This window comes from Amblyraja radiata, chromosome 30 (genome assembly GCF_010909765.2).
Source record: "Amblyraja radiata isolate CabotCenter1 chromosome 30, sAmbRad1.1.pri, whole genome shotgun sequence".
NCBI lineage: Eukaryota > Metazoa > Chordata > Chondrichthyes > Rajiformes > Rajidae > Amblyraja > Amblyraja radiata.
Genome location: NC_045985.1, coordinates 23,066,536 through 23,138,624, shown reverse-complemented (window position 1 = coordinate 23,138,624; position 72,089 = coordinate 23,066,536). Strand labels below are relative to the sequence as shown.

The window sequence follows — 72,089 nt, the reverse complement described above, 5'->3', positions numbered from 1 at the left end:
CGGGAATAATCTTCCTGCATCTAGCCTGTCCAACCCCTTAAGAATTTTGTAACTTTCTATAAGAATATGTGGCCATTTTCATACTCGGAAATTAGCATCTTGTTCCCTATTACTTTTCCATTGTCTTAACACAAAAGCTGTGATCGAGGACAGTCAAATGGCCATAACTTTCTTAAAAATTAAGAGAACTAAAATAAATGTTCAGTTATTATAGATTGAAGCATTCTGAAACAAATATGAAACAATCTTACTTAGATGACTTGAAATTAAAGCATATAATTAGTTAGTTACCTAATTGTAGCTAATTACAAAATTCAATTACCAGATCTAAACATCTATCAATTTCTTAAGAATAGATTAACATTTTTAGTTACGGAGGGTGCGGTCTTTGCGGAAGGCAGACATGTGGGAAGATGGGAAGATGGGGCCAGTGGTGGGGTCCACGTTTGGAGGTGGTGAAACTGACGGAGTGTAGACTGTCACGCTGGTGAGTGCCCTGCCAGCCCTTTGCTGTTTTTCACAGTCCTCCGAGCGCTGCGGTCCTCGCTCTGGTCCACGACGCCGGCAGCCTAGCTTGGGCCCGGTGCCCGATGGGGAGGCTTGTGCTCCATGACCGGTAGCTGCTGTCTCTACCCCCTCCCCCTCCCTCTCTACCCCCTCCCCGAGGCAGAGGAAAGCGAGAGAGAGGCGGGGGGGGAAGATGGGGTGGCGGGGGGGGGGGGGGGGGGGGGTGGAAGTGGGGAAAGTGGGGTGGAGAGGGGGGTGGGGTGTGGATGCCTTGTGCCTATCAAACCCTCAAACTCCCCGCAGTTAGGCAATTAAGGGACTATTTGGGGAAGCTGTAGGACCAAGGCAATGGGTGATTTTGTATTTCCAAGGCTGTAATTGGCCATCTAAACCTGGTTTTAACTGGTATCTTTCATATCTAGGCTAGCCTAGATGGGTCCAAGGGTCCATTTAGGGTGTCTGGTAGACCCAAGGCAGCAGATAATTGTTCATTTATATGTCATAGGTCAGCAGATAGGGTCATTTTATATCCCCCCCACCCATGGTGTGATAGATCATTTAAACTTGGTTTTAGCCTAAGGGTTTTGGCCCGAAACGTTGCCTATTGAATTGAATTGAATTGAATACCTTTATTGTCATTCAGACCTTACGGTCTGAACGAAATTTCGTGCCTGCAGTCATACATACAATCATACAATAATAAACAACAATAAACACAAATTAACATCCACCACAGTGTATCCTCCAAACACCTCCTCACTGTGGTGTAGGCAAAAATCCTAGGGTTACTGTCTCTTCCCTCCTCTTCTCCCTCTGCGCTGAGGCGATTCCCCACCGGGCGATGGCACAACAGTCCCGCGGCTCACCGAACCCCACAAACGGGCCGGTTCAAACACCGCGGCCCGGGGTGGTCGAAGCTGCCGCCCTCCAGTCCAGCGTACGCAGCCGCTGGCCCGCGGCTGAACCCAGGACTCAGGTCACCTCCGCCAGAACGCCGTCCCAGCCCCCGGAGCACCAATCACGCGGCCACGGGGGTACACAAAATTGCTGGAGAAACTCAGCGGGTGCAACAGCATCTATGGAGCGAAGGAAATAGGCGACGTTTCGGGCCGAAACCCTTCTTCAGAAAATATCTCCTCAATCACGCGGGCAGCGGGGGATGGGGGGCGGCATCGTGATCTGGACTGACCAATCATGCATCAGTGGGCGGGTCATAGTGATCTGGACCCACCAATCATGCTTAAGGGGGCGGGACATCGTTATCTGGACTGACCAATCACGCGTCATTAGGCGGGTCATAGTGATCTGGACCGACCAATCACGCGTCAGTGGGTGGGCCGGTGATGTCAGAGAGAACAAAGTATTTTGTGAATGGAGCTTTAACTGGAGCGCGCTCATGAGTGACGGCAGAGTGTGTACGAGGCAGTGTTTACGAGGCCTGTCCCACCAGTATGCGACTGACTCCATGCGGCAGCAAAGATCCCATAGTGGAGCTATAGGATATTTGGTGAATGTTATTTGTTTTAGAAGGAACTGCAGATGCTGGAAAATCGAAGGTGCACAAAAATGCTGGAGAAACTCAGCGGGTGCAGCAGCATCTATGCAGCGAAGGAAATAGGCAACGTTTCAGGCCGAAACCCTTCTTCAGACTTCAGGTTTCGGCCCGAAAGGTTGCCTATTCCCTTCTTCAGACTGGTGGGGGGCGGGGAGAATAGAGGAAAAAGGAGGAGGAGACCAAAGATTTATAGCGCTATAAGAACTTTGGAGGAGACAGCCAGAGGGCTGAAGGAGAGGTAGGAAGGGGAGGAGACAGCAAGGGCTAACAAAATTGGGAGAATTCAATGTGCATGCCCCCATCAAGCAATGTTACAAATGTTTTAGATTTAAAAAATCAAGTCTGCAATTTATCCCATCAGATAAGGCATAAAAAGAAGTTTTATTTGTCACCTTATTCACTTACATATCTTCAGTATTTAAAAAAGTCATAGAAACATAGACATAGAAACATAGAAAATAGGTGCAGGAGTAGGCCATTCGGCCCTTCGAGCCTGCACCGCCATTTGATATGATCATGGCTGATCATCCAACTCATTATACCATCCCTGCCTTCTCTCCATACCCCCTAATCCCTTTAGCCACAAGGGCCATATCTTAAATATAGCCATTGAACTGGCCTCAACTACCTTCTGTGGCAGAGAATTCTACAGATTCACCAGTCTCTGCGTTAAAAATGATTTTCTCATCTCGGTCCTAAAATACTTCCCTCTTATCCTTAACTGTGACCCCTAGTTCTGGACTTCCCCAACATCGGGAATAATCTTCCTGCATCTAGCCTGTCCAACCCCTTAAGAATTTTGTAACTTTCTATAAGAATATGTGGCCATTTTCATACTCGGAAATTAGCATCTTGTTCCCTGTTACTTTTCCATTGTCTTAACACAAAAGCTGTGATCGAGGACAGTCAAATGGCCATAACTTTCTTAAAAATTAAGAGAACTAAAATAAATGTTCAGTTATTATAGATTGAAGCATTCTGAAACAAATATGAAACAATATTACTTAGATGACTTGAAATTAAAGCATATAATTAGTTAGTTACCTAATTGTAGCTAATTACAAAATTCAATTACCAGATCTAAACATCTACCAATTTCTTAAGAATAGATTAACATTTTTAGTTACGGAGGGTGCGGTCTTTGCGGAAGGCAGACATGTGGGAAGATGGGAAGATGGGGCCAGTGGTGGGGTCACGTTGGAGGTGGTGAAACTGACGGAGTTGTAGACTGTCACGCTGGTGAGTGCCCTGCCAGCCCTCTGCTGTTTTTCACAGTCCTCCGAGCGCTGCGGTCCTCGCTCTGGTCCACGACGCCGGCAGCCTAGCTTGGGCCCGGTGCCCGATGGGGAGGCTTGTGCTCCATGACCGGTAGCTGCTGTCTCTACCCCCTCCCCCTCCCTCTCTACCCCCTCCCCGAGGCAGAGAAAGCGAGAGAGAGGCGGGGGAGAAGATGGGGTGGGGGGGGGGGGGGGGAGGAAGTGGGGAGAGAGGGGGTGGGGTGTGGATGCCTTGTGCCTATCAAACCCTCAACTCCCCGCAGTTAGGCAATTAAGGGACTATTTGGGGAGTCTGGTAGGACCAAGGCAATGGGTGATTTTGTATTTCCAAGGCTGTAATTGGCCATCTAAACCTGGTTTTAACTGGTATCTTTAATATCTAGGCTAGCCTAGATGGGCCTAAGGGTCCATTTAGGGTGTCTGGTAGACCCAAGGCAGCAGATAATTGTTCATTTATAGGTCATAGGTCAGCAGATAGGGTCATTTTATATCCCCCCCACCCATGGTGTGATAGATCATTTAAACTTGGTTTTAGCCTAAGGGTTTTGGCCCGAAACGTTGCCTATTGAATTGAATTGAATTGAATACCTTTATTGTCATTCAGACCTTACGGTCTGAACGAAATTTCGTGCCTGCAGTCATACATACAATCATACAATAATAAACAACAATAAACACAAATTAACATCCACCACAGTGTATCCTCCAAACACCTCCTCACTGTGGTGTAGGCAAAAATCCTAGGGTTACTGTCTCTTCCCTCCTCTTCTCCCTCTGCGCTGAGGCGATTCCCCACCGGGCGATGGCACAACAGTCCCGCGGCTCACCGAACCCCACAAACGGGCCGGTTCAAACACCGCGGCCCGGGTGGTCGAAGCTGCCGCCCTCCAGTCCAGCGTACGCAGCCGCTGGCCCGCGGCTGAACCCAGGACTCAGGTCACCTCCGCCAGAACGCCGTCCCAGCCCCCGGAGCACCAATCACGCGGCCACGGGGGTACACAAAATTGCTGGAGAAACTCAGCGGGTGCAACAGCATCTATGGAGCGAAGGAAATAGGCGACGTTTCGGGCCGAAACCCTTCTTCAGAAAATATCTCCTCAATCACGCGGGCAGCGGGGGGTGGGGGCGGGCCATCGTGATCTGGACTGACCAATCATGCATCAGTGGGCGGGTCATAGTGATCTGGACCCACCAATCATGCTTAAGGGGGCGGGACATCGTTATCTGGACTGACCAATCACACGTCATTAGGCGGGTCATAGTGATCTGGACCGGCCAATCACGCGTCAGTGGGTGGGCCGGTGATGTCAGAGAGAACAAAGTATTTTGTGAATGGAGCTTTAACTGGAGCGCGCTCATGAGTGACGGCAGGTTAACGAGGCAGTGTTTACGAGGCCTGTCCCACCAGTATGCGACTGACTCCATGCGGCAGCAAAGATCCCATAGTGGAGCTATAGGATATTTGGTGAATGTTATTTGTTTTAGACGGAACTGCAGATGCTGGAAAATCGAAGGTGCACAAAAATGCTGGAGAAACTCAGCGGGTGCAGCAGCATCTATGCAGCGAAGGAAATAGGCAACGTTTCAGGCCGAAACCCTTCTTCAGACTTCAGGTTTCGGCCCGAAACGTTGCCTATTCCCTTCTTCAGACTGGTGGGGGGCGGGGAGAATAGAGGAAAAAGGAGGAGGAGACCAAAGATTTATAGCGCTATAAGAACTTTGGAGGAGACAGCCAGAGGGCTGAAGGAGAGGTAGGAAGGGGAGGAGACAGCAAGGGCTAACAAAATTGGGAGAATTCAATGTGCATGCCCCCATCAAGCAATGTTACAAATGTTTTAGATTTAAAAAATCAAGTCTGCAATTTATCCCATCAGATAAGGCATAAAAAGAAGTTTTATTTGTCACCTTATTCACTTTCATATCTTCAGTATTTAAAAAAGTCATAGAAACATAGACATAGAAACATAGAAAATAGGTGCAGGAGTAGGCCATTCGGCCCTTCGAGCCTGCACCGCCATTTGATATGATCATGGCTGATCATCCAACTCATTATACCATCCCTGCCTTCTCTCCATACCCCCTAATCCCTTTAGCCACAAGGGCCATATCTTAAATATAGCCAATGAACTGGCCTCAACTACCTTCTGTGGCAGAGAATTCTACAGATTCACCAGTCTCTGCGTTAAAAATGATTTTCTCATCTCGGTCCTAAAATACTTCCCTCTTATCCTTAACTGTGACCCCTAGTTCTGGACTTCCCCAACATCGGGAATAGTCTTCCTTCATCTAGCCTGTCCAACCCCAGGAATTTTGTAAGTTCCTGTAAGATCCCCCCTCAATCTTCTGAATTCTAGCGTGTACAAGCCGAGTCTGTCCAGTCTTTCTTCATATGAAAGTCCTGCTATCCCAGGAATCAGTCTGGTGAACCTTCTCTGTACCCCCTCTATGGCAAGAATGTCTTTCCTCAGTTTAGGAGACCAAAACTGTACGCAATACTCCAGACGTGGTCTTACCAAGACCCTGTACAACTGCAGTAGAACCTCCCTGCTGCTATACTCAAATTATTTTGCTATGAATGCTAACATACCATTTGCTTTCTTCACTGCCTGCTGCACCTGCATTCCTACTTTCAATGACTGGTGTACCATGACACCCAGGTCTCGTTGCATCTCCCCTTTTCCTAATCGGCCACCATTCAGATAATAGTCTACTTTCCTGTTTTTGCCACCAAAGTGGATAACCTCACATTTATCCACATTATACTGCATCTGCCGTGCATTTGCCCACTCGCCCAACCTATCCAAGTCACCTTGCAGCCTCCTAGCATCCTCTTCACAACTAACACTGCCCCCCAGCTTCGTGTCATCCGCAAACGTGGAGACGTTGCATTCAATTCCCTCATCCAGATCATTAATATATATTGTGAATAGCTGGGGTCCCAGCACTGAGCCTTGCGGTACCCCACTAGTCACTGCCTGCCATTCTGAAAAGGACCCATTTGCTCCTACTCTTTGCTTCCTGTCTGCCAGCCATTCTCTATCCACATCAATACTGAACCCCCAATACCATGTGCTTTAAGTCTGTATACTAATCTCTTATGTGGGACCTTGTCGAAAGCCTTCTGAGAGTCCAGATTTAACACATCCACTGGTTCTCCCTTATCCAATCTACTAGTTACATCCTCGAAAAATTCTATAAGATTCGTCAGACATGATTTACCTTTCATAAATCCATGCTGACTGTCCAATGAATTCACCACTTTCCAAATGTGCTGCTATCCCATCTTTAATAACTGACTCCAGAATTTTCCCCACCACCGATGTTAGACTAACTGGTCTGTAATTCCCTGTTTTCTCTCTCCCTCCCTTTTTAAAAAGTGGGGTTACATTAGCTACCCTCCAGTCCTCAGGAACTACTCCAGAATCTAAAGAGTTTTGGCGACTCTTTGGGTACTTTGTGCATTGTATGCAACAATGAAGAATTTCACTTTACATGTGACAATAAACTATCATTGAATTGTTGCAAGGTTGAATGAACTTGTCATTTGCCACTTTTCATTTCACTGCACATCTCGTATGTGTATGTGACGAATAAACTTGACTTGACTTGACTTGTTTAAATCAGAGCCTTATTATTCCGAGTCCAGAGTTTCATGGACACAGCCTTGAATTACACCTAACCTGGTGTGTTTCAATCGTAAAAAGGCATTGAACGTGCAATATGCCTGATGTGGAAGTCGTTTGTGGAATATCTTACCTGCATCAATTCCTTCCAACTCAAGTTTGATGCGAGTCTGAACACATCTACTGTCCTTAACTCAGTGAAGATCATAAGACATAAGAGTAGAATTAGGCCATTTCGCCCATCAAGTCTGCTTCTCCATTTGATCATGGCTGATATAGTTTCCCCCCCCTCAACGCCATTCTCCTGCCTTCTCTCTGTAACCTTTAACGCCTTTGCTAATCAAGAACCCATCAATCTCCGCATTAAAAATACCCAATAATGTCAACAAATTCCTCCCATCCACTAATATACCACCTCATCTCCATTCTAAAGATACACCATTTGATTCTGAGGCTGTGCTGTCTGGTCCAAGACTACTACTACTGGAAGCATCCACTCTATCTAGACCTTTGTATCCTAATGTTTGTAGACCTGCCTGGTTATCAGCTTGGTGAAGGCAGAGAAAATGGACAAAGGGATATGTAAACCTGTGATATGTGGGGTCAGTGCCCTTGTCACAACCTGACAAAGCAACTTGGGTTCACAACCCAAGATGGTGCCCAAGCCAGCCGACACTCTACATGCTGGTCCCAAAAGTTAAAGTGCCGCCCCCCGCCCCCCCCCCCCCCCCTATAATATTTGGGACAAAGACTCATCATTTATTTATTTGCCTCTCTCTGCACTCCACAATTTGAGATTTGTAATAGAAAAAAAACACATGTCGCAGACTTCAAATAGTCATTGCATGCAAAGGATTTGCAACAAAATACTAAACATAACTCCTTTCATTTGTGTGTCCCAAACATTATGGTGCCCTGAAATGGGGGGTCTATGTATAAACACTGCTGTAATTTCTACATGGTGAAACCAAAATGAATAAAAATGGCCTTCATTAAAATCTCACAATGTGTACTTTAACTACATGCAAAATGTTTTAAAACATTAATATTTCTCTGGTTTTCCATCGATGGGAAAAATCCTCTGCTTTAATCCGGCGGAGGGGGGCTCTGAGCGAGGTGGCCAAAAATGACGGCCGTAAGTGGCGGCGTTCTCTCGGAAATCACATCGCAGTGAGTCAAAAGCGGTCAAGATATTACTTTTAGTAATATGGATATTTAAAAAAATGTTTTGCCCTACAGACTTGCTTCATCGCATGTGGTGTTTAACTTCCTAATGCACTGTGCATTGAGCGGTGTTTAATCCATACAATCGAGTTTGGAGGGTGATAAACCACAATATACTCCTGACAGGTAAGAGTGCATCTTCATGGTTTATATTTCCATACATGTAAATTGGGGTTGGGGAAAGATTTGGGGTAGGAGTTGAGGTTAGTCAGATCAACAGCAGAGCCGGTTCAGGGCCTGGTGTCGTGGAGGGCGAAGAAAGCTGGATTTATCTCTAATAGATGCGTTTACCTGTTCGACCACATGTCAGGGCCTTGTTTGTACAGCTTATTGATCTGCCTTTTGATTGAATTCAGTGACTAAAGGGGATAACGTTTAATGCAACATAAAGTCCGATTAAAGATAGTCCATGGGTCTCCAATGAGGTAGATGGTAGCTCAAGATCGCCTGTTGGGAGGATAGTTCAGTTGCCTGATAACATTTCTTTAATCCATGGTTAACAATGCAGATGCCTAAAACTTCAATGGTTTTTCAAATGGTGCATGATTTTTTAAATATATATATATTTTTCACTGTATTGTTATATATGCAGTTGCTGTATTTTGGTGTTAAATCATGCCAATACTGACATTTGATTAGGTTGTACCATTCAAGATTTAGCCTCACAGATCCAATTTGATTTTGGGAATATGTATGATGATATAATTTCCTGTGCATTGTGTAGAGTTGCTCTGAAGACAATTTGGTGCTGGGAGAGCCTCCTTCTCCAAATCTGAAGGCTCAAATTTGCTACTTTGACTTTGGCTCTAAGTCGCAGACAAAATTTGACCAAACACTAAATTTGAGTAAACAGTCTGAAGAAGGATAGCGGCCCGAAATGTCACGCATTCCTTCTCTCCAGTGATGCTGGATGTCCTGCTGAGTTACTCCAGCATTTTGTCCAAACAGTAGTTGTTCCACTGGTATTCCATCACTCCAGAGCAGTATACCGTGAAGAATTCACAGAACAGTGTTGTTTCTGGGTGCTCTTTGTACAATCGACTGAGGCACATTTTATTGAAAGCCACACTGAACTAAAATGCTTTGTTGACAGAATGAGAACACATTTGGGTTGGCAAAGAAACAGTCTCGCACAGTTAAATCGCTTTGTTTTAAATAAAGTTTACTTAATTTTTAAATAAAATCTAACTTCATGCACATAGGCACGATAGTTGAAACAAACAGGAAATGGTGGAAATACACAGCAGTTGACAGCTTTTAATCAACACGACCACAAGACTTAACTGTAGCAGTGGTTTGCTTCACGGTGCTGTTGCTTGATCGGTGTTCAGTAAGTTCATGGCCCATCTGAATTTACCTTTACCTCCACTCTCCTTAGTTTGGAGATACAGCGTGGAAACATAGAAACATAGAAATTAGGTGCAGGAGTAGGCCATTCGGCCCTTCGAGCCTGCACCGCCATTCAATATGATCATGGCTGATCATCCAACTCAGTGTCCCGTACCTGCCTTCTCTCCATACCCTCTGATCCCCTTAGCCACATCTAACTCCCTCTTAAATATAGCCAATGAACTGGCCTCGACTACCCTCTGTGGCAGGGAGTTCCAGAGATTCACCACTCTCTGTGTGAAAAAAGTTCTTCTCATCTCGGTTTTAAAGGATTTCCCCCTTATCCTTAAGCTGTGACCCCTTGTCCTGGACTTCCCCAACATCGGGAGCAATCTTCCTGCATCTAGCCTGTCCAACCCCTTAAGAATTTTGTAAGTTTCTATAAGATCCCCTCTCAATCTCCTAAATTCTAGAGAGTATAAACCAAGTCTATCCAGTCTTTCTTCATAAGACAGTCCTGACATCCCAGGAATCAGTCTGGTGAACCTTCTCTGCACTCCCTCTATGGCAATAATGTCCTTCCTCAGATTTGGAGACCAAAACTGTACGCAATACTCCAGGTGTGGTCTCACCAAGACCCTGTACAACTGCAGTAGAACCTCCCTGCTCCTATACTCAAATCCTTTTGCTATGAAAGCTAACATACCGCTTTCTTCACTGCCTGCTGCACCTGCATGCCCACTTTCAATGACTGGTGTACCATGACACCCAGGTCTCGCTGCATCTCCCCTTTTCCTAGTCGGCCACCATTTAGATAATAGTCTGCTTTCATGTTTTTGCCACCAAAATGGATAACCTCACATTTATCCACATTATACTGCATCTGCCAAACATTTGCCCACTCACCCAGCCTATCCAAGTCACCTTGCAGTCTCCTAGCATCCTCCTCACAGCTAACACTGCCCCCCAGCTTAGTGTCATCCGCAAACTTGGAGATATTGCCTTCAATTCCCTCATCCAGATCATTAATATATATTGTAAATAGCTGGGGTCCCAGCACTGAGCCTTGCGGTACCCCACTAGTCACTGCCTGCCATTGTGAAAAGGACCCGTTTACTCCTACTCTTTGCTTCCTGTTTGCCAGCCAGTTCTCTATCCACATCAATACTGAACCCCCAATGCCGTGTGCTTTAAGTTTGTAAACTAATCTCTTATGTGGGACCTTGTCGAAAGCCTTCTGGAAGTCCAGATACACCACATCCACTGGTTCTCCCCTATCCATGCTACTAGTTACATCCTCGAAAAATTCTATAAGATTCGTCAGACATGATTTACCTTTTGTAAATCCATGCTGACTTTGCCCAATGATTTCACCACTTTCCAAATGTGCTGCTATCCCATCTTTAATAACTGACTCTAGCAGTTTCCCCACTACCGATGTTAGACTAACTGGTCTGTAATTCCCCGTTTTCTCTCTCCCTCCCTTCTTAAAAAGTGGGGTTACGTTTGCTACCCGCCAATCCTCAGGAACTACTCCAGAATCTAAAGAGTTTTGAAAGATTATTACTAATGCATCCACTATTTCTGGAGCTACTTCCTTAAGTACTCTGGGATGCAGCCTATCTGGCCCTGGGGATTTATCGGCCTTTAATCCATTTAATTTACCCAACACCACTTCCCGGCTAACCTGGATTTCACTCAATTCCTCCAACTCCTTTGACCCGCGGTCCCCTGCTATTTCCGGAAGATTATTTATGTCTTCCTTAGTGAAGACGGAACCAAAGTAGTTATTCAATTGGTCCGCCATATCCTTGTTCCCCATGATCAACTCACCTGTTTCTGACTGCAAGGGACCTACATTTGTTTTAACTAATCTCTTTCTTTTCACATATCTATAAAAACTTTTGCAGTCAGTTTTTATGTTCCCTGCCAGTTTTCTTTCATAATCTATTTTTCCTTTCCTAATTAAGCCCTTTGTCCTCCTCTGCTGGTCTCTGAATTTCTCCCAGTCCTCCGGTATGCTGCTTTTTCTGGCTAATTTGTACGCATCATCCTTCGCTTTGATACTATCCCTGATTTTCCTTGTTATCCACGGATGCACTACCTTCCCTGATTTATTCTTTTGCCAAACTGGGATGAACAATTTTTGTAGTTCATCCATTCCTTCAGCCCACTGAGTTTGAATTCAAGTTCAAGTTCACATTTATTGTCCCATGCACTAATTAAGGTGCTGTGATATTTGAGTTACCATACATAGAAAATAGGTGCAGCAGGAAGCCATTGGCCCTTCGAGCCAACACCGCCATTCATTGTGATCATGGCTGATTGTCCCCTATCAATAACCCGTGCCTGCCTTCTCCCCATATCCCTTGACTCCACTAGCCCCTAGAGCTCTATCTAACTCTCTCTTAAATCCATCCAGTGACTTGGCCTCCACTGCCCTCTGTGGCAGGGAATTCCATAAATTCACAACTCTCTGGGTGTAAACGTTTTTTCTCACCTCAGTCTTAAATGACCTCCCCTTTATTCTATGACTGTGGCCCCTGGTTCTGGACTCGCCCAACATTGGGAACATTTTTCCTGCATCTAGCTTGTCCAGTCCTTTTATAATTTTATATGTTTCTATAAGATTCCCCCTCATCCTTCTAAACTCCAGTGAATACAAGCCTAGTCTTTTCAATCTTTCCTCATATGACAGTCCCGCCATCCCAGGGATCAATCTCGTAAACCACGTAAACTGCCTCAATCACAAGGATGTCCTTCCTCAAATTAGGAGACCAAAACTGTACACAATACTCTAGATGTGGTCTCACCAGAGCCCTATACAACTGCAGAAGAACCTCTTTACTCCTATACTGAAATCATCTTGTATGAAGGCCAACATTCCATTAGCTTTCTTCACTGCCTGCTGTACCTGCACGCCAACTTTCAGTGACCGGTGTACAAGGACACCCAGGTCTCGCTGCACCTCCCCCTTACCTAACCTAACCCCATTGAGATAATAATCTGCCCCCTTGTTTTTGCCACCAAAGTGGATAACCTCACATTTATCTATATTATATCTATATTATACTTATCTATATTTATCTATATTATACTGCATCTGCCACGCATCTGCCCACTCACATAACCTGTCCAGGTCACCCTGCAACCTCCTAACATCCTCTTCACAGTTCGCACTGCCACCCAGCTTTGTGTCAGCCGCAAACTTGCTAGTGTTGCTCTTAATTCCCTCTTCCAAATCCTAATTCCCTCTTCCAATACTGGAGACCACAAGCTTCATGGTGTTAAAGTCCGCAGGCCTCGTGGTTGGAGCTCCTTCACAGGCGATCCTCGGCAATGGATCGCAGGCTCCTTTGATGTTAAAGTCCACGACGGAAATTTCATGCATCAGACGATAAATCGTAGGCAGAGAGCGCCTTTCCCTCATTCGGTCTTGCCGCTGCAGAGTCCAGATTGGGGTTGAATTTTATCTCATCGTATATCGTGGTGAGCTGTGCCTTTCCATTTTGCTCTCCTCTGGCATCCAGTTCACGTAAATGTTCTCTGTGGCTTGAAAGGAAAGATTGTCAATGGACCGTGTGTTTAGATCTGGTGTTTATGTGACTCAAGCTTGTAACGCATGGTGCAGGGAATAGTGCAGAGGTGTACAAGGCAGTTTACAGACATGAAGAGAGATCTTGGCACTGGGAGATAGAGTTTTGTGCGGTTATAAATTCTGAAATGCCTGGTAAAAGGGATGATGTGTTCTGAAGTAACATTGAAGGAATTTTCTCATGTTTAGTGGCCTTTGCACCACAAAACATGCAGAGCAAGGGCTGCAGGCTTCTGAGTGTTATGGTCATCCCTGTCTTGTGGAATTGTATAGATTCAACTCTGCAGGGAGAGTACTTTACGGTAAAACAGAGTTCGCTATCATAGCTGAAGCTTTGTGCTGGAGGACTATCTGTGGGAGGGCTGCTTTCTCAGGGTTATCGACAGCAACTACCATAGAAACATAGAAAGTAGGTGCAGGAGTAGGAGCATTCGGCCCTTCGAGCCTGCACCACCATTCAATATGATCATGGCTGATCATCCAACTCAGTATCCTGTACCTGCCTTCTCTCCATACCCCCTGATCCCTTTAGCCACAAGGGCCACATCTAACTCCCTCTTAAATATAGCCAATGAACTGGCCTCAACTACCTTCTGCGGCAGAGAATTCCACAGATTCACCGTGTAAAAATTTTTTTTCTCATCTCAGTCCTAAAAGATTTCCCCTTTATCCTTAAACTGTGACTCCTTGTTCTGGACTTCCCCAACATCGGGAACGATCTTCCTGCATCTAGCCTGTCCAACCCCTTAAGAATTTTGTAAGTTTCTATAAGATCCCCCCTCAATCTTCTAAATTCTAGCGAGTACAAGCCAAGGAGACAGCTGCACCAAGCATCTCTCTGTCCAATGCCATCGATGGACTAGCAGGTCTAGGATGGCAGTCAAAGGGGAGTCATTTATAGGCTCCCTCCCAAGACGCACATCACGCTGAACTGGAAACATGTCCCTCCTCTTCCACCCAGTTTACTGGATCTAAATCCTGCACTTACTTCCTCAACAGCACAAAGGGGCCACCTTCCGAAAGATTCTAGCAGTTAAAGGAAGCTCGCCACCAACATCTCAAGAGCACTCGGGGATGGCCAATAAACACTGGGTGGACAAAGGCTAGAGATACAGAGGAGATTTGGAGTACAGAGGAGATTTACTAGAATGTTGCCTGGGTTTCAGCAACTAAGTTACAGAGAAAGGTTGAACAAGTTAGGTCTTTATTCTTTGGAGCGCAGAAGGTTAAAGGGGGGACTTGATAGAGGTCTTTAAAGTGATGAGAGGGATAGACAGAGTTGACGTGGATAAGCTTGTCCCACTGAGAGTAGGGACAATTCAAACAAGAGGACATGACTTGAGAATTAAGGGACAGAAGTTTCGGGGTAACATGAGGGGGAACTTCTTTACTCAGAGTGGTAGTGGTGTGGAATGAGCTTCCAGTGATGGTGGTGGCAGGTTCGATTTTATAATTTAAAAATAAATTGGATAGGTATATGGACGGGAAAGGAATGGAGGGTTATGGTCTGAGTGCAGGTAGATGGGACTAGGGGAGAATACGTGTTCGGCACGGACTAGAAGGGCCAAGATGGCCTGTTTCCGTGCTGTAATTGTTATATGGTTATATATATATATAGATCAAAAGGAGAGAAACCAGGATTGGGGGGGGGGGGGGAGAAGAGGCCGGATAATGGGAGAAATTGGTGCGAACTGGGGTGGGAGGAAGAAAGAGAAAGAAGGGAAACCAGGATGTTATTTAAAATTAAGAGATTTCAATGTCCATGCGTTTAAGAAGGAACTGCAGATGCTGGAAAATCGAATACACAAAAATGCTGGAAAAACTCAGCGGGTGCAGCAGCATCTATGGAGCGAAGGAAATAGGCAACCTTTCTTCAGACTGGTTTCGGCCCGAAACGTTGCCTATTTCCTTCGCTCCATAGATGCTGCTGCACCCGCTGAGTTTCTCCAGCATTTGTGTGTACCTTCAATGTTCATGCGTTGGGTTGTAAGCTACCCAAGTGGAATATGAGGTGCTGTAACTCCAGTTTGTGTTTGGCCTCAATCTGGCAATAGAGGAGGTCCAGGACAGAAAGGTCAGTGTGAGGATGGGTAGGGTAGGGGAGTTGAAATGGTTAGCAGACAGGAGAACCAGCAAGCTTTGTTCGGCGAAGCGGTCTTTGCAGCTTGTACCAACCTGCTCCCTGGCCTGGTTTGCTCTCCCGATCACAGCATACAGCGGTGGTTCACTTCTCCTTTCAGTGTTAGGAGCTTTAAATAAAAACAATTGCTATTGGAACCATGCTCCTTTTCCCTTTTACTAAATATTTTCTCAATACACTCTTCCCCTTGTGCTCAATTCTTCCACCAGGCATGCCTTCTTTGTTCAAAATGACATAGATAGAGTGGATGCAGAAAGGATGTTTCCACTGGTGGGTGTCTTGGACCTGAGGTCATAGCCTCAGAATTAAAGGAGGTGAGGGGGAACTTCTTTAGTCAGAGGGTGGTGAATCTGTGGAACTCATTGCCACAGACAGCTGTGGAGGCCAAGTCAATGGATAATTTTAAGGCAGATATAGACACATTTTTGATTAGAATGGGTGTCAAGGGTTGTGAGAAGGCAGGAAAATGGGATTAGGAGGCACAGATCAGCCCCGATTGAATGGCGGAGTAGTCTCGATGGGCCAAATGGCCTAATTCTACTCCTAAAACTTGTGAAAAGTCTGACTGACGAGACAGCCACAATGGGCATCCCTGCCAAGGTTCACCATATCCTCAGGCAATCATTGCCCCACCCATTGGTATTGTCATCTCGGTCCATCCATAGACCACCAGGGGAGAGGTATCCAGTTTCTGTCATTACAATCAAAGTTGCACATTGGATATTGGGTAGACAGAGAATCATTTTCTCTCAAGAGTGTTTATTTCTCATATGAATCAGAAGCAATAATATTCTTAAGCTGCAGCTTGCCAAACACATTAGATGTAACAACACAAAGAAATACCGGTATATAAAAAAATATTATTTACTTTAAGTAAACTAGTAAAAGCCTGTCTGAAACATTTGTCTGAAGAAGGGTCTCGATTCAAAATGTCATCTATTCCTTTTCTCTATAGATGCTGCCTGACTGCTTAGTTACTCCAGCTTTTTGCGTCTAACTTTAGTAAAAAAACAAAGTATGTCGAGGGTCCATAGTAGAGCAAATTCCTGGTGTCGGGTGCTGAGGTCGGGTCATGCAAGGTGGTTCTTGTTCTTGGTTTCTTGGTTCTTGGTTTCTTGGTCCTCCAAAATATTCCAAATGGAATTTAAACTGGAGGTGGTGAAGGAAGGGATTAAGCCAGAAAGGGTTGAAAGGGTTCAAGAACCTGATGGTTGATGAGAAGAAGCTGTCCTTGAAACTGGAGGTAATGGTTCCCAGGCCTCTGCACCTCACATCATCAGAAATAAGCTAAGCATGGCGGAGTTCTGTTAGTCAAGGGAAAACAAAAGTGGGATTACTCTTTGCACCAGAGTCACCTCTGGGCAACATGCCAACCCAATCTAGTGAATTGACATTTACGCCATTTTGTTTGAAACTCCAGAATCTTCGCTCCAAAGGATTTGTTCATCATCCTCAATCACAATCTAAGCCCTCAGATTCCATAGTTCGAAGAAAGCGCGGCTGGTGACGGGTACAAAACTGCCCAAAGGCGGGAATTATCTGTGATAAGACACAAAATGTTGGAGTAACTCAGCGGGTCAGGGATGATCTCCGGCAAGAAGGAATAGGTGATATTTCAGGTCAAGACCCTTCTTGGGCTTGTACACGCTAGAATTTAGAAGATTGAGGGGGGATCTTATAGAAACTTACAAAATTCTTAAAGGGTTGGACAGGCTAGCTGCAGGAAGATTATTCCCGATGTTGGGGAAGTCCAGAACAAGGGGTCACAGTTTAAGGATAAGAGGGTTTTTAGGACCGAGATGAGAAAATCATTTTTTACACACAGAGTGGTGAATCTGTGGAATTCTCTGCTACAGAAGGTAGTTGAGGCCAGTTCATTGGCTATATTTAAGAGGGAGTTAGATGTGGCCCTTGTGGCTAAAGGGATCAGGGGGTATGGAGAGAAGGCAGGTATGGGATACTGAGTTGGATGATCAGCCATGATCATATTGAATGGCGGTGCAGGCTCGAAGGGCCGAATGGCACCTATTTTCTATGTTTACTCTAAAGAGGAATCTCGACCCAAAATGTCACCTATTCCTTTTCTCCAGAGATGCTGCCTGGCCCGCTGAGTTACTCAAGCATTTTGTGTCCATCTCCGTTGTCGACTAGCATCTGCAGTTCCTTCCTACACACCAGTGAATTATCTGTGCTGGATGTAGAGGGAGAGTTACAGCAGCGTTGTAGCAGAGAAACTAGATCAAGCGTCACACCTTTCAGCTTAGACAGCAAGAACAACAGAGAGGAAAGTAGATTTGGTCAGTTGTAAAAGTCACATTCTGTTAGTGTCACCTATTGCAGAAAGAGCAGGAGATAAAACATGAAAGAGTTACTCTGAGCGTGGAAAAGAATGGTTTCACAGACCATGCGTTGAGCCTTTATACAATTTCACCCAAGCTACCATGAGACAATAAGCAGAAAATGCTGGAGAAACTCAGCGGGACAGGCAGCATCTCTGGACAAAAGGAACCCAGTCTGAAGAAAGACCTCAGGTACACAAAATTGCTGGAGAAACTCAGCGGGTGCAGCAGCATCTATGGAGCGAAGGAAATAGGCGACATTTCGGGCCGAAACCCTTCTTCAGACTGATAGGGAGTGGGGGGGAGAAGGAAGGAAAAAGGGAGGAGGAGGAGCCCGAGGGCGGGCGGATGGGAGGGTGGGAGGAGACAGCTCGAGGGTTAAGGAAGGGGAGGAGACAGCAAGGGCTAGCAAAATTGGGAGAATTCAATGTTCATGCCATCCGGACGCAAGCAACCCAGGCGGAATATGAGGTGCTGTTCCTCCAATTTCCGGTATTGCTCACTCTGGCCGTGGAGGAGACGCAGGACAGAGAGGTGGGATTGGGAATGGGAGGGGGAGTTGAAGTGCTGAGCCACCGGGAGCTCAGGTAGGTTATTGCGGACTGAGCGGAGGTGTTCGGCGAAACGATCGCCCAACCTCCGCTCAGTCTCCCCAATGTAAATCAGCTGACATCTAGAGCAGCGGATGATGTAGGTTGGAGGAGATACAGGTGAACCTTTGTCGCACCTGGAACGACTGCTTGGGTCCTTGAATGGAGTCGAGGGGGGAGGTGAAGGGACAGGTGTTGCATTTCTTGCGGTTGCAACGGAAAGTGCCCGGGGAGGGGGTGCTACGGGAGGGAAGGGAAGAATTGACAAGGGAGTTGCGGAGGGAGCGGTCTTTGCGGAAGGCAGACATGGGGGGAGATGGGAAGATGTGGCGAGTGGTGGGGTCACGTTGGAGGTGGCGGAAATGGCGGAGGATTATGTGTTGTATTTGCCGGCTGGTGGGATGAAAGGAGAGGACCAGGGGGACTCTGCCCTTGTTGCGAGTGCGGGGATGGGGAGACAGAGCAGTGTTGCGGGGAATGGATGAGACCCTGGTGCGAGCCTCATCTATGGTGGCGGAGGGGAATCCCCGTTCCCTGAAGAACGAGGACATTTCCGATGCCCTGGTGTGGAACGTCTCATCCTGGGAACAGATGCGGAGTAGGCAGAGGAATTGGGAGTAGGGGATGGAGTCTTTACAGGCGGGTGGGAAGACGTGTAGTCCAGATAGCCATGTGAGTCAGTGGGTGAAGAAAGACCTCAACCCATTCCTTCTCTCCAGAGATGCTGCCTGTCCCGCTGAGTTTCTCCAGCATTTTGTGCCTCTCTTTGGTTTAAATAGGCAGCTGCGGTTCCTTCCTACACAAGAGAGCATCTCTGGAGAAAAAGGATAGATGACATTTCGAATTAGGGTCTTATCCCGAAACGTCTTCTCCAGAGATGCTGCCTGACCCGCTGAGTTACCCCAGCATTTTGTGTCTATCAGCAACAGCTTACCTGGGCTTGCATTGGGTGGTACGTAAAGGAACAATCTTTCCTCATGTCCTATCCAACACGTGGGATATAGATTTTCCTGCTGGGCTGCTCCAGCACTTTGTAACTATCTTTAGTATAAACCAGCATCTGCAGTTCCTTCCTACACATTTAGGCTGCTGTTGATATGTGTGGAGCAGGGGTTTGGGATCACTCAGTGGGAGAGAGGGTGCTGGGTCGGGAGATGGATGGGTAACTCAAGTAAGGTGGGGGGTAGAGAGCTTGTTCAGTGTTCAGGGTTGGTACCTGGGGAATAAAGGGGGTGAGTTGCAAGGTGAAGAAGGGGCTGAGTGTCAGCACCTGACAGGGGCCCATCCTGCGTTTGAACCTATACAGGAAGGTATAGTTGAAGTCAATCAGAAGAAAGACGGACAGGTAATGTGAAAGCCTCTTGAAATGCAGCTGAAGATAGACTGGTGAAGCTGAATTCTGAAGGAGATCTCAAAGATTGCAAACCATTCTAAAGTGAGTCAACATGCCAGGAATGGTGTACGTTGGACGCCATAGGTATGCACATACCTGAGGTTCTTTGTGCATCCCACGGAAGATCGCCTAAGGAACTGGATGAAGAAGCACAAACTTTGCAAAGCACCATTTTGAGGTCACAGAATAACATGATGTCCAGCACACACGCGATGGAACTTGTAGGCGTCTCCCTTCAAAGGCTTTCTTTTAAGATTTGTTCTGCCGAGAAGGTTGGTCGGTCTCTCCGTTTGTGTTTACCAGCGGACAAGGAGCTAAAGCCAAAATACAGTGACTAACATGAGCCGCCTTGTTGTGAAGGGGCATAACCTGGGATTAGACTGCATGGTTTAATAAGAAGAATAGTTGAGTACCTGCCTTCATCGTGGTTTGGTTCTTTCTTCCAACACATGTAGCCAACGCTAGAAAAGATGATAGCTCCCAACCCAATTCCCGCAATAATCAAGCCAATATGGAGTGCTTGCTGTTGCTTGACACCTGAAAAAGGATCAACATTCAACTGTGTTTGCATTAGTGCGTTAATGCAGAGAAATATAAAATGTACTTTGCTCAAAAATGAGAAATGCAGCTGAATGCACTGGTATGCCGTATTTTTGTCTATTTTTTGTTATTTTTAGTGTGTTTTCAAAGTATGTGTTCATGTTCTCTGGTTTGTTTTATGTGCAGATGAGGGAGGGGGTTGGGGATTTTTTTTTTCAATCTCTTACCTTGCCGGAGATGCGATTGTTTTCCGGATCGTATCTCCGTTCGCTCTGCGGCCTAACATCATGGAGCTGGCGGCCTTGCTCGAGTGACTTTGACTTTGAGCCCCAACGCGGGGCCGTGGACTTACCATCGGAGCCTGTGATTTTTTGCGTGGAGGAGCATCAAGGAGCTCGCAGTCTCGGGTAGAGACTGATGTCGGGAAGCTCCAAAGTCGCAAGAGGTACGACCAGCCACGACCCAGGATCCGATCGCCCGGCGCGGGGAAGCTGAGATCCCCCCGATGTGGGATCTCGATCATCCCGACACGGAGTGCCCGACCAATGGTTACGGGAGCCAAGATCGCCCCGACAACGGAAGTCTAAGGCCCCCCGACCACAATAGAACAAAGAAGGGAAGAGAATTAATTTATTTTTCGTCTTCCATCAAAGTGACGAATGTGGAGGAGTCACTATGGTGGATGTAGGTATGTTGCAAAACCTACCTTGAGCGGGGCTGCAGATCTGTCCCAGCCCGTATGCGTGATTTTGGCGCTGTTGAGAGGGGGGCGGGTTTAAAACGCGATTTTCCCTAGGCTATTCAAATTGAGGTTGTTCAGCCTACTTAGTTGCTGACGAAAAATTGCTGGGAGATTCTTTCGCTGGAGCTATTTTTAAACTTAATTGGTTCATTTAATTATTATAGTAGGTTAAAAATTATCCTCTAAACCCGCGACCGCCGACAACGGGACGGATCTCATACAGGGGACAACGGAAGGTAGTTTGTTTATTTTTACATTAAAAAGCGTTTCTTAAGTTCCCTTTATACAAAATTTTATGTTGCGAATAGCACCATTAAATCCCGCAGTATTTTTCTGGGCATATGGGGGTACAAATCTACCGCAATGGGAATGTTCCAAACCAGCGCGTTCCACAGGATCCCACTCGAAAGCTGATTTAAATGGCTATTAATTTACAGCAATTGAACACTAAATTCCTTCCACTTGGCCTATAAATTAATGTAAATTAGATTTAAAAATCACGTTTTATTGTGAATTATTTGTGAATGTTATTTGGACACTTAGGCTATTTAAAAATGTTAATCTTTTCTTAAGAAATGGATAGATGTTTAGATCTAGTAATTGAAGTTTGTAATTAGCTACAATTAGGTAACTAACTAATTATATGCTTTAATTTCAGGTCATCCAAGTAAGATTGTTTCATATTTGTTTCAGAATGTTTCAATCTATAATAACTGACATTTTCTTTCAATTCTCAATTTTTAAGAAAGTTATGGCCATTTGACTGTCCTCGATCACAGCTTTTGTGTTAAGTCAATGGAAAATCAATAGGGAACAAGATGCTAATTTCCGAGTATGAAAATGGCCATAACTTTTTTAATACTGAAGATATGAAAGTGAATTAGGTGTCAAATTAAACTTATTTTTGTGCTTTAACTGATGGGATAAATTGCAGACTTGATTTTTAAAATCTCAAAATTTTGTAACATTGCTAGTGGATGTTTATGTTAAGATGTGTTTTGTTGCTTTTTATTTATATGACTCTATGGCAAATCAAATTCCTCATTTGTTGCAAAACATACTTGGCTGATAAAGTATGATTATTATGATTATGAAATTTGATGACAGAAACTGTTCCTAACGAGACCTGCAATATCAAGATTGCAGCCTGAAGGGTCCCCACACTAAAAGTCACCTATCTATGTTCTACACGGATGCTGCCTGACCCACTGGGTTTAGTTTAGTTTAGACATACAGCGGGGAAACAGACCTTTCGACCCAATGAGTCCGCACTGACCAGCGATCCCCGCACACTAACACTATCCCACACACACGTTACAATTATACCAAGCCAATTAACCTACAAACAAACCAATGCGTCTTTGGAATGTGGGAGGAAACCGGAGATCCTGGAGAAAACGCACTCAGGTCACAGGGAGAACATACAAACTGTGTACAGATAAGCACCCCTAGTCAGGATCGAACCTGGGTCTCTGGGGCTGTGAGGCAGCAACTCTGCTGCTAGGCCCCCGTGCCACCCACTGTGCCGTTCCAGCACTTTGTGTCTTTCTTTGTAAACCAGAATCTGCAGCTCTTTGCTTCTACATTTTGTCTGTCAGATTATAACTGGTTTAAACAGTGTATTGAATAATTCCATATCAAAGATTCAGAAAATCCGTCCCATCACTGCTTTTATTTTTGATTATTTTTACAAATTCACCCTCCGGCTGAATAAATCCAAAAGAAAATTTAATTTAGACTTTACATTGGACTTTAGACATACAGCATGGAAACAGGCCTTTTGGCCAACCAAACCTGCGCCAATCAGCGATCACTGCATACACGAGCACAATCCTACACACTAGGAACAATTTACAATTAACTTAAAGCCATTTAACATAAACTTGGGAGTGTGGGAGGAAACCAGATCACCCAAAGAAAACCCATGTGGTCACAGTGAGAACGTGCAAACTCCATACAGACAGCACCGTAGTCAGAATTGAATCCGGCTCTCTGGCGCTGTAAGGCAGCAACTCTTCCGCTGCGCCACTGTGCCGCCCTCTGTGTCCTCTTAGTTAATTTCACGAGAGTTTTTTTGTTCGAGTTAGAGGCAAGCGGAATTAAAATTCTGCATTTGAAGGTGGAAAAGTCAGTTGGCGAATTACAGAGATATTATTTCAACCCCAGCTCTGAACTCGGGAAATGATAAAGTCACTAATTTGAAAGCATAAAGTCAGTAAAAAGCAGTTCTTGATAAGGGAAACTATCCTGCAAGCTAGCGTGACAGATTCTTATTGCCAGATCTCTGAGTCTGATTGTGACATAGCCAATCCAGTGTCACCAACAATTCACCCTTCTCAGAAGCAAGACTAGGGATCGCTGGTCGATGCGGACACAGTGGGCCGAAGGGCCTGTTTCCGTGCCGTATCTCTAAACTAAATCAAATTAAAAAGCTATTAGTTCCAAATGATAATCATTTGTTCGCTCCCATCACTTGTGCCTTCTGCCCAGTATCTATCCTCTAGCCCTGAAAACATCTGCCAATGAAATAATCATGATGAATGCTGCCGACATTTTGCACAGTGGCATCAAATATTTAGTACTCTTCCCAACAACACTTTGAGCTTCATATACATTAGTGTAGTTTAGTTTAGAGATACAGCACGGAAATAAGCCCTTCGGCGCATCGAGTTTGAGCCGACCAATGATATCGATACACCAGCACTATCCTACACTCCAGGGACAATTTACAATTTTTACCGAAGCAAAATTAAGCTACAACCCTGATCATCTTTACAGTATGAGAGGAAGTTAGAGTACCCGGGGAAAAGATACACGGTCACGGAGAAAAAGTACAAACTCCGTACAGACAATACTCGTAGTCAGGACCGAACCTGAGCCACTGAGCACTAGCACATCTCTCACACCTCCCGCTGCTGAAAGACTCATCCATGCCTTCATCTCCTCCCGACTGGACTATTGCAACTCACTTCTCCTTGGCATCAGCTCCACCTACATCAACCGACTCCAACTGGTCCAGAACGCAGCCGTCCGACTTATCACCCACACCAAATCCTGGCATCACATCACTCCAGTCCTCAAACAACTTCACTAGCTTCCCATCTCCCACCGGATCACCTACAAAATCCTGGTCCTCACCTACAAAGCCCTCCACCATCTGGCCCCCCCATATCTCACTGACATCCTCTCCCCCTACCAACCCTTACGGTCCCTCAGATCCACATCAGCTGGTCTCCTCTCCATCCACAAATCCAACCTCCTCAGTTTTGGGGACAGAGCCTTCTCCAGGGCAGCTCCCAGGCTCTGGAACTCCCTCCCCCAACTGATCCGCAATTCCGTGTCCCTCACCATCTTCCAGACCCGCCTCAAGACCCATCTCTTCACCTCTGCCTATCCTTAGCCCCACGTCCCCCCTCCCTTTTCATCTGTGCTTGAATTGCCTCATATTGTGTTTTGAATTGAATTCAGTCTTTAATTTGTGTACTAGTCATGTCTCTACTATTTATTTCAATCCGCTTACATGGTTTTCCTCTACTTGCTAAATTTTTGTAAGGTGTCCTTGAGACTCTTGAAAGGCGCCCATAAATAAAATTTATTATTATTATTATTAAGGCAACAACTCTTCTGCTGTGGCACCAAACCACCCTGGTTGCACCAGGTTGTGAGAATCAGTTTAATTAAACATTCATCAATGGTACAATCAAGAGATAATGGTGGTAGAGAGAGTTTTCCTCAAATATAAATAGTAATTCTAGTGACATCAGTGTTGTTGAACTTGAATGATTCCCGTCCCTTACAACCAAACACTGACTAATACACAGATAGGATCAGTTGGAATGAAATAGCAAATGAAACATTGTAGGTTTACAATCAAGACTTCACATTCCTGTAAACCCATTGACCCATTTATGACCTGACCTGATCCATCAGGAGTTTGACTTGGAAAAAAAGGAAATTAAAAGCCTTGTCTGTTATTGTATAGTGTGCTTAGAGTGAAAACATAAAGCCACAAACCTTCATGGGCAGGACAGAGCTGTGTTAGATCCACGCTCCGCGTCTCCTCACTAACAGGGTTCCCCACGGTGCATTTGTACACACTGTTGTTGTTGGGTAGAGGTATGGATAGTGCCAGCCTTCTCCCTTCGTCAGTCAGTATGTGCGACCCATCTGCCGTGGCCTTGCCATCTCCTGACCACCAAGTGTAGACTGGCTCGGTGCCGTGCTCCAGTGAACACACCAAGCTAACGTTACACACCCCGTCACTGAAGGCTTCACTGATAGTTATTACTGGTAATGACACTCGTTCTGTTTAAAAGAAAAACACAAATACAAGCCATGGAATAATAACAGCCAGAAGGTGCTAGCCATGAGTTTCCCCACAAGAACATTAAGAGTAGAAGATTATTTAGTTTAGTTTAGAGATACTGCATGGAAACAAGCCCTTCGGCCCACTGAGTCCGCGCCCACCAGCGATCCCCGCACACTAGCCCTGTCTCACACACACTACGGACAATTTACAAACTCTGTACAGACAAGCACCTGTAGTTTTAGTGCAAAATCCTTCCCGTGAGTTTACAAAAATGTATCGTCCAGGTTACACTTTGCCACCAAAACTGGATCACAAATAAACTCGTTATTAGCAGAGAAAGTTTAATGCCTGTGGCCCTATCATCTTACAGGGAAGTCAGATGGCTTGGAGAGACCTCCATTCAAGAACCCATCCTAGTGCTCCACCATTAATATTCAAACAGCAAATACTGAGGATGGTTTCCTAAATAAGCAAGGACTCCAACCCATGTAATGTTTCAGTATTCACCCTGCCCGTATAACCCACAGACTTGGACTCACATCGTAAGCATCTCCCCGTACATCTTTATGTTCTTAAAGGTTGTTAGATTGGAAAATGCACCGTTTATAAAATTGAAATAGATTACCATAAATCTTCAGTTCTGTCACTTGTTCATGGACAGCCAGCTTCGTCCATACGTTCATTTCATACAGACCTTGATCGTGTTCTGTTAGGTTCTGTATTTCCAGACTAGTGTCATTCAGGTTTAACCTGATTCCCTGTTTGTCATATTGTATTGGATTGTTTTGAGATTTTGTACATAATTGAACCTTGTCTGATGTTGGTGAACTGCGGTAATCCCAAGTGAGGATTAAAATGTTTTCTCCTGAGATACATCCTGGTAATGTGACTGACTGTCCCAGTGTCCCATTCACCAAGCGACGAGTGCCTGGTTTCCCAGCAGTCTGTCCCAGACCTGAAACACAAGGACAAGATATTAGTGCCATCACCTCTGGGGTGTTGGTGTTCATAGTTTCACAGCCCAGCAGTGAGTTGTCCCAACCCTAATAGACAAGGGCAGCAGGCACATGAGTATTCCACCACCCATACAGATGAGGCTCTGAATGAATAATCTTAGAAACATAGAAAGTAGGTGCAGGAGTAGGCCATTCGGCCCTTCGAGCCAGCATCGCCATTCAATATGATCAAGGCTGATCATCCAGAATCAGTTGGTCTCGACATGAAATGTCACCCATTCCTTCGCTCCAGGGATGCTGCCTGTCCTGTTGAGTTACTCAAGCATTTTGTGTCTATCTTCGGTTTAAACCAGCATCTGCAGTTCCCTCCTACATCTTTAGACTCTACTTTATTTTTATTTTTTAATTATCTTTATTAGAAGTACGGTAAGTTACAATACTACACAACACATATGTCTTAATACATTTTTTGTACCGCTTCATTTTTTGAGCTTTAAGAAAAAGATAGAAGTAAAGGAAGTAAAGAAAGTGCGCAAGAGTCGTGAAGGTGCAAGAGAGTGTTAAGAAAAGAAAGCCCCTTAGAAAAGAAGTTAGAGAAGGAAGTAAAGAAAGAAAGTAGACCCTAGAAAAGAAGGAAAAAGAAAAGAGAAACAATCGCTCTATTATAACATTAAACTCCGCAAAAAGGGGACTACCAACCAAGTCTGTTTTTGTTGTTTTACCCCCCGTTGCCAGATCCTGGTACCATTTATTTATTTATTTATTTATTTTTTAAATTACTATTGCACCTCATGCTTGTAATAGTTCCAAAAACGTCTTTTGGAATTGGTCTGCTTTGCCTGCTAAGAGGAATCTCATCTCTTCCAGATGTAGTGTTTCAAACATATTTGATATCCACATTTCTATTGTTGGTGTTGAGCTCAGAGGAATTACCATCACCTCCGTCTACAAGCCACCTCCCACACCTTTCCTGATGCCAGAAATACCATCATCTGGGAAACCAAGGATAGTGATTGGAGACTTCAACAGCCACAGCTCACAATGGGGTTACGCCGAAAACAACGCTGATGGAGATGCAGTGGAAGTATGGGCCGAAACCAACCAGCTCTACCTGATCCATGATGCCAAACAACCAAAGTCCTTTAATAGCGGGCGATGGAAGGCCGGCTACAACCCTGATATCGCGTTTGTCAGCCATAGCATCTCTGGATTGGGCAAGAAGCGGGTACTGAAGCCACTGCCAAAAACCCAACACCGCCCCATTGGCCTTACAGTCAATGCTGCAGTTACCCCAGCCACAGTTCCTTTCCAGAGAAGATTCAACTTTGGGAAAGCGAACTGGCCTGGTTTCCAAGAAGATCTTGAAGGGAAGATCGCCCACCTTCCAGCGGACCCCAAAAACTATCAAATCTTCACCAAGTTAGTGCACCAGGCAGCCCGGAAGAACATCCCGAGAGGCTGCCGCACTCAATACATCCCCGGCCTTGACACCCCAAGCAGCGAACTATATGAGCAATACCAACAGCTCTACGAATCTGACCCCTTTGCTGAAAGCACCATGGAAGTAGGTGAGAGACTCATGACCTCCCTATCAGAATGCCGCCAGCGGAAATGGCAAACTCTACTGGAGACAACTGATATGGCAAAAAACAGCAAAAAGGCATGTAGCCTCATCCGAAAAATTAGCAATGACCCATCAACACCAACACATCAACAGTATACCACCACGGCCAGCATCAGTTGCTGCTCAACGGGAAATCCACCACCAAACAGCCAAGACCAAAAGCAGACCGACTTCAGCACTCCCAAAACACCGGACTGACTGAGCCGTTCTCCCTTGAAGAGCTCAATATCAGCATCAAAGCCCTCAAGACTGGCAAAGCCATCGGCCTGGACAATATTTTCACAGAGGAGATCAAGCAGTTTGGACCTCTGACACGGAAGTGGGTCCTTGAGCTGATGAACAACTGCATGCTGACAAGAAACATCCCAAAGTTCTGGAGGAAAACCAAAATCATCGCTCTTCTAAAACCCGGTAAAGATCCAGCATATGCAAAGAGCTTCCGCCCAATCTCCCTGCTATGCCACCCGTACAAGCTGTTTGAGCGCCTGATCCTCAACAGGTTTGCCCCAGCCGCTGAACCAGCCATCATCCCTCAACAAGCTGGATTCCGACCTGGCAAATCCACAACAAGTCAACTTCTGAATCTCACACAGCACATTGAAGACGGGTTCCAGAAAGGACTGGTGACAGGAGCCATCTTTGTTGATCTGTCTGCCGCGTATGACACTGTGAACCACCGCCTCCTCCTAAAAAAGATCTTGGAGAATACCTGGCACTCACGGACCTCATCGGAGCCCTCCTGAAAGATAGGCGCTTCTATGTTGTCCGTAACAACAAGCAAAGTCACTGGTGACGACAACGGAATGGCTTGCCTCAAGGTAGTGTGCTGGCTCCACTACTATATAACATCTACACCAATGACCAGCCAATGGACCAGAACACTGAGCGGTTCATCTACGCCGACGACCTCTGTGTAACATCCCAAGAGAGTACGTTTGAAGCTGTAGAAGCGAATCTCACCTCAGCCCTAGATGAGCTACACCTCTACTACGAGCGCAACCACCTACATGCAAACCCTGCGAAGACCCAAGCCTGCTCGTTCCATCTCAGGAACCGGGAAGCAAACAGACCCCTTAACATCACATGGTCTGGAACACCTCTTGGGCACTGCACCAACCCTGTCTACCTCGGTGTAACACTGGATCGCACTCTCTCCTATAAGGCACACGTAAAAAACACCAAATTGAAAGTTAACTCCTGAAATAACATCCTCCGGAAGCTGACCAACTCCAAATGGGGAGCCACAGCACACACATTAAGATCTACTGCTCTGGCCCTGTGCTACTCCTCTGCGGAGTATGCGTGTCCTGTTTGGGAGAGATCACCCCATGCCAAGAAATTAGACCCAGCGTTGAATAACACCTGCCGCTCAATCACCGGCTGCTTGAAGCCCACCAACATAAACAACCTGCACCTCCTCGCTGGCATTGCCCCTGCTGATGTGAGACGGGAAGTCGCCAGCCGAGTAGAGATGACCAAGGCCACCAGTGATGAACGCCACCTCCTCTATGGACGTGTACCCCCGGCCCAATGGCTGAAGTCCAGGAGAAGCTTTCTCAGCCATGTCCAGCCCCTAATAACATCACGGGAAGAAACCAGACTCCAACTATGGACAAAAAGGCTTGAGGACGACCCCCCTCCTACTGACATGGGTATCCCTCCTTCTGAAACCCTCCCTCCGGGCTCAGAAGCACCATGGGTCCAGTGGAAGACGCTCAACCGCCTGAGAACAGGAACAGGGCGATCAAAAGCTGCTATGGCCAGATGGGGCTATGAAACTGGCCAAACCACCTGTGAATGTGGAGAAGAGGACCATACAATGCAGCACTGCCTTGTCTGCCCCCTACTACCCAACCAGTGCAGCTCAAAGGATCTTGCAGTGTTTAACAAAAACGCAAAGGACTGTGTAAAGGAATGGGAAACTGTCATATAACCAACCAGCTTCAAAGACTCGAAAAGAAGAAGAACATATGCTATCACAACGCACTGTAGTCTCTAAACAACCCTTCAGTAATTTTCCTTGCCCACCGTTTCAGAATAATAGTGTTTTAAGCCAATAACTCGACACTAGCAGTGACAATAAATAAATAAATAAATAAAGCGCAGCTTTCCAGCCCCTTATCTCTTGGCCACGCTCGGCTGCAAATAGGTGTCAATCTGGTGGACCATCTTCTTCTAGTCATGGGGGTGGGGGATTGGGAGGGGCCTCGCAAGTGGAACAGCTTAGGGCCTCTCTTCATCTAAATCCAGCACTGTTTGTTTTAACTCTCTATGTTGAATTTAATACTGTTTCACTTCTTCTGCCTCAGCCCTTACTCCCTTCCTCCTCTTCTTCTTCATCTGCCTTTAATGAGGAAAAGCTTAATTCTGTCCAAATGTTCCCTTATTTTAGATGGTCAGGAAAAGGGATCCCTCCACCTTTTCTCATTTCCAAACCATTTGGTGAAAATAAAGAGAGAGAGAGAGAGAGAGACTCAACCAAGCAACACCACCTCTTATTTCTCAACCCGCAATTCCAGGCGCACACCTCATCCCCTGTATCTCAACCCGACAAATCCACGGGTGTCCCAACATGGTCATCGTTTTGGGGGACTTTTAACAAAGCTTACCTCAGCCGTGTCCTTCCAAAATACAGACTTCATGTGACCTGCCCCACAAGAGGGGAGAGAACACTCGATCACTGTTATACGGTAATCAAGAACGCATATCGCTCTGTTCCCCAGCGGGTCTGGGTCTCTCTGATCATTGTCTAGTTCACCTTATTCCGATCTACAGGCAGAAACTAAAAGCTGCTAAGCCTGTGGGCAGAACAACGAAAAGGTGGACAAGCAAGGTCATTGAGAACCTACAATCCTGCTTTGACTGCACGGATTGGAATGTGTTCAGGGAAGCAACCACAAGCCTCGATGAGTATACGGACATATATCATCATATGTCAGCTTTTGCAAGGACATTTGCATTCCAACTAAGACCCGAACATGGTTCAATAACAACAAGCCCTGGTTCACTGCAGAACTCAGACAGCTCCAACCCTCCGCAGTTGCCGCTGCGGGCGTCCAGATGTTGAGACAAGGTAAGTCCAGGTAAGTCCTGAATCTGTGCCTCCCCACCGGAGACCACGGCTTCAAGTTGGTGTAGGCCGACGGTCGAAGACCTAAAGTCCCCGCCACGCCGCAAGAAACACCGCAGACCGCAGGGCCGGCGGTCGGAACTCCTCTCCAGGGATCCCCGGCGAGGGACCCCGCTCCGGATGGTAAGTCCCCGCTGCTCTTGTCCTCCCGGGTACCCAATGAGGGATCCCAGGCGCCAGACGGCGCGCCAGCTGGAGCTACGCAGACCGCGACATCAGGCTACCGCGGGCCTGCGAACGGAGCGCTCCCCTCCGGCGAGGGCTCGCCCGCTCTGCAGCTGAAGTCCTGGGCGCATCTCCGGGAAAAGCCGCACCGATCCTCTATGTTAGGCCACGAGGGAGGCAACATGGAAAAAGTTGCCTCTCCGTGGAGGAGGCGACCGAAATGGTTTCTTCCTTACCCCCCCCCAACACCACCACCACCACCCACCCCCCCACACAATACACACCGGGAAACATTAAAAACACACATTGAGACACACTATAAAAAGAAAATAAGTAGAAAAACAAACACGCTGCTGGCAGGGCTGCCGGCTCGCAGCGCCCCCACCGACCTATGTGACTGATTAACAAATGTTCACCGAAGATGGAAGGTGGTAACGATCGGCAGTGGGTAAAAACAAGGGCACGAAAGACTGAAAATGCTGGAATCTGGAATTTAAAAAGGAGATTTCTCTCAGTTGCCAGTCATTTTAATTCCTTTCCCAATTCTCCCAGTTAGAGTAATACAGCGTGGAAACAGGCCCTTCAACCCAACTTGCCCACACCGACCAACATGTTCCATCAAAACTAGTCCCACCTGCTTGCATTTGGCTCAGATCCCTCTAAACCTCTCCTGTCCATGTACCGGTACAAATGTTTCTTAAGCATTGCGATTGCACATGCCTCAACTCACTCCTCTGGCACCTTGTTCAATACACTGTGTAAAAGAGTTAACTCTCAGGTTCCTATTAAATCTATCCCCCATCACTGTAAGCTCATTTCCTCTCATTCTCGATTTGACTACTCTACCCGATTCTTACGATAATACCCACAGCCTCCTGTCACCCTACATCTCCCCCTCACCTGCGACATCTGCCATCACTCTCCCACTGGGATCCTCTCCCCCACCCACTGCTCACCCTCGCCTCCCTCTGTTGTTCCCATCTGCACCACCCCTCCTTATTTGGTTCCATTCTACATCTTCCATTCCTTTAGACTATAGAGAGATACAGCCTGGAAATAGGCCCTTCGGCGCACCGAGTCCACACTGACTAGTGATCACCCTGTACACCAGCACTATCCCACACACAAGGGACAATGTTACAACTGACCCAATCCAATTAACCACGTCTTTGGAGTGTGCGAGGAAACCGGAGCGCCCGGAGGAAATCCACGCGGTGTCGGGGAGAACGTGCAAACTCCGTACAGACAGCATCCAAGGTCAGGATGGTTTAGAGGTAATTTAATCTCTAGATTATCTACTGTTATTTTTCTTGCTAGGAGATACATCCACCCTGAGACAACATACAAACTGAACATTAGAAACTGCAGATGGTTTACAAAGAAAAGACACAAAGTGCTGGAGTAACTAGCAGGCCAGGCAGCATCTCTGGAGAACATGGATAGGTGATATTTAGGGTTGGGACCCTTCTTCGGACGAATTATGGAATGGGGTGTGGGGGAACGCAAGCTAGATGGGAGGAATCATAGAGTGATAAAGCGTGGGAACAGTCCCTTCGGCCCAACTCACCCACACCGACCAACATGTCCCATCTAAACTAGTCCCACCTGCATGCGTTTGGCCTATATCCCTCTAAACCCTGTCCTATCCATGTACCTGTCTGTTTCTTAAACATTGTGATAGTACCAGCCTCAACTACCTCCTCCATCAGCTCCTTCCATACACCATGTGTAAAAAAGGTACCCTTCAGGTTCCTATTAAATGTTTCTCCCTCACCTTAAAAGGAGGGGCAGGATGAAACAGGGCAGTAAATAGGTGAATGGGGGGAGGTGCGTTTTGATGGGCAGATGCTTGGACAACGGCCAGACGTGACCAAACAGAAGGTGTGAGACAAAAGGATTGAAGATTGTGAATTATGAAGCTAGAGGGGGGAATGTAGGTAGAGGGGAAGGGGAGAATAGTTGTGAGTTCAGGTGGGGCAATGGGGGGGAGGGGAGAAAGGGGAGGGTGGTATGGCAGAGAAAGTGGATGAGGGTTGATAGAGGTTACCTAAGATTGGAGAATTCAGTGATCATACAGAATATGTGGATTTCAAATATGTCGGAAACCTCACATCTTGAAGAAAGGAGACTCCTCCTAACAGACAAAGCAGACCAATTCTTAATGATTTGGTCTCCATTTATCGACTTCTTACAAGCATATGATGCAACATAACCGTGGAGATTAACTGTTTCAGGATCGGGTGAAGGGTGGTCAAGAATAATAAATGGCTATTTCTCCTTCAGTCCCCTGTTTTCTATTCCCACTTTTTCTCACTCTATTTTCTCTCTTTTCCTCTTTCCTTCAGCTCACTGTTCGATATCACACACTTCTCTATTTTTCTACTATTCTCTTTCTTTTCTTCCTTTTACTGCTAAAAAAAAATAAGTTGACGATAAAATGTAACATGTCAATATATATTAGGTATCTACAAGGTACCACATTATTGTACTTACTTCTAATAAAATAAAATAAATAAAACAAATATAGCATACGAGATGGTGTTCCCCCAGTTTGCATGTGGCCTCACTCTGGTAATGGAGGAGGGACAGGACAGAAAGGTAGGTAGGGGAATGGGAAGGGGAGTTAAAATGGTTAGCAATGGGAGATCCAGGAAGCCTTAGCAGACTGAGCGCATTACTCAGCAAAATAGTAAACAAGCAGACGCCTGATAGAAACATAGACAATAGGTGCAGGAGCAGAGACCATTCGGCCCTTCGAGCCATTCAATATGATCATGGCTGATCATCCAACTCAGTATCCCATCCCTGCCTTCTCTCCATACCCCCTGATCCCTTTAGCCACAAGGGCCACATCTAACTCCCTCTTAAATATAGCCACTGAACTGTGGCCTCAACTACATTCTGTGCCAGAGATTCACCACTCTCTGTGTAAAAAATGATTTTCTCATCTCGGTCCTAAAGGATTTCCCTCTTATCCTTAAACTGTGACCCCTTGTTCTGGACTTCCCCAACATCGGGAACAATCTTCCTGCATCTAGCCTGTCCAACCCCTTAAGAATTTTTGTACGTTTCTATAAGATCCCCCCTCAATCTTCTAAATTCTAATTGATCTCACTGATGTGGCCACAATGGGATCACCGGATGCTGCAGATGAGTTTTCAGGAGGTGCAAGTGGATCTCCGGAAGGACTGGTGTCCTCGGATGAAATGAAAGGGAGGAGGTATAGGGACAGGTATTACATCTCCTGTGGTTTCAGGTGTAAGTACCTGAGGAGGGGGTGGAATAGGTGGGAAGGGATGAGTGAGCAAAGGAGTTGCAGGGTGAGTGGTCTCTGAGGGAGGCAGAAAGGGGTGGAGATGGGAAGATGTACTGGTGGTGGGGTCAGGTTGGTGGTGACGGAAATGTCAGGATGAAGTGCTGGATGCGGAGGCTGGTGGGGTGAAAGGCAAATACCCAGGGGAGCGTGACACTTGGTCAATCGGGGAGAGGGGGAAGGAGAGCAGAATTATGGGTCACAGCGGAGATGCGGGTTAGGGAACAATCCATGCCAGCGGAAGGGAAACCTCTTTCACTACAAACTATTTAAATTTGGGGTCATTGCTTTTGTCTTTGCATTATTATTGTTTGTATGTGTGTGTGCGTGTATACATTTTATACATATATAATATACACAAACTTATATCGTAAATATATATCTATATATATCATAAAGATATGTATAATATATATTATAAAGAAATATATTATATATCATAAAGATATATGTTATATAACTATATATATATACACCCACATATATATATACACACACACACAATTACACACGGAATACGAGGTGCTGTTCCTCCAATTTCAGACCTCTCTGTCCTGGGTCTCCTCCATGGCCAGAGCGAGCAGCACCGGAAATTGGAGGAACAACACCTCATATTCCGCTTGGGGAGTCTGCATCCTGGGGGCATGAACATTGAATTCTCCCAATTTTGTCAGCCCTCCTGCTGTCTCCTCCCATCCCTTAGCCCTCGGGCCCCCCCCCCCCCCCCTCCCTCCCTCCCCCCCCCCCCCCCCCCCCCCCTCATCAGCTGGCCAGGGGTTAGATTTGGGGGAGGGTCAGATTTGTGAACAATTTTAGTTAAAATTGCAACCAGAATGTGTACACATGTGACTATTTCTGTTACGACAAGTAGAACAGGCTGTGTTAAAACCACTGGGGAAAATCCCCACCACAACCATCAAAGTCAAGAGTTCATCTCCTTGCTGAAACGTTCCTTGTCAATTAGACAAAAATGAAGGGCAGACACTGTCATCTTGAGTGCTGGTGGAACTCAGTGGGTCAGGCAGCATCTGTGGAGAGATGTTTCGAATTTGAACCCGTCTTCAGTCTGATTGTATAAGGGGGGCGGGGGGGGGGGGGGTGAAAGGTGTATAAAACAGATGGGGGCAGGACAAAGTCTGGAAAGTGACAGGTGGATAAACACAAAAATGCTGGAGTAACTGAACGGGACTGGCAGCATCTCTGAAGAGAAGGAATGTGTCTGAAAAAGGGTCTCGATCCGAAACGTCACCCATTCTTTCTCTCCTGAGATGCTGCCTGCTCCACTGAGTTACTCCAGCATTTTCCGTCTATCTTCAGTTTAAACCAGCATCTGCAGTTTCTTCCTACATGAGTGATAGGTGGGTACAGGTAAGGGAGGGGTTTCTGTAGGAAGGAACTGCAGATGTGTAGGAAAGAACTGCAGATGCTGGTTTAAAACGGAGGTAGACACAAAATGCTGGAGTAACTCAGTGGGTCAGGCAGCATCTCTGGAGAGAAGGAAGGGGTGACGTTTTGGGTTGACACCCTTCTTCAGACTGACACCAGGAGAACTTCTACAAGTAACTCTTGCTTTCCCTCTCTCTTCGTCCCTCCCCTTCTCAGCTCCTCAACCAGCCTGCCTATATTCCTTCGCTCCAGAGATGCTGCCTATCCCACTAAGTTACTCCAGCATTTTGTGTCTTTCTTTGGTTTATACCAGCATCTGCAGTTCCTTCCTACACTAGTGATAGGTAGATACAGGTGAAGGTGGGGGTTGATGGGCGGAGTAAGTGACAAAGGCTACAGATTAAAAGGGGACAAAAGTGTGTCTGTTAAGGAGAGAATTGGGGTGAAATGTAAAGCCAGGGGGAGTGGTGTACGGATGGGAGATGATTGGGGAAGAGATGTGGGGACATCAGCCATTCATTTGAGGGTGGCACGGTGACGCAGCAATAGAGTTGCTACCTCACAGCGCCAGAGACCCGGGTCTGGTCCTGACCACGGGTGCTGGCAGTACGAGTTTGTACCTTCTCCCCTTAACCTGCGTGGGTCGTCTCCGGGTGCTCCGGTTTCCTTCGGAAGATAATTAGCTTCTGTTTTTAAGAAAAATGTTAATTGTCCCTTTAAGAGCTTGGACACGCTAGAGACAGGAAACATGTCCCCGATGTTGGGGGAGTCCTGAACCAGGTTGCCACAGTTTAAGAATAAGGGGTAGCCATTTAGAACGGAGATGAGGTAACACATTTTCACACAGAGAGTGGTGAGTCTGTGGAATTCTCTGTCTCAGAGGGCGGTGGAGGCCGGTTCTCTGGATATTTTCAAGAGAGAGCTAGATAGGGCTCTTAAAAATAGCGGAGTCAGGGGATATGGGGAGAAGGCAGGAGCGGGCTACTGATTGTGGATGATCAGCCATGATCACATTGAATGGCGGTGCTGGCTCGATGCTCTATACCTACACCTATTGTCTATTGTGTGTGGTGTGTGTGTGTGTGTGTGTGTGTGTGTGTGTGTGGTGTGTGTGTGTGTGTGGTGTGTGTGTGTGTGTGTGTGTGTGTGTGTGTGATAGCGCTGTATCTCTAATGTCTAAAGTAATCTATGCGTTCGCTAATAATATATGTAACAATAATCAAGACACTGGTGTGTAATACGGTTTCCAAGGGCGTCTGACAAAGACTCCCAATCCCAAAGGGGGTCTATCTAAATCTACCCCCACCCACCCACCCCCTCACATGCTTCCGCTGAGTTTCTGGAGAAGGGTCCCGACCCGAAACGTACATATGATCCACAGCTGGATAATGTTAAAGGACTCCTTTATCTGAAGATAAGACACAAAATGCTGGAGTAACAGTAGCAATGTTACAAAATTTTGAGATTTTAAAAATCAAGTCTGCAATTTACTCCTATCGGATAAAAGCATAAAAAGAAGTTTAATTTCACATCTAATTCACTTTCATATCTTCAGTATTAAAAAAGTTATGGCCATTTTCATACTCGGAAATTAGCATCTTGTTGAATTGCTTTTCCATTGACTTAACACAGATGTAAAAATAAACAGCGTACCTTGCCTTGTCCCCTACGCGAGATCCGTCCCGTTGTCGGCATTCGCGGCTTTAGAAGATGATTTTTAATTTACTATCGCAATTAAATGATCCAATTTAGTTTAAAAATAATTGCAGAGAGCGAATGTCGCAGCGATTTTTCGTCAGTAACTAAACAACATCGATTTCAATAGGCTGGAGAAAACGGCGTTTTAATCCAGCCGCCCTCTCAAAGGCGTCAAAGTCGTGCACACGGGCAGTGACAGACTGCAGCATTGCTGAAAGTAAGTTTTGCAATATCCCTAGAACAGCGGGTTTCCGAAGAATGTCCCGACCCGAAACGGCACCGATCTGATTTCCCCCCAGAAAGTTCTCTGACCAGTCTACTGTCTCTGACTACATTCCTCTGTCTGCCTGGCCCGCTGAGTTCATTGTGTTCAAGAAGGAACTGCAGATGCTGAAAGATCGAAGGTACACAAAAATGCTGGAGAAACTCAGTGGGTGCAGCAGCATCTATGGAGCGAAGGAAATAGGCAACGTTTTGGGCCGAAACCCTTCTTCAGACTGATTTAACATTTCTTCAGATTTATCTACCCCGAAATGAAGGAGGAAGGAAAAATGGAGGAGGAGGAGCCCGAGGGCGGGGGGGATGAGAGGAGACAGCTCGAGGGTTAAGGAAGGGGAGGAGACAGCAAGGGCTAGCAAAATTGGGAGAATTCAATGTCCATGCCAACCGGACGCAAGCAACCCAGGCGGATTATGAGGTGCTGATCCTCCAATTTCCGGTGTTGCTCACTCTGCAATTTACCCCCATCAGATAAAGCATAAAAAGAAGTTTAATTTGACACCTAATTCGCTTTCATATCTTCAGTATTAAAAAAGTTATGGCCATTTTCATACTCGGAAATTAGCATCTTTTTCCCTATTGCAAGTATCTTGGCATCAAATTGCAGAATGATCTGCGTTGGAATGGTCAGACTCATCATGTAACGGTGAAAGCAGCAGGTGTCCTAAACTTTCTAAGGCGCAACTTTCATCATTGTTCAACTTCTGTTACACAAGCTATACTTCACCCTCGTTAGACCTCATTTGGACTACGCAGTTGCAGCATGGGACCCATACACAAATAAAAACATTTCTTCCATCGAACGTGTCCAAAGACAGGCAGCTCGATTTGTTACTAACACCTATGAGAGAGAAGCGAGTGTCACCAAACTTCTGAATTGTCTGGTTGGGGTGGAACCCTCTCCAAGACAGACGTGAAGCTCACCGTTTGACCTGTTTTCACAAAATGTTAAATGGTCTTCTGCTTCTTCTTCTTGTAGGATTCCGGCAGTGTAGACGCTGCTAAGCGTATTACTGCCCTCCACAGGTCAAAGTTTGAACTGAATCCTTACATACAGCCCTGTAACTTGCAGGAATTGAAGAACAGCCCTGGATATCAGTTGATGTTTCTCACTGTCCAAACAAAGATGAAACAGAAAAAGCCTCAACTCCAAGTCCTGTCAGTCTAACAAACAATACTTCTCTTTCTACCCTATAAAAGGGTTGGACAGGCTAGATGCAGGAAGATTGCTCCCGATGTTGGGGAAGTCCAGGACAAGGGGTCACAGTTTAAGGATAAGGGGGAAATCCTTTAAAACCGAGATGAGAAGAACTTTTTTCACACAGAGAGTGGTGAATCTCTGGAACTCCCTGCCACAGAGGGTAGTCGAGGCCAGTTCATTGGCTATATTTAAGAGGGAGTTAGATGTGGCCCTTGTGGCTAAGGGGATCAGAGGGTATGGAGAGAAGGCAGGTACGGGATACTGAGTTGGATGATCAGCCATGATCATATTGAATGGCGGTGCAGGCTCGAAGGGCCGAATGGCCTACTCCTGCACCTAATTTCTATGTTTCTATGTTTCTTACCCTATACTTTTTACATTCTAGGAAAACATGCTTAACTGTCACATTACTCCCACATTCACACAAGCCAGAAACATGTTTCCCTACAATGCACAAATAGTAATTTAACCCACAGTGTCCCAACCTCAATCTACACAGTTTAACTGAGTCCCTACGGGACAAAGATGTACAGAAACATATTTTCCTAACTTCAGATTGTATAGAAAAGTAGTGTCTACCCCTGACTTCCATTTCCCATCCTCTCTGCCATTCTTTTGTTAAGCCCTCTTTAATTATTTCTCTCAGTTCCACTCTCCCCAATAATACATGGATATCTATTTCTCTTCTTAAACTCTCCGTTGCTATGAGGTCCACCTGCTCATTCCCCCTCACCCCAGCATGCCCGGGAACCCAGCAAAAAGTGATGTTACACGCAAACCCAATTCTAGATAACACACTCATGATTTCATTTAGAATGTCAGGACGAGCTTTAGATTTCCCTACTCTTAAAGTTTCAAGAGCAGCTGCAGAATCAGAACAGATAATGACTTCACTAAAACTGGCTTCCTCAATCCACCATAGAGCCCATTGAATTGCCATTAATTCAGTCGTGAGAACAGAGCTTCCATCAGAAATGCGCCGGCCAATCTTCATGTTAAATGGTCAGCTCGACATAGACTACAAGACCTACACCAAACCCAAACCAATTAGGAGCAGACGAGGGCATTCGATCCAATTTGTGATCCCAGCTACAAAGACAGATGTGTACAGCAATTCGTTCTTCCCCCGCACAATTAAAGCATGGAATAATCTCCACCCAACTATAGATACCCAACCAGATGCAACTAAATTTAAAGTAGCCCTTTCTTCCCAATAACCCTTTCTGGCTTAAGCCCTCCCTTCACCACCTCCAGTTTAAATTCCATTTGAAATTTTCACAAAACTATTTAAAATAAAACTGTCAAGTCAAACTGAAATGAAAGAACAGGTGCAGAGAAATGGTACATTGAAATCACGAGACAGTGATTAAAGTGGGCAGAACCCCAGCCTGCCGAGTTCTGCCCGGGGGTCAAAATGGCACACAGCACCAGGAGCCAGGGAAGAAGATAGAAGATACTTGTAGACGGCAAAACTTGAACAGTAAATCAAAAGGACTGTCCGAAAAGACTGCCGCGATAGCCAGAAAAGGCAAGCAGGACTGATTTTCTACAGACTCGATTGGCAGCCGGTAAGGACTGAACTCTAAATGGACTGAGCCGAAGACTGCAGCCCCAGAGACTCTGTTTAACCCTTTAATATCTGAGAAACTTGTCTGGCTAACGTGTTGATTGAGAAAGTTTGAAATATTGGTGGTGTTTGTTAACCAAGATGACAGGGTGATGATAGTGTTTGTTGTCTATGTATAGTGCATCCTGCTTCATTGTGGGGTTAAAGGCTAATGTGAGCTAATTTCTAATACTTATATGCTATGTGTGGTGTTAGTTTAAATAATTGCATTAAAAAAAATATGATCAAATGTGTTAAAAAACAGTAAAGATTCATATGATATTAAGCTAAAAAATTGGTAACAGTAGTGGGCATTACCTGTATTTTTCATTTAATGAAATGTGAAAATTATTTTAAAAAACAAACCGGCTGCTATGAGTTGGAATGTTAGATACATGTAATTTTCTGTTATTTATATTTAGTTACAGTAATGTGTATATTTTTTGCCTTTGTGTCTAAAGGTTTTTCACCTGGTAAAGACTAAAACTGCTAAAGACTAAGCAGCTAAAACTGCTAAAGACTAATCTGCCAAATTAAAAGGAGGAGAAAATAAAATATGGAAAAGAAGTGTTTGGTCTGAGTGAATCCAGTTCATCATTTCGGGGTAGATAAATCAAATCCCTTTCAAGCGGGGAATCTGCAAAAACATTAGAAGACTTGACAAAAACTGATACCAAAAACAGAATGGATTATTTTTGGAATAATGGAAGGTAGCCCTGAACTAAACGTGTTTCAAAATAATTTATTTAATTACGGGCTAATAACGGGAAAAAAAGCTTATACTCAAATTCTGGAAAAACGCTCCTATACCAACAATAAAAATGTGGATTTCAAACATGTTCGAAACATTACACCTGGAAGATATGAGACTCCTCCTCGCAGGCAAAGCAGACCACTTCCAAAAGACGTGGTCTGCATTTATGAGCTTACTAGAAGCATAAGGTGCAATAGTAATTTAAAAAAATAAATGGTGCCAGGATCTGGTAACGGGGAATTAAAAATTCGGCTGGTATATCCCTTTTTGCGGAGTTTAAAAAAAAATAATAGAGCGATTGTTTCTCTTTCTTTCTTTTCCAGGGTCTATTTCTTAACTTTCTTCTCTAACTCTCTCTATAATGGGCTCTCTTTTCCCAACACTTTCCTGCACTTACTACTTTTATTTCTATCTTTCTTAAAGCTCAAAAAAATGAAGGGGTACAACAAATGTAATAAGATATATGTGGTGTGTATTACTGTAAATTATTGTACTTCTAATAAAAATAAAAATAAATTCCATTTGGAATATTTTGGAGGACCAAGAAACCAAGAAAAAAGGCGCCAAAGGTTTCCCCCCCGTAGTTCTCTGACCAGTCTCTCACTACATTCCTCTGTCTACCTGTCCCGCTGAGTTCATTTCGTGCCGACCTTCGTATTAAACCAACTACAGCAGTTCCTTTCTCGGTTTGAAAGAGGGAAAAATTCTCGGCCAGCCAACAACCCAGCGAAAATGAACACGTACTTAAAACACACGTCCCCAAAGATGCGATCGGCAGCTCAAAGTAAAATATCTTGAAGCAATAAAGATCCGCAATATTGCAAGAACGGACAGAAAGCAGACAGGCACCAAACAGTTCGGCAGCTCAAAGTAAAATATCTGAACCTTTAAATATCTTGATGCAGTAATGATCCATGATATTGCAAGACCGGACAGAAAGCAGACAGACACCAAACAGTTCAGGGTGTAAACTCACCTCCTGTGTCGCTCAACAGACAAATAATCCCGATGCCGAAGACTATTCCCAAATTCGAACTGATCATCTCTAGAAAGGCAACGGCGCTTTCGCCAAAGTTCCTACAGAGGAGCGGATCTTTGGCTTTTGCAACTCTCTCTCATGCAAAGATCCTATAGTTCTGCTATAGTATCTTTGGTGTAAACTGGACAAGCTGAAGCCCAGGGCGTCGATATCTAGGGGGGCTCCGGAAAAGGCAGCACACCTGTCGTTCAACACCTTCTTTTCCGTGTCCCTCCCACTCGTCTCCTTCTACTTCTTGTAGGATTCCGGCAGTGTAGACGCTGCTAAGCGTATTACTGCCCTCCACAGGTCAAAGTTTGAACTAAATCCTTACATACAGTCCTGTAACTTGCAGGAATTGAAGAACAGCCCTGGATATCAGTTGATGTTTCTCACTGTGTCCAAACAAAGATGAAACAGAAAAAGCCTCAACTCCAAGTCCTGTCAGTCTAACAAACAATACTTCTCTTTCTACCCTGTACTTTTTACATTCTAGGAAAACATGCTTAACTGTCTCATTACTCCCGCATTCACACAAGCCAGAAACATGTTTCCCTACAATGCACAAATAATAATTTAACCCAGTGTCCCAACCACAATCTACACCGTTTAACTGAGTCCCTACGGGACAGAGATGTACAGAAACATATTTTCCTAACTTCAGATTGTATAGAAAAATAGTGTCTACCCCTGACTTCCATTTCCCATCCTCTCTGCCATTCTTTTGTTAAGCCCTCTTTAATTATTTCTCTCAGTTCCACTCTCCCCAATAATACATGAATATCTATTTCTCTTCTTAAACTCTCCTTTGCTATGAGGTCCACCTGCTCATTCCCCCTCACCCCAGCATGCCCGGGAACCCAGCAAAAAGTGATGTTACACGCAAACCCAATTCTAGAAAACACACTCATGATTTCATTTAGAATGTCAGGACGAGCTTTAGATTTCCCTACTCTTAAAGTTTCAAGAGCAGCTGCAGAATCAGAACAGATAATGACTTCACTAAAACTGGCTTCCTCAATCCACCATAGAGCCCATTGAATTGCCATTAATTCAGTCGTGAGAACAGAGCTTCCATCAGAAATCCGCCGGCCAATCTTCAACCCAAGCTGCTCCACATACACTCCAAACCCAGCTCTCCCACTAACTGGATCTTTAGATCCATCTGTAAAAACAATCAAAGTGCTCTCACTGATTGAATTAAGATATTCCACTATTATTGGAGTCACCTCGCGCTTATCTTTTTCCTGAAGAAAAGCAAGCTCAATAAACAGGTCAGGAAGAACCCAATAGGGCACAGGTAGCCTTATTGTATGCTCTATAATACCCCCTTGTTCCAAACCCAGCTTCTTAACCCACTGATTTATAATGACAAAAAATGTGTTATATTTGTTACCATCATCAACCTCTTGCAACAAACACCTTGCTGGGAAGGTATCATTACACCCACAAAGTTTAGCCAAGTAATGTAACCCTAGCTTAATGCGCCTTAACCATAAGGGCATTTCTCCCATTTCAACAATCAGGGCAGGGACTGGGGAAGTCCTGAAGGCTCCACAGCAAAGCCTCAAAGCCTTTGCCTGCAACACATCTAGCCTAGCCAGAACAGTTTTAGACGCAGACCCATACACAAAACACCCATAGTCAAGAGAAGATCTGATCATGGCCTGATAAATTAGCAGCATTGTCTCCCTGTTGGCCCCCCACTCACACCCAACCAGACTTCTCATAACATTCAGAACTTTTCCACACTTCAACACAATTTAACTACATGCACAGCCCAAGTCATTCGCTCTTCAAACCAAACACCCAAAAACTTAAAAACCTTTACCTTCTCCAATAGAGACCCATACATATACAGCCCTAACTTAGGTAACTTTCTTTTAAAACCAAATACCATATATTTAGTCTTAGAGGCAGAGATTTTAAAGCCCCATGTGTTCCCCCATTCCTCTACAGACACTAACACTCTTTGAATCTGTTTTAAAACAAACTCTACATTACGACCTCTTTTCCAGATGGCCCCGTCATCTGCAAACAAAGACAGACCAAATCCTCTCTCTAATTTACAAAATATGTCGTTTATCATGATATTAAATAAAACTGGACTGATAACACTTCCCTGCGGGGTTCCATTCTCTATTTCTACAGTCTCTGAGCTGACACTACCAACCATTACTTGTATTGTTCTATTCAATAAAAAATCCTTAATCCAGTTGAACATTTGTCCCCTGACTCCCAAATCAAAAATTTTAATCATTAATCCCTCCTTCCACAAAGAATCATATGCCTTCTCAATATCAAGGAATACACTCACTACTGTTTCCTTGCTTCTAAATGCCCTTTTAATATCCTGATCCAAAACTGATACAGACTCCATTGTAGACCTTCCATTCCTAAAGCCATTCTGTACATCAACAAATAGTCCTCTGGTTTCTAAAAAATAAACTAGTCTGTTGGTTACCATCCTCTCCATAATTTTACAGAGCACTGCTGTGAGCGCTATAGGGCGATATGAACTAGGGTCAGATGCCTCTTTGCCTGGTTTTAAAATAGGGACCACGACTGCATGTTTCCATTCCTTTGGTAAATAACCCTCTGCCCACACAGTATTAAACAAAGCTAAGATTTCATCAAGTACAATATCATCCAGATGTTTAAATAACTCATACGACAACCTATCTCTCCCCGGGGTGGTATTTGCCCCAGACATAATTGCATCCTTCAACTCTTTTATGGTAAAAAAACAGATTAAAGGTATTATCATTTACTAAACTCCTCTCCAACTTCCACTGATTAACTGCCATCAGCTCAGTTCTCTTTCTACACCTCTCCACTCCCATGCTCTCTGATCTATGCACTGCTTGAAAACTGTCAACACACATGTCTGCTTTTTCCTTATTGGAGACTGCTACCACGTCACCCTTCTGCAACACTGGTAACAAACTTATTTTGTATACTCCTGACATTCTACGCACAGCTGACCACAAATGCCTTACTGGAGTTTCCGGGCCTAGCGTACCACAAAACTTCCTCCAACTATTCCTCTTTGCATCCTTTACAACTCGTCTTGCTACTGCCCTTAGCCGCTTGTACTCCATTGCATTGACCAAAATTGGATACTTTCTTAATTTTCGATAGGCTATATTCCTATTCCTTACAGCTTCATCACATTCTTTATTCCACCAAGGAACAGACATACGGGACCTAGGTTCCTGCTTCACAGGAATAGTACAACAAGCTGCCTCATGAATCATGAGACTAATGGAAGTATTCCAACTATCTACAGAACCCTCACTATTAACCTCTCCAACTAAACTTTGAGCCTTCTCTTGGAATTTATCCCATTTGGCCTGAAAAAAGTTATATCTAGGGACTTTCTTTGCCACTTCTCTCCTCAAATCCCTACCAAACCTACATAAAATTGGATAATGATCACTACCCAATGTATATCTATCCATTACATCCCATTCACCAATTCTTGCTAAATTTGATGAAGCAATTGATAAATCTATGTGGCTGCAGGTGTTTCTCACAATATTATACCTAGACGGCCTTCCATCATTTAACAATACCAACTCATACTTGTCTAGAAATTCTTCAACAATAACACCATTTTTATCCCTGTGATCACTACCCCATAAAGGATTATGCGCATTAAAGTCTCCAATCCATATAACAGGACACCTTACCTTCTCCATTATCTCATCAAAATCTGACAATATCAAGGGTTGACAGGGGTTATAATAATTTATCACAGTGATAGAATTCTGGCCGCTCCTAACTTCCACAGCCAAAACCTCAAGATTAGAATTAATGTCAACTTTCCTATACTGCAACCCAGTCTTAACAAAAGTTGCACAACCCCCACCTGATCTATCAGACCTATCTAATCGCACACATTCATAACCTGGGATTACAAAATCTAGACAGGGCTTTAACCATGTCTCTTGGATACATATTAATTCTGGTGCTTCTTTAAATTCATCAACAAATCTCTTTAACTCTTGACCATTTCCAATCAGACTCCGGGCGTTCCATTGAAGTATATAAAACATTATGGTGTTAATGAGGATCCCCATCATCCACCTCACTGACATACTCCATACTGCTAGCTCTCGACAACTGTGACCTCTCCATACACTGACTCTCCGTCATGTATTGATGCAACTTTTCTGGCAACTGCTTTACACTGAGGAACCTTTCAGCTGCCCCCACCACTAACCTGATGATATCTGACCGGTTAGCTGCTTTCTTAGCTCCTACCAGCACATCAGAAACAAAAGACAGAAATGACTCCTTACTAAAAATCAACATGTCAGATGGAAAAGCCGACGGCAAGTTTGGCACAGTGATCTGGCTTCCTAGCACCACTCTAGTCCCAGCGCTCACATCTCCGCGTTCTCTAGCCACCCTTTGAGCTGCCTCTGCATATGACACATTGTTCTGATCCTTCACTTCCTGCACTCGCTTCGCCTGAACAAAGCGCTCACAACCATGAAACCCTGCTGCATGATCCCCATCACAGTTAGGGCACGTAGGAGCCTCTGCCTTGCAATTTTGTATTGCATGATCTCCACCGCACTTTGCGCACTTTCTTTTACCCCGACAAGGCCCAGCAACATGTCCAAACCTCTGACAGTTATAGCAGCGCAACGGTGGTTTAATGTACTCCCTCACTTGATACGCCATACTCCCAAGAAACACTCTCTGTGGCAGTACTCCATCTTTGAACGTAAGCAGGACCGGCGGGTCCCTGACTCCATTCCTACTCTTAAATCTCACAAAATCAGTTACCTGGGCCCCCTTAACATTTTCTAAGATCTCCTTCTCAGACAAGCCATCATACATCCCATACACACTCCCTTTATTCCCAGCTGTCTTCCTCTAGGGACCAAACTCTCCACCTTGACCACCAATTTCCCCACACCCCTAGCATCATTAAACTGTTTTCTGTCTTTGCAACAAACTCTTAACATCCCATTATACAGAATCTTGGCCTGAAAGTCCCTGCCTATCTGGCTCTCCAAAGCGGTGGTAATTTTTAATGGATTCACTGCTCTAAATCCTGCATCTCCTTGATTTACTCCTTTAACTTTAAACAGCACGACGAATTCTTCAATAATTCTAGTTCTCCTAACTTTACTTCCTTCGTCTCCTGACATTTCGGGTCTTTCGCTCGATGCCTCTCTCTTAGAGCCCCCCCTTTCCTTACCTACAGTCTGCCACCCACCACCCTCAGCCCCACCGCTCTCTGAAGCCATGGGCCTCTAGAATCTCCGATGTGACTCGAACGACCTCCCGCAGCTAAAGCCCCTCAACAAGTCCAAGATACACATTCTGTGTCCGGCCCTGTCCTGTCCTCCTAAATAACCTTTAATCACTCGTTTCAAACACTGTCGTGCAGTTCGAGTCTCTTTACTAGATAGCCAGAGACACTCGTGTCTCTGCCTCTCTCTCGAGGTCTAGTGACGACGTCTCCCTCCCACTCGCTCTGCACCAAAGATCTTAGAGCGGAGCAAGATCGGCCACACCTGCGAAATACAATGGGCTGATGTGTAGTAGCTACGGAGGGGATCCTGGGCATTTTCCCCGCCCATTTTAGTAACCGGAACCGACCCGACTCGCAGTGTAATCAATGTTGCAGGGGAACAGTTTGTGTGTGTGATATAGGGTTAGATTCATAATTCTGTTAATTCATAATTCTGTTCATTCTTGTTATAGAATAAAATGTTTATAAACACACATACATAAATGTGATATAAATGTATATAATCATATAACACACACAATTATATTTCTTCTGATTTTTATATCCAATGGTGAACTTTATTTCAGACTAGACAAGGGACATTAAATAAGAAACATTGTAAACCCCACCCCCCCCCCCCCCCCCCCGGCACTCCCTCGCCTCCCCCCACACTACATTGTCTCCCCCCCTCCTATGCCCCTCTCCCCGCTGCCCCGGGCCGCGCACCCACTCTCCCCGGACCACACACCCCATCTCCCCGCTGCCCCGGGCCGCACACTCCAGTTTGCATGTGGCATCACTCTGGTAATGGAGGAGGGACAGGACAGAAAGGTAGGTACGGGAATGGGAAGGGGAGTTAAAATGGTTAGTAATGGGAGATCCAGGAAGCCTTAGAAGACTGAGCGCATTATTCAGCACAACAGGAAACGAGCAGACACTTGATAGAAACATAGACAATAGGTGCAGGAGTAGTCCATTCGGCCCTTCGAGCCTGCACCGCCATTCAATATGATCATGGCTGATCATCCAACTCAGTATCCCGTACCTGCCTTCTCTCCATACCCCCTGATCCCTTTAGCCACAAGGGCCACATCTAACTCCCTCTTAAATATAGCCAATGAACTGGCCTCAACTACCTTCTGTGGCAGAGAATTCCACAGATTCACCACTCTCTGTGTGAAAAATGATTTTCTCATGTCGGTCCTAAAAGATTTCCCTCTTATCCTTAAACTGTGACCCCTTGTCATGGACTTCCCCAACATCGGGAACAATCTTCCTGCATCTAGCCTGTCCAACCCCTTAAGAATTTTGTACGTTTCTATAAGATCCCCCCTCAATCTTCTAAATTCTAATTGATCTCACTGATGTGGCCACAATGGGATCACCGGATGCTGCAGATGAGTTTTCAGGAGGTGCACGTGGATCTCCGGAAGGACTGGTGGTGTCCTCGGATGAAATGAAAGGGAGGAGGTATAGGGACAGGTATTACATCTCCTGTGGTTTCAGGTGTAAGTACCTGAGGAGGGGGTGGAATAGGTGGGAAGGGATGAGTGAGCAAAGGAGTGGCAGGGTGAGTGGTCTCTGAGGGAGGCAGAAAGGGGTGGAGATAGGAAGATGAACTGGTGGTGGGGTCAGGTTGGTGGTGACAGAAATGTCAGAGAATGAAGTGCTGGATGCGGAGGCTGGTGGGGTGAAAGGCGAATACCCAGGGGAGCGTGATCCTTGGTCAATCGGGGAGAGGGGGAAGGAGAGCAGAATTACGGGTCACAGCGGAGATGCGGGTTAGGGAACAATCCATGCCAGCGGAAGGGAAACCTCTTTCACTACAAACTATTTAAATTTGGGGTCATTGCTTTTGCCTTTGCATTATTATTGTTTGTATGTGTGTGTGCGTGTATACATTTTATACATATATAATATACACAAACAAATCATAAATATATATCATAAATATATATCTATATATATCATAAAGATATGTATAATATATATCATAAAGAAGTATATTATATATCATAAAGATATATATTATATATATATATTATATAACTATATATAACTATATATATACACACACACACATATATATATATATACACACACACACATACAATTACGCACACGGAATATGACGTGCTGAGCCTCCAATTTCCGACCTCTCTGTCCTGGGTCTCCTCCACGGCCAGAGCGAGCAGCACCGGAAATTGGAGGAACAGTACCTCATATTCCGCTTGGGGAGTCTGCATCCTGGGGGCATGAACATTGAATTCTCCCAATTTTGTTAGTCCTTGCTGTCTCCTCCCCTTCCTCAGCCCTCGGGCTCCTCCTCCTTTTTCCTTTATTCTCCCCCCTCCCCGTCATCAGCTGGCGAGCGGTTAGATTTGGGGGGGGGGGGTGTCAGATTTGTGAACAATTTTAGTAAAAATTGCAACCGGAATGTGTAAACATGTGACTATTTCTGTTATGACAAGTAGAACAGGCTGTGTTATAACCACTGGGGAAAATCCCCACACAAAGTGCTGGTGGAACTCAGTGGGTCAGGCAGCATCTGTGGAGAGATGTTTCGAATTTGGACCCGTCTTCAGTCTGATTGTATAAGTGGGGGGGGGGGGGAGGGGAGGTGAAAGGTGTATAAAACAGATGGGGGCAGGACAAAGCCTGGAAGGTGACAGGTGGATAAACACAAAATGCTGGAGTAACTGAACGGGACTGGCAGCATCTCTGAAGAGAAGGAATGTGTCTGAAAAAGGGTCTCGATCCGAAACATCACCCATTCTTTCTCTCCTGAGATGCTGCGGCTCCACTGAGTTACTCCAGCATTTTCCGTCTATCTTCAGTTTAAACCAGCATCTGCAGTTTCTTCCTACATGAGTGACAGGTGGATACAGGTAAGGGAGGGGTTTCTGTAGGAAGGAACTGCAGATGTGTAGGAAAGAACAGCAGATGCTGGTTTAAAACGGAGGTAGACACAAAATGCTGGAGTAACTCAGTGGGTCAGGCAGCATCTCTGGAGAGAAGGAAGGGGTGACGTTTTGGGTTGACACCCTTCTTCAGACTGACACCAGGAGAACTTCTACAAGTAACTCTTGCTTTCCCTCTCTCTTCGTCCCTCCCCTTCTCAGCTCCTCAACCAGCCTGCCTATATTCCTTCGCTCCAGAGATGCTGCCTATCCCACTAAGTTACTCCAGCATTTTGTGTCTTTCTTTGGTTTATACCAGCATCTGCAGTTCCTTCCTACACTAGTGATAGGTAGATACAGGTGAAGGTGGGGGTTGATGGGCGGAGTAAGTGACAAAGGCTACAGATTAAAAGGGGACAAAAGTGTGTCAGTTAAGGAGAGAATTGGGGTGAAATGTAAAGCCAGGGGGAGTGGTGTAGGGATGGGAGATGATTGGGGAAGAGATGTGGGGACATCAGCCATCCATTTGAGGGCAGCACGGCAACGCAGCAATAGAGTTGCTACCTCACAGCGCCAGAGACCCGGGTCCGATCCTGACCACGGGTGCTGGCAGTACGAGTGTGTACTTTCTCCCCTTGACCTGCGTGGGTCGCCTCCGGGTGCTCCGGTTTCGTCCAGAGGTTAATTAGTTTCTGTTTAAAAAAAAAACGTTAATCGTCCCTTTCAGGGTTTGGACACGCTAGAGGCTGGGGGTTAATTAACAAGGGATGGTGTCATATGCTGAGAGAATCGAGCAACTAGGCTTGTACACTCTGGAGTTTCGAAGGATGAGAGGGAATCTCATTGAAACATATGAGATTGTTCAGGGCTTGGACCCGCTAGAGGCAGGAAACATGTTCCCGATGTTGGGGGAGCCCAGAATCAGGGGCCACAGTTTAAGAATATGGAGTAAGCCATTTAGAACGGAGACGAGGAAACACTTTTTCTCACAGAGAGTGGTCAGTCTTGGAATGCTCTGCCTCAGAGGGCGGTGGAGGCAGGTTCTCTGGATATTTTCAAGAGAGAGCTAGATAGGGCTCTTAAAAATAGTGGAGTCAGGGAATATGGGGAGAAGGCAGGAACGGGGTACTGATTGGAGATGATCAGCCATGATCACATTGAATGGCGGTGCTGGCTCGATGCTCTATTCCTGCATCTATTGTCTATTGTGTCTGGTGTGTGTGTGTGTGTGTGTGTGTGGTGTGTGTGTGTGTGTGTGTGTGTGTGTGTGTGTGTGTGTGTGTGTGTGTGTGTGTGTGTGCGATAGCGCTGTATCTCTAAAGTCTAAAGTAATCTATGCGTTCGCTAATAATATATGTAACAATAATCAATACACTGGTGTGTAATACGGTTTCCAAGGGCGTCTGACAAAGACTCCCGATCCCAAAGGGGGTCTATCTAAATCTACCCCCCCCCCCCCCCCCACCCCCTCACATGCTTCCGCTTAGTTTCTGTAGAAGGGTCCCGACCCGAAACGTACATATGATCCACAGCTGGAAAATGTTAAAGGTCTCCTTTATCTGAAGATAAGACACAAAATGCTGGAGTAACAGTAGCAATGTTACAAAATTTTGAGATTTAAAAAATCAAGTCTGCAATTTACCCCCCATCAGATAAAGCATAAAAAGAAGTTTAATTTGACACCTAATTCACTTTCATATCTTCAGTATTAAATTGGGTTAATGAATTTAATTTGGGTTAATGAAAGTGGGCATGCAGGTGCAGCAGGCAGTGAAGAAAGCGAACGCTATGTTAGCATTTATAGCAAAAGGATTTGAGTGTAAGAGCAGGGAGGTTCTACTGCAGTTGTACAGGGTCTTGGTGAGACCACACCTGGAGTATTGCGTACAGTTTTGGTCTCCTAATCTGAGGAAAGACATTCTTGCCATAGAGGGAGTACAGAGAAGGTTCACCAGACTGATTCCTGGGATGTCAGGGCTTTCATATGAAGAAAGACTGGATAGACTCGGCTTGTACTCGCTAGAATTTAGAAGATTAAGGGGGGATCTACAATACAATACAATACAATACAAATTTATTGTCATTTGAGCCCCAGTGAGACTCAAACGAAATTTTGTTTCTTATAGAAACTTACAAAATTCTTAAGGGGTTGGACAGGCTAGATGCAGGAAGATTATTCCTGATGTTGGGGAAGTCCAGAACAAGGGGTCACAGTTTAAGGATAAGGGGAAAGTCTTTTAGGACCGAGAGTGGTGAATCTGTGGAATTCTCTGGGGGGTGTGTGTGTGTGTGTGTGTGTGTGTGTGTGTGTGTGTGTGTGTGTGTGTGTGTGTGTGTGTGTGTGATATATACCCACACACACACAATTTCCCTCATATCGCTGGGGTGTAAACTACCCAAGCAAATATGAGGTGCTGCTCCTCCAATATGCGGTGGGCCTCACTCTGGCCATGGAGGAGGCCCAGGCCAGAAAGGTCGGATTCGGAATTTGAAGGGGAGTTGAAGTGTTGAGCCACCGGGAGATCAGGTTGGTTATTGCGAACTAAGTGGAGGTGTTGTGCGAAGCGATCGCCAAGCCTGTGCTTGGTCCACCGAGGTTGATCATACGCTGAATAATCCAACCACATTTTCGTTTTGGAAGTGGAAAGAAATAATAGAAATTGCATTCATTGTAATGTGTAAAAAGAATTGAGATACTGTATTATAATGTTGCTGCATGTCATTGTGGTATATATCATGCCTTGATTGGTGAATATGTTTAGTTTGTGGCTTTATTTGAAGCAGAAATAATATGTGAGTGCTTCATTGAGCATAATGCTTCGTCCGAGCACATTATCGCACGTGTCATGCAAGCCGTCTTAAATGACCACCTAAACTGTCATTTGGCAACTTAAAAAATGGCCAAGGTTGCCCGGCTGACAACAGAGAAAAAAAATTAAGTGAGAGCCGTGCAAGGTGTATAATATTTTTGACACTGTCATAGGCCTTTCTTACATATGCTGTTACAATGCACTGTAGTCTCTAAACAACCCTTCAGTAATTTTCCTTGCCCTCCATTTCAGGAATAAGTGTTTTAAGCCAATAACTCGACACTAGCAGTGGCAATAAATAAATAAATAAATAAATAAATAAATCGCGGCTTTCCAGCCCCTTATCTCATTGGCCACGCTCGGCTGCAAATAGGTGTCAATCTGGTGGGCCATCTTCTTCTAGTCGTGGGGGTGGGGGATTGGGAGGGGCCTCACAAGTGGAACACCTTAGCGACCTTTCATCTAAATCCGGCCCAGGTTGTTTTAACTCTTAATGTTGAATTTAATACTGTTTCTCTTCTTCTGCCTCAGTCCTTACTACCTTCCTCTTCTTCATAGAAACATAGAAAATAGGTGCAGGAATAGGCCATTCGGCCCTTCAAGCCTGTACCGCCATTCAATATGATCATGGCTGATCATCCAACTCAGTATCCTGTACCTGCCTTCTCTCCACACCCCCTGATCCCTTTAGCCACAAGGGCCACATCTAATTCCCTCTTAAATATAGCCAATGAACTGGCCTCAACTACCCTCTGTGGCAGGTAATTCCAGAGATTCACCACTCTCTGTGTGAAAAATATTTTCCTCATCTCGGTCCTAAAAGATTTCCCCCTGATCCTTAAACTGTGACCCCTTGTTCTGGACTTCCCCAACATCGGGAACAATCTTCCTGCATCTAGCCTGTCCAACCCCTTAAGAATTTTATAAGTTTCTATAAGATCCCCCCTCAATCTTCTAAATTCTAGCGAGTACAAGCCGAGTCTATCCAGTCTTTCTTCATATGAAAGTCCTGACATCCCAGGAATCAGTCTGGTGAACCTTCTCTGTACTCCCTCTATGGCAGGAATGTCCTTCCTCAGGTTCATCTGCCTTTAATGAGGAAAAGCTAAATTCTGTCCAAAGTTTCCCTTATTTTGGATGGTGAGGAAAAGAGATCCCTCCACCTTTTCTCATTTCCAAACCCTTTGGTGAAAAAAAGAGAAAGAGAGAGAGAGAGAGGCTCAACCAAGCAAGCGATCGGCAGCTCAAAGTAAAATATCTGAACCTTTAAATATCTTGAAGCAGTAAAGATCCACGATAACCCCAACCCCAACCCCTAACCCCAACCGTAACCCCAACCCCAACCCTAACCCCAACTCCAACCCCAACCGTAACCCCAACCCTAACCCCAACCCCACCCCCAACCGTAACCCCAACCCTAACCCCAACCCCAACCCCAACCCCAACCCTAACCCCAACCCCAACCCTAACCCTAACCCTAACCCCAACCCTAACCCCAACCCCAACCCTAACCCTAACCCTAACCCTAACCCTAACCCTAACCCCTAACCCTAACCCTAACCCCTAACCCTACAGACACCAAACAGTTCAGGGTGTGAACTCACCTCCTGTGTCGCTCAACAGACAAATAATCCAGATGCCGAAGTCTATTCCCAAATCTGACCTGATCATTTCCAGAAAGGTGTTTGAGGCATCGGTACTTTTGCAACTCACTCTCATGCTCCTAGGAAGGGGCGGGGTTAACCGTGGAAACGGGCCCTTCGGCCCACCGAGTCCGTGTAAACTGGACAAGCTGAAGCCCAGGGCCTCGATATCCAGGGTGGCCCAGGCCAGGCCAGGACACATCTCTCAGTTAGGAAGCGGCTGTTCCAGGTGCCCCAGCCGCTGAAAGGGCTCTCCCGACGCTGGGGCAACAGCACCCGGCCAGAACGGCCAGGAACATCGGGCCTCCGTAGAGGCAACTGTGGAGGCTTCAATAGGCCTGACTTTGGGAGAACTGGGGATGGGGACTGGACATTGTGCCTTCCCCCACAGTGGTAACCATTGTGGGGGGATGATTTTTGTGTGTAAGTGAATATTTTAGTTTGTGTCCAAGATGGCTGTCGGAAGGGAGAGTGGACGCTGGCGCGGTTTAGCTGCCGCTGCTCTCTCTTCACATTGTGTTTTTGATTTTTTGTCTTTGGAGCGAATTCTGTCTTTAATTTGTGTATTGGTGTTGTCCTTATTATTTATTTTACTCCGACTATATGTTTTTTTTACTCTTGTTAATCTCTGTAAGGTGTCCTTGAGACTTTGAAAGGCGCCCACAAATAAAATGTATTATTATTATTATTATTACATCAACTCATCCGCCGGCACTTCCTCCCGCCAACTTCAGCAAGCACTTCCTCCCCCCTGTACATGCGCACAACCACGGCCCGCACATCATCGGCGCGCCCTGCGCATGCGCGTTGCCACGGCAACTGGTCGGCGCTGGGCACTTTCTCCCTCGCTTTGCATTGTGGGAGATCTGGCCGCCATTGCTGTCCAGTCGCTGCATCGCTGCAACCGCTGAAAACCAACGCAGAATCACTCCCTGACCCAGGATCAGGAGTAACTCCCTGAAGTAACTCTTGCTTCTGGTTTCCTGGGCCTCCATAAATATTCTAAATATTTTTTTTTTCACCTCCGCAACATTGCCAAAATCAGACCCTCTCTCGCTGCTGAAAGACTCATCCATGCCTTCATCTCCTCCCGACTGGACTACTGTAACTCTCTTCTCTTTGGCATCAATTCCAGCAACATCAACCGACTCCAACTGGTCCAGAATGCAGCCACCCGACTCATTACCCGCACCAAATCCTGGCACCACATCACCCCAGTCCTCAAAGAACTTCACTGGCTTCCCATTTCCCACCGGATCATCTACAAAATCCTGGTCCTCACCTACAAAGCCCTCAACCACTTGGCCCCCCCCCTTATCTCACTGACCTCCTCTCCCCCTACCAACCCTCACAGTCCCTCAGATCCATTTCAGCCGGTCTTCTCTCCATTCTGAAATCCAACCTCTGCACTTTTGCAGACAGAGCCTTCTCCAGGGCAGCTCCCAGGCTCTGGAACTCCCTCCCACAATTGATCCGAACTTCTGAGTCCCTCACCATCTTCCAGTCCCGCCTCAAGACCCATCTCTTCACCTCTGCATACCCTTAGTCCCATGTCCCCCTCCCCTTTGCATCTCTGTCTTACTGCTCTATTTTGTTTTGTTCTTGACTCGCCATGTAAAGCGACTTTGAGTCCTTGAAAAGCGCTATACAAATAAAATGTATTATTATTATTATTATTATTATTAAATGGAATTTAAACGAGGTGGTAGAGGGCTGCACAATAACAACCAATTGCATTGTATGTGTTTATTTATTGTGTGTATATATATATGATCTATAAGGTACACAAAATTGCTGGAGGAACTCAGCGGGTGCAGCAGCATCTATGGAGCGAAGGAAATAGGCGACGTTTCGGGCCGAAACCCTTCTTCAGGCTGATGGGGGGTGGGGAAAGAAAGAAGGAAAAAGGGAGGAGGAGGAGCCCGAGGGCGGGCGGATGGGAGGGTGGGAGGAGACAGCTAGAGGGTGAAGGAAGGGGAGGGGACAGCACAGGCTAGCCAAATTGGGGGAATTCAATGTTGATGCCATAAGGGCGCAAGGACCCCAGACGGAATATGAGGTGCTGTTCCTCCAATTTCCGCTGTTGCTCACTCTGGCAATGGAGGAGACCCAGGACAGAGAGGTCGGATTGGGAATGGGAGGGGGAGTTGAAGTGCTGAGCCACCGGGAGGTCAGGTAGGTTAAGGTGGACTGAGCGGAGGTGTTCGGCGAAACGGTCGCCCAACCTACGCTTGGTCTCACCGATGTAAATTAGCTGACATCTAGAGCAGCGGATGCAGTAGATGAGGTTGGAGGAGATACAGGTGAACCTTTGTCGCACCTGGAACGACTGCTTGGGACCTTGAATGGAGTCGAGGGGGGAGGTGAAGGGACAGGTGTTGCATTTCTTGCGGTTGCAACGGAAAGTGCCCGGGGAGGGGGGTGGTGCGGGAGGGAAGGGAAGAATTGACGAGGGAGTTGCGGAGGGAGCGGTCTTTGCGGAAGGCAGACATGGGGGGAGATGGGAAGATGTGGCGAGTGGTGGGGTCACGTTGGAGGTGGCGGAAATGGCGGAAATGGCGGAGGATTATGTGTTGTAATCCTCTAGATGTCAGTTAATTTACATCTATGTATATACCATAGATCATATACCATATATGATCTATGGTATATAAACACTAATGACAATAAAACTCTCTTGACTCTTGACTTGGACTTTAGCAAAAAAGGGTTATTGGGGAAAAAAGAGGTACCTTAAATTTAGTTGTGTCTGGTTGGGTAACTATGGTAGGGTGAAGACTATTCCATGCTTTAATTGTGCGTGGGAACTCCATGGAGCAGCCAGCAACTCTGGATAGAAGAAATTGGGTGACGTTTCGGGTAGAGACCCTTCTTTAGATTCCCTCTGGTTTTAATGTCTTTAGTTTAATTTAAAGATACAGCGTGGAAACAGGCTCTTCAGCCCACCGAGTCCACGCCGACCACTGATCACCCGTACACTAGTTCTTTCCAACACATTAGCGGAGTAAGTCTAGAGTCAAGAGTGTTTTATTCTCTCACATGGCAGTTAGAACAATGAAATCCTTACTTGCAGCAGCACAACAGAATATGCAAACATAGTACTCTGTAAACAATGTTATAAACGAGAAAACAATGTTATAAACGAGAAAACAAAAACATATATGTGTGTGTGTGTGTGTGTGTGTGTGTGTGTGTGTGTGTGTGCGCGCGTGTGTGTGTAATATATATACACACACACACACAATTTCCCTCCTGGGATTGATAAAGTTCTATTGTATAGTATTGTGTGTGTAGGAAGGAACTGCAGATGCTGGTTTAAATTGAAGATAGACACAAAAAGCTGGAGTAACTCAACAGGCCAGACAGAATCTCTGGACAAAAGGAAAATATTTTGGGGTTGGGTCTGAAATAGGTTCCTGCACACCTTTGGAATGTGGAAAGAAACAAGAGCACCCGGAGAAAACCCATGCGATCTAAGGGAAAAGGAGCAAACTCCATACAGACAGCATCCATATTCAGGATCAATTCCGGGTCTATGGCACTTTTAGGCAGCAACTTTATGGCCAATGTACAGCCCCATAGTCTTGAACTTAATTAAAACGACAAGTGTAGTATTTCCTGCGGTTGCAAGGGAAAGTACCAGGGGAGGGGGTGGTTTGGGTGGGAAGGGACAAATTGACCAGGGAATTACGGAGGGAGCGGTCACTGCGGAAAGCCAACAGGGGAGGAGATGGGTAGACGTGGCCAGTGGTGGGATCCCATTGGTATACAAAAAAGCTGGGGGAAATCTGCGGGTAAGGCAGCATCTGTGGAATGAAGGAATAGACGACGTTTCGGGTTGAGACCCTTCTTCAGGTTGATGTCGGGAGGAGGGGGGTGACATGAAGAAGAAAGGAAGAGGCGGAGACCGTAGGCTGTGTGAGAGCTGGGAAGGGGAGGGGAAGGAGGGAGAAAGCAAGGACTACTTGAAATTAGAGAAGTCAATGTTCATACCGCTGGGGTGTAAACTACCCAAGCAAATATGAGGTGCTGCTCCTCCAATATGCGGTGGGCCTCACTCTGGCCATGGAGGAGGCCCAGGACAGAAAGCCGGATTCGGAATGGGAAGGGGAGTTGAAGTGTACAGCCACCGGGAGATCAGGTTGGTTATTGCGAACTGAGTGAAGCGAACGCCAAGCCTAGGCTTGGTCCGGCGTGTTGCATGTGCTGATGTCGCCACGCACGAGTGATTCACCTGTCATCCAATCACAGGCCCCCTTATGCGCATCAGTTGTACGCTATATTTTGCCGATTCCTGCCAAAACAAAACGTTTCAGTAACGTCTCGTGTTATCCGGTCGGCTTGTCATGTGCAAATATGGATAAACCTGCAAAAAAGAAAAGACTGTGCAGCTATAACAAGCAAACAAAAACGTGGGTTACGTCCATCAGCGTGACTCTACGAAGGCCTTCTGTACTTTATACCATTGGGAATTTGTCCCTTATTTTGAACTTTTGTCCCTTATTTTGAACTTTTGTCCCTTTTTTGGGAGTGAGAAAGTTGACAACCCTAGTTGTAAGGCAGCAACACTATCGATGCGTCGCTCTGCTACATCATGTTGGCGATAGGATGGTTCAGTTGCCTAATAACAGCCAGTAGGGGGAGTGAGGGGACTATCTTGGAAAGAAACAGAACATGTCGAGAGTGGATAGTTTAGTTTGGAGCAAAGATCTTATAGGCTCGTGGCAGCGTTGGGCTGAGTTGATAATTTAAGCAGTAATACGTTACTATTTTAAAACAATCGCTTTCCTGTGGCATATTTAGATTTATGCCTGCTCTATTGCTCAGCCCAACGCTGCCACAAGATAGGCTACTCCTGCGAAATGCAATGGGCTGACGTGTAGTACGCTACGGAGCGAAACGTGGGCATTTTTACCCCTCCATTTTAGTAATGGAGGGGTAAAACCGACCCGACTCGCAGTGTAATCAACGTTGCGGGGTAACAGTTTGTGTGTGTGATATAGGGTTAGATTCATAATTCTGTCAGTTCATACTTCTGTTAATTCTTGTCAAGAATAAAAATTGACTCTGGTAATTATATTTTTTTATGTTTATTTGAAACATTTCTTTTTAAATGGCTCACAAGCAGTGTTTGAGTTGATTTTGTAGTAACCGGAACCTACCCGACCCGACTCCCAGGGTAATCAACGTTGTGGGGGAACAGTTTGTGTGTGTGATATAGGGTTAGATTCATAATTCTGTTAGTTCATACTTCTGTTAATTCTTGTTAAAGAATAAAATGTTTATAAACACACATACATGAATGTGATATAGATGTATATAATCATATAACACACACAATTATATTTCTTCTAATTTTTATCCAATGATGAACTTTATTTCAGACTAGACAAGGGACATTAAATAAGAAACATTGTAAACCTCCCCGCAACTTCACACACACTCGGCCCAATCCCACCCCTCAACTCTCCCCCCCCCCCTCCCTTCACACTGCTTCCCCCCACACTACAATGTCTCCCACCCTCCTATGCTGTAGTCCCTTAACCCACCAGCCCCCAGCCCCACATCTCCCTTGCCTCCCCCCACACTACAATGTCTCCCACCCTCCTATGCTGTAGTCAACCCACCAGCCCCCAGCCCCACATCTCTCCCCATGCTCTCTGCACCCCGGCCCCTACCCCACCTCTCTCTTCCAAAGACCTTATAGCGGAGCTCTGCAATAAGATCATTGCTCTCTCACTCCCCCGGCCCTACCCAACCCCCCTGCACCACCACTACCCCACTTGCACTACTCCCATCCTCTCACCCCGCTGCCCCGGGCCGCGCACCCCGTCTCCCCGCTGCCCCGGGCCGCGCACCCCCCTCTCCCCGCCCAAGTCAAAGACTTGCGAAGATACGGGAGCGGAGGCGGAAGCAAAGATCCGATCTTTGGCCGGAACAAGATGGCGGAACAAGATGGCGGAGGCTGGTTGCTAAAATGGGTCCTATAATCACCCATGAACCTGCCCACGACCATACTACGTGTTTTGCGTAGGAGTCGGACATCTTGCTCTGCTATAGGATCTTTGGTTTGGAGATACAGCGCGGAAACAGGCCCTTCGGCCCACCGGGTCCGCACTGACCAGCGATCCCCGCACACTAAAACTATCACTACCCTACACACACACTAGGGACAATTTTACATTAAGTACAAGCCAATTAACCTACAAACCTGCATTTCTTTCGGGTGTGGGAGGAAACCGAAGGTCTCGGATTTAACCCACACAGGTCACGGGGAGAACATAAAACTGCCACAGACAGAATTCCAAACAGACAGCGCCCGTAGTCGGTCTCTGGCTCTGTGAGGGGGTGTGGTTGGGTTAGGCTCAGGAATTCATAGCGGGAATCTGACTGTGATCATATTGTCACCAACAAATGCATCATGAAATTGAGATGAAAAATTAGGCAGGATAAATAGTAAGATGGGCAGGGTGTAGTCTGGACACCCAAAACACAAAATGTGATCAACATGTTAATTGTGAAATAACAACAACAATAATAACAGAGATTTGCCAACATCACTGCTTAATTATAGGGAGCACAGATTGTTCAAATGCAGCCATTGAAGACTTTTTAACGAGTACATAGCAAATCCGCTGAGGCAGAATTCTGGTTCCGGGGAGCAGAGGCGTGCAGCTAAAACCTGCTGAGGTGGAGAGGGAAGATCTGACATTTTGAAGGCATTAAAATCCGGGATTCTCGGAGCGGGGTTTCCTCGAGAATGGCTGACCAGAACTTCTCATCAGCTGTGAACTCTGATCTCAGCGTTTAGTTTACAGATGCCATGAATAGTTAATAATGGGGATGCTGTGGATAGAGTGAGCTGTTTTAAATATCTGGGAGTCCACATCTGTGAGGATCTGACATGGACATCACACGCCGCAGCACTCATGAGTAAGGCAAGGCAGCGCCTTTACCGCCTCAGGCAATTGAGGAAATTCAGAGTGTCTCCGTGGATCCTCCGGTGCTTCTAATCGGCGGTGGTGGAAAGCATCTTGTCGGGAAATATTACAATCTGGTTTGGGAATTGCTCTGCCCAGGACAAGAAGGCTCTGCTGCGAGTAATGCGTTCGGCCGAACGCACTATGGGAACTTCACTCGCCCCCCTGCAGGAACTATACATCAGGAGATGCAACTCCAGAGCCAATAAAATCTTGGGAGACCCCTTCCACCCCTGCAACGGACTGTTCCAGCTGCTACGGTCAGGCAAACGCCTCCGTTGCGGTGCTGTGAGAACGGAGAGGTTGAGAAGGAGTTTCTTCCCAGAGGCCATTCGGACTGTAAACTCCTATGAAAAGGGTACTCTTATAACTACTAAACAGGTTCGCTTCTTAATAAACAGACAAAAGTGTTTGGTAGACCAGATCAAAACTTTACTTATTATCAGCCGATGGAAGGGAGGGAGAACTCCAGTCAAGTGACCAATGTAGACAATTGACCGTCCTCAGTCCACTTCTCCGAACAACAGAATTACATCGCATTAAATAGGGTTTTTTTGTCCTCTTAACACATTCCACAGACATGGTCAGAGGTATTTTAGTCACATCAAAGGCATTTTGTCACATGGTACAAGATAACATTGGCCATTTGGTTTATGACATCTTACATCAAAGAGATCTCTCCAGCTCCTTCTCTGCTTGTCACTTGGAGACAATGTTATAGTATTTATTATCTCACACACCGCACCTGAGGCAAGCCTAATTTGAGTCTAAATATAAGCTGTAAGTTAGCCCAGAAGATAATTTAATATCTTCTTATATTTTTTACAAAAATTCGGCTTCATCACCTATCCCACCAGGGACTAACTTTACTGAACTTTTTCCTTCCGCCCACAATATTTAATATGTAAAAGAATATGTGATTCTGTATGTAGTTTGTTTGGTTGTTTGTTTGTTTGTCTTTTTGCACAAAGTCCGCGAGCATTGCCACTTTTCATTTCACTGCACATCTCGTATGTGTATGTGACGAATAAACTTGACTTGACTTGATAAAACACAGGAGAAGAATTAGGCCACTGGACCCCAAGAAAGGGAGTTTGTGGAGTGCCTCTGAAATGAACTCTTAGAGCAAGCAGCTCATATTGAAGCCAAACAGGGAGAAGGCAATTCTGGATTTAGTGTTGTGTAATGAACCGGATTTACACAACTGGGTTTCCGGGAACACAGCATGTGTCCAGCTCAGTTAATTTTTTTTTAAATAGGAAGGAACTGCAGGTGCTGGTTTAGACCAAAGATAGACACAAAAAGCTGGAGAAACTCAGCGGGACAGGCAGCATCTTTAGAGAGAAGGAATGGGTGGATACGCTGCTTCAGACTGAGGAGATGCTGCCTGTCTCGCTGAGTTACTCCAACTTTTTGTGTCTATCTTCAGTTAGTATATTGTCACTTCTACCGAGGTACAGTGAAAAGCTTTTGATGTCAAGCTGGAAAGGCACACAGAAGATTTACAATGAGGCTGCTTGGACTAGATGGTCTAGTCCAGTGAGTTTATTGTCATGTGTCCCAGATAGGACAATGAAATTCTTGCATTGAGCTGTAGGCTGGGACTCTATTCAGTGGAGCGCAGGAGGATGAGGGGTGATCTTATTGAGATGTATAGAATCATGAGAGGAATAGATCGCGTAGACGCACAGAGACTCTTGCCAAGGGTAGGTGAATCGAGGACCAGAGGACATAGGTTTAAGGTGAAGGGGAAAAGATGAGGGGCAACATTTTCACACAAGCAGTGGTGGGTGTATGGAACAAGCTGAAAGAGGAGGTAGTTGAGGCAGGGACTATCACAACATTTAAGAAACAGACAGGTACATGGATAGGACAGGTTTGGAGGTATGTGGACCAAACGTGGGCAGGTGGGACTAGTGTAGCTGGGACAAGTTGGCCGGTGTGGGCAAGTTGGGCTGAAGGGCCTGTTTCCACATTATCACTCTATGATGCTCTGTGTGCTATCCAGTCAGCAAAAAGATAAAGACAATACAATGATTCCAATCGATCCATTTATAGTTTACAGATGCATGAAAAGTAATAACGTTTAGTTAATAAAGTTAAGCCAGCAAAGTATGTTCAAGGGTAGTCCGAGGGTCAACAACGATGTAGATAGTAGTTCAGCACTGCTCTCTGGCGGTGGTGGGATGGATCTGTTGTCTGATACTGCGTCTAGTCTCCAGAGAACCCCGAAGATAGACACAAAAATGCTGGAGCAACTCAGCGGGATAGGCAGTATCTCTGGAGAGAAGGAATGGGTGATGTTTCAGGTCGAGACCTTTCTTTGGACTCACTGTCTTCCAGCGAATACCCGGAGGCTCAATTTGGAGGGAGGGAAGGGGAGAGGGGTGGGTGAAGAGGGGAAAGAGTGGGGAGGGAGGGTGGAGGGGGTAGGGGGGAGAGAAGTGGAAGAGTGGGGAGGGAGGGGGAGCGGGGGTAGGGGGAGTGATGGAAGAAGGACAGAGGGGTAGGGGGAAGGGGTCGGGGGAGAGAGGGGGAGAGTGAGGGGTGGGGCAGTGAGATGGAGAGGGGTGGGGTAAGGGGGAGTGGTGGAAGAGGTACAGAGGGGTAGGGGGAAGGGGGTGGGGGAAGAGAGGTAAGGGGGTGGGGTAGAGAGGGAAGTGGGTGGGGGAGAGAGGGATGGTGTGGGAGGAGGGGAGAAGGGTGAGGGGGGAGGTGAGAGGGGCGGGGGAGAGATGTGTGGGGGTAGGGGAGAGAGGGAAGGGGGTGGGGGAGAGAGGGGAGGGAGATGGGTGAGGAGAGGTAGAGGGGGAGGGGGAGGGGGAGGAGAGAAGGGGGAGAGAAGTGTAGAGTGGGGAGGGAGGGAGGGGTAGAGGGGTTGCGGGAAGAGAGACGGGGGAGTGGTGAAAGAGGGACCGAGGGGTAGGGGGAAGGAGGTGGTGGTAGAGAGGGAAGTGGGTGGGGGAGAGAGGGATGGGTGGGAGAGGGAGGGGGGTGAGGAGAGGGAAACATAGAAGCATATAAATTAAGTGCAGGAGTAGGCCATTCGGCCCTTCGATCCTGCACCGCCATTCAATATGATCATGGCTGATCATCCAACTCAGTATCCTGTACCTGCCATCGCTCCATACCCCCTGATCCCTTTAGCCACAAGGGCCACATCTAACTCCCTCTTAAATATAGCCAATGAACTGTGGCCTCAACTACCTTCTGTGGCAGAGAATTCCACAGATTCACCACTCTCTGTGTGAAAAATGTTTTCCTCATCTCAGTACTAAAGGATTTTCCCTTTATCCTTAAACTGTGACCCGCTTGTCCTGGACTTCTCCAACATCGGGAACAATCTTCCTGCATCAGACAAATGCAATTCAGGACTTTTCTCTTCACAAGCAAAGTCAGAATGATGGTTAGTGAAGAATTCGCATATTCGCTGAGCGTTCAGATGCTGCGCGCGCCTCCTGCACCAAAGGGGGGGGGGGGGGGGGGGGGGGGTGTCGTCACACACAAAGATCTTGTAGCAGAGAGCTCCGCTATAAGATCTTTGGTCACATACTAAGCACGCGCCTCCACAAACAGATGAGCGTCTTCTTGAATGGAGAGCGCATGGCCGCCTCCACAAACAGTCACACACACTGTGGACCTGCCCCCACTAAAAATATTTTGTGTGGAAGGGGAGGAGGAGGGTGGAGAGGGAGAGGGGGAGGAGGGGGGGGAGAAGAGGATGGGGGAGAGAGGTGAAGTGGGGGGGGGGTGGAGGGGTTGGAGCGGGCGTGCATGAGTCGAGAGAAGAGAGAAGAGAGAAGGGCAGAGAGAGAGAGAGAGAGAGAGAGAGGCTGGTACAACAACAAAAAACCCGGATAAACTCAGCGGGTGCAGCAGCATCTATGGACCGAAGGTAAAGGGCAACGTTTTTAGCCGAAACCACTTCTTCCGGGTTTCGCTCCATAGATGCTGCCGCACCCGCTGAGTTTATCCAGCTTTTTTTAATGTCTACCTTCGATTTTCCAGCATCTGTAGTTCCTTCTTAAAGACAGAGACTGTGCACGGTAAGGGAATGAGGAGGGAGAGGGGGAAGAGTGTGGAGGGGGGGGGGGAGGGTGGGATGGGAGGGGGAGAGGGGTGGGGGGAGAGAGAAGTGGTAGTGTGGGGAGGGAGCGAGGGAGGGGGAGAGGGGTAGCAGGAGTGGTGGAAGAGGGACAGGGGGAGTGGTGCACCCCTAAAGAATTTTGTAAGTTTCTATAAGATACGCCCTCAATCTTCTAAAATCTAGCTAGTACAAACCGAGTCTGGGGCTGATTCTATGGGTGAGATGCCAGTATTTCTTTTAATATTTGGTGGGGGGGGGGGGGGGGGAGGATTTGATTAAAAGTGTGTACATAAACACGACGAAATGTAATCAGGAGTTTCTATAAGATCCCCCCCCCCAATCTTGTGAAATCTGGCGAGTACAAGCCGAGTCTATCCAGTCTTTCTTCATATGAAAGTCCTGACATCCCAGGAATCAGTCTGGTGAACCTTCTCTGTACTCCCTCTATGGCAAGAATGTCTTTGAGCATCGGGCATTGTGACATCACACGGTGGAACGTTCACCAGGGGTTGGGGCTCCTGCAAAGGCATATGTAAATGGGTCCATTCCGATTGGACATCTGTGAGCATCGGGCATTGTGACATCACACGATGGAATGTTCATCAGGTGCTGGGGCTGGTGCTGAGTCTATAGAAATGTAATGAGGAGCGGATACATAGAAAGAAAAGTGAAATATCTACCGAAATGGAAAAGACGTCGGCGATTCTGCGTCCGGTTTCGGAGTCGCAGGGAATCAATGGAAGAAATGCGGTCGACAGCCGTACATGTAAATGATCCATTCCGATTGGACGTCTGCGAGCATCGGGCATTGTGACATAGCACGGCGGGAACGAATCGAAAGGCAGAAAGGCAGCCGGACGGATGTCGGACGGATGGGGCGAGAGTTTTATAGCATAATAGATAGATAGATGTGTGTGCGTGTGCGTGTGCGTGTGTATATTACTTGCAGCAGCACAACAGAATGTTTAAACATAGTACATTTTAAACAATATAATAAACGAGAAAAAGTCATTTCAGTGTGTGTATACATACACACTCACACATACACATGTATGCACACACACGCACACATACACTCGCACACACATATATGCCAACATATATATAAACAAGTTCAAGTGAGTTTATTGTGATGTGTCCCTGATAGGACAATGAAATTCTTGCTTTGCTTCAGCACAACAGAACATAGTAGGCATTTACTACAAAACAGATCAATGTGTCCATATACCGTAATATAAATAGATACACATATATATATATACATACATATGCGTACATGTGCATGTGTGAGTTTGTGTATGTCTACACACACTGAAATTACTTTTTCTCGTTTATTCTCTAGTTTACAGTATACCATGTTTACACATTCTGTTGTGCTGCTACAAGTAAGAATGTCATTGTTCTATCTGGAACACACGACAATAAAACCCCATTGACTCTTGGATTGCGGTCGCCAATTGTTAAAATGTTTGCTATAGGGTGATTTCACGAAAGGTCACTGGAGCATAGATCCTCACCCACGTGGCCGCAAAATCCAACTGGGGTACAAGCGTCACTTCCGGTACATGTTATTGATGCTGAAAATGTGTACTTTCACACCCGTTAAAAACCGCGAAAACGGCTCGTTTTTGAGCTGTAAATAACTGTGCCAGTCGGGGTGACCGTGAGACACAGTTATCTTACTTTACAGTCCAGAAGATAGATAAAAAGAAGGTAAATATAAGAGGGTGCTGAAGGGGCAAAAACAGCGGAAGTGGTTAGCGGACATTCGCCGTGGAGATATAAAGATCGAAAATATCGGGAATTATTGCGTTTGCTCGCTGCATTTCATGATTACAATTAATCCATTTACAGTGGATAACCTGACTTTTATCCACATTATCCTGCATCTGCCAATCTTCTGCCCACTCACCAAACCTATCCAAGTCACACTGCAGCCTCAAAGCATCTTCCTCGCAGCCCACACCCTGCCACCCAGCTTTGTGTCATCCGCAAGCTTGGAGATATTACATCGATTTAAGTCCTTCGACTAAATCGGGTTGAATTTGTATATAACTGGGGTCCCAACACTGAGCCTTGCTGCACCCTACTAATTCACTGCCTGCCATTCTGAAAAGGGACCCGTTAATTCCTACTCTTTGCATCCTATCTACCAACCAGCTCCCTATCCATGTCAATGCCTTACCGCAAATACCATGTGCTCTAATATTGCACACTAATCTCTTGTGTGGGATTGGAATGGAACTGAAACACAAGCGAACTCTTTAAAATTAACCACGCTCGACATTCATATATCAGGGCGGCACGGTTGCTCAGCGGTAGATTTGCTTCCTTACAGCGCCAGAAACCCTGGTTCGATCCTGACTATGGGTGCTGTTTTGTATGAAGTTTGTAGGTTCTCTCCGTGAGCTGCGTGGGTTTTCTCCGGGTGCTCCAGTTTCCTCCCACACTCCAAAGAAACTGAAGGTTTGTTGGATAATTGGCTTGGTGTCACTGTGACTTACCCCTAGTGTATGTAGGATAGTGCTAGTGTACGGGGATCGCTGGTCGGCGTGGACTCCTGGGATGGCAGGACTTTCATATGAAGAAAGACTGGATAGACTCGGCTTGTACACGCTAGAATTCAGAAGATTGAGGGGGGTTCTTATAGAAACTTACAAAATTCTTAAGGGGTTGCACAGGCTAGATGCAGGAAGGTTATTCCCGATGTTGGGGAAGTCCAGATCTAGGGGTCACTGTTTAAGGATAAGAGGAAAGTCTTTTAGGACCGAGATGAGAAAATCATGTTTTACACAGAGAGTGGAGAATCTGTGGAATTCTCTGCCACAGAAGGTAGTTGAGGCCAGTTCATTGGCTATATTTAAGAGGGAGTTAGATGTGGCCCTTGTGGCTAAAGGGATCAGGGGATATAGAGAGAAGGCAGGTACAGGATACTGAGTTGGATGATCAGCCATGATCATATTGAATGGCGGTGCAGGCTCGAAGGGCCGAATGGCCTACTCCTGCACCTATTTTCTATGTTTCTATGTTTCTATGACTCAGTGGGCCGAAGGGCCTGTTTCGGCGCTGTATCTCTAAACTAAAGCTACATCGAAATCAACTGGTTTATATTGTAATGAACAGGGGTTAGGCTCAGAACAACGATTCACGATTTCAATTGCGAACAAATTATGATCAATAATTTCAGATTATAGTGAAATTGATTAGATTGAAATCAGCCGTTTTCTGTTAAAGGAAGTTAGAATGAAATTAATGATTCGATGTTCAAATGAAATGAACATTCGTGAAGCAAGTCTGCATGTAATCAGAGAAGATGCTAATCAGTGGTAATTAAATAACAATTAGACGCCCCATTCGTTTTAGATAATATATTGGAAATTAGAATGAAATTGATTATTTCGTATTGTAATTTAGCAGGGAGCAGATTTGCGAGGCAGGGTGGTAGATTACATTAAAACAGATAAAATCCCGATAATTCAGAATGTTATATGGGACACGAGTCATGGAAACAGGCCCTTCGGCCCAACTTGCCCACACTGATCAACATGCCCCATCTGCACTGGACCCACTTCCTGCGTTTGGCTCATATCCTCAGTCTGAAGAAGGGTCTCGACACGAAACGTCACCCATTACTTCTATCCAGAGATGCTGCTTGTCCCGTTGAGTTAACCATATAACCATATAACAATTACAGCACGGAAACAGGCCATCTCGGCCCTACAAGTCCGTGCCGAACAACTGAGTTACTCCAATATTTCGTGCACCTCTAAACCGATCCTATCCATGTACCTGTCTAAATGTTCAACTTTGCGTTCGTACCTTTGGAGATAAAGCGCGAAAACAGACCCACCAAGTCTGCACCGACCAGCGACCCCCGCACATGAGGGTAATTTGCATTTATACCAAGCCAGTTAACCTACAAACTTGGGTACACAAAAATGCTGGAGAAACTCAGCGGGTGCAGCAGCATCTATGGAGCGAAGGAAATAGGCAACGTTTCGGGCCGAAACCCTTCTTCAGAACCCTTCATCAGTCTGAAGAAGGATTTCGGCCCGAAACGTCGCCTATTTCCTTCGCTCCATAGATGCTGCTGCACCCGCTGAGTTTCTCCAGCATATATGTGTACCAGGTATGTAGATTAATTGGCTGGGTAAAATTGTATATTGTCCCTAGTGCGTGTAGGATAGTGTTATTGTGCGGGGGTCGCTGGTCAGTGAGGACTCGGTGGGCCGAATGGTCATTTTTGTGTACCTTCGATCTTCCAGCATCTGCAGTTCCTTCTTGAACAACCTACAAACCCGTGCGTCTTCGGAGTGTGGGAGGAAACCGAAGTTCTCGGAGAAACTCCACGCGGTCACGAGGAGAGCGTACAAACTCCGTACAGACAGCACCCGTAGTGGGGATTTGTATAAGACGTTGGTGAGGCCGCATTTAGAGTATCGCGTTCAGTTCTGGCCACCATGTTATACAAAATATACTGTTAATCTAGAAAAGGTGCAGAGAAGATGTACAAGGATGTTGCCAGGGCTAGAACTCAGGGTTGGGACTCTATTCCTTGGAGCGCAGGAGGATGAAGGATGATGTTATAGAGGTGTATAAAATCATGCGAGGAACATATCGGGTAGATGCACAGAGTCTCTTGACCAGAGTAGGTGAACCGTGGACCAGAGGGGAATAGGTTTAAGGAGAAGGGGAAACGATTTTATAGAAATCTGAGGGGTAACTTTTCACACAAAGGGTGGTGGGTGTATGAAAAAAAACTGCCAGAGGTGGTAGTTGAGGCAGGGCTTATATCAACGTTTAAGAAACAGTTAGACAGGTACATGGATTTGGACAGGTTTGGAAGGATGTGGATCAAACGCGAGCAGGTAGGACGAGATTAGATGGGGAATGTTGGTCAGTGTGGACAAGTTGGGCTGAACGGCCTGTTTCCACAATGTATCACTCCATGATTCTATAACTCTATGACTTCTATCAAGTCTCCCCTCAAACTCCGATGTTCCAGGAAATATTCTTGAGAGAACTCAACTCGCACGGTGCGCTGGCATCTGAAAAACCCGGGCAGTTACCAATCCTCGAGTAATCCTTTGACCGGCCCCTTGCCCGATATCTAAGGAACACATCTGGAAGGCGCTCAGTCACTCACCGATCCGATGTTTAACCAGGTACAGGCAGGACAACGCGGCGATCCCGAACACAAGTCCAAGCGCGGCGGCGATCAAAATGTCACTTCCAGAGAGCAAGGGGCAAGTCGCTCCGCTGTCACCGTCTGTCAGAAAGATTTGTTACAACACGGGTCGCCGGTAAACCTCTACATTTGGTCTGTTGACCGTTGGCCAGGGTTCATATGTGTCAAACATGCCCAGAGTTTTGTGAGCGTCTGGGGGAGGGGGCTATTGGAAAATTGTCACAGTGCTGTATCGGTAGAGTTGCTGCCTCACAGAGCCAGAACTAGTGTAGGGGGTGATTGCTGGTCGGCGTAGACTCGACCACGGGAAAGGATGCAATGGGAATCTGAGGGGTAACTTTTTCACACAAAAGGTGGTGGGTGTATGGAACAAGCTGCCGGAGGAGGTAGTTGAGGCTGGGACAATCGCAACGTTTAAGAAACATTTAGACAGGTACATGATAGATACATAGAAACACAGAAAATAGGTGCAGGAGGAGGCCATTCGGCCCTTCGAGCCAGCACCGCCATTCATTGTGATCATGGCTGATCATCCCCTACCAATAACCCGTGCCTGCCTTCTCCCTATAGCCCTTGACTCCACTAGCCCCTAGAGCTCTATCTAACTCTCTCTTAAATCCATCCAGTGACCTGGCCTCCACTGCCCTCTGTGGCAGTGAATTCCATAAATTCACAACTCTCTGGGTGAAAAAGTTTTTCTCACCTCCGTCTTAAATTGCATCCCCTTTATTCTAAGACTGTGGCCCCTGGTTCTGGACTCGCCCAACATTGGGAACATTTTTCCTGTATCTAGCTTGTCCAGTCCTTTTATAATTTTAGATGTTTCTATAAGACCCCCCCCCCCCCCCCCCCCCCATGCTTCTAAACTCCAGTGAATACAAGCCTAGTCTTTTCAATCTTTCCTCGTATGACAGTCCCGCCATCCCAGGGATCAATC

The 72,089-nt window shown here is 45.9% G+C and overlaps 1 protein-coding gene and 1 long non-coding RNA gene across 3 annotated transcripts; both read right to left on the bottom strand.

The window, feature by feature from the left end:
* Positions 1 to 15,248: 15,248 nt before the first annotated feature.
* LOC116990191 (signaling lymphocytic activation molecule-like) lies at positions 15,249 to 42,321 on the bottom strand. Of its 2 annotated transcripts, none has more exons than XM_033047743.1 (5): positions 42,252 to 42,321; positions 25,789 to 26,118; positions 24,869 to 25,159; positions 19,986 to 20,109; positions 15,249 to 15,359 (listed from the first exon to the last, which is right to left on the bottom strand). In XM_033047743.1, the coding sequence occupies exons 1-5, from the start codon at positions 42,316 to 42,318 to the stop codon at positions 15,353 to 15,355; spliced, it is 819 nt and encodes a 272-aa protein (XP_032903634.1). In that variant the 5' UTR covers positions 42,319 to 42,321; the 3' UTR covers positions 15,249 to 15,352. The 2 variants fall into 2 exon arrangements, with proteins under 2 accessions (XP_032903634.1, XP_032903633.1); XM_033047742.1 differs by lacking the exon at positions 15,249 to 15,359 and adding an exon at positions 16,408 to 16,554.
* A 15,248-nt stretch (positions 42,322 to 57,569) lies between these two features.
* Positions 57,570 to 62,623, bottom strand: LOC116990015. The gene is made up of 3 exons (XR_004416396.1): positions 62,507 to 62,623; positions 62,035 to 62,042; positions 57,570 to 57,580 (listed from the first exon to the last, which is right to left on the bottom strand). It is a non-coding gene; the product is annotated as an uncharacterized LOC116990015 (long non-coding RNA).
* Positions 62,624 to 72,089: the final 9,466 nt, after the last annotated feature.

Excerpts from the sequence above, each read along its gene's own strand:
- LOC116990191 (XM_033047742.1), bottom strand. The coding sequence starts at position 42,318 with ATGATCAGTTCGAATTTGGGAATAGTCTTCGGCATCGGGATTATTTGT. Across the intron at positions 26,119-42,251 it reads TCTGTTGAGCGACACAGGAG|GTCTGGGACAGACTGCTGGG; the intron begins GTGAGTTTACAC and ends CTTGTGTTTCAG. Across the intron at positions 20,110-24,868 it reads GCTCTGTCCTGCCCATGAAG|GTGTCAAGCAACAGCAAGCA; the intron begins GTTTGTGGCTTT and ends ATCCTTTTTCAG.